We start from the raw sequence: 72,089 nt of genomic DNA, 5'->3' as shown, positions 1-72,089 counted from the left end.
TCAACTCTGGTTTTGGCTCCTTTTTTGGCGCTGGATGCCAGATTTGGGCAGAAAGCTGGTGTTGAACGCCAGTTTACGTCGTCTATTCTTGGCCAAAGTATAGACTATTATATATTTCTGGAAAGCCCTCGAAGTCTACTTTCCAACTCAATTGGAAGCGCGCCATTTCGAGTTCTGTAGCTCCAGAAAATTCACTTTGAGTGCAGGGAGGTCAGAATCCAACAGCATCAGCAGTCCTTTTTCAACCTCTGAATCTGATTTTTGCTCAAGTCCCTCAATTTCAGCCAGAAAATACCTGAAATCACAGAAAAACACACAAACTCATAGTAAAGTCTAGAAATGTGAATTTAACATAAAAACTAATGAAAACATCCCTAAAAGTAACTAGATCCTACTAAAAACATACTAAAAACAATGCCAAAAAGCGTATAAATTATCGGCTCATCACAACACCAAACTTAAATTGTTGCTTGTCCCCAAGCAACTGAAAATCAAATAGGATAAAAAGAAGAGAATATACTATAAATTCCAAACTATCAATGAAACATAGCTTCAATCATATGAGCGGGACTTGTAGCTTTTTGCCTCTTGAATAGTTTTGGCATCTCACTTTATCCATTGAGGTTCAGAATGATTGTCATCTATAGGAACTCAGAGTTCAGATAGTGTTATTGATTCTCCTAGTTCAGTATGATGATTCTTGAACACAGCTTCTTTATGAGTCTTGGCCGTGGCCCTAAGCACTTTGTTTTCCAGTATTACCACCGGATACATAAATGCCACAGACACATAATTTGGGTGAACCTTTTCAGATTGTGACTCAGCTTTGCTAAAGTCCCCAATTAGAGGTGTTCAGGGTTCTTAAGCACACTCTTCTTTTGCTTTGGACCTTGACTTTAACCGCTCAGTCTCAAGTTTTCACTTGACACCTACACGCCACAAGCACATGGTTAGGGACAGCTTGGTTTAGCCGCTTAGACCAGGATTTTATTCCTTTAGGCCCTCCTATCCACTGATGCTCAAAGCCTTGGGATCTTTTTTATTTGCCCTTGCCTTTTGGTTTTAAGGGTTATTCGCTTTTTGCTCTTGCCTCTTGGTTTTAAGAGCTTTGGCTTTTTCTGCTTGCTTTTTCTTTTTCTTTCTATTTTTTTTTTGCCTATATTTTTTTCTACAAGCTTTGTTCTTTGCTGCTTTTTCTTGCTTCAAGAATCATTTTTATGATTTTTCAGATTATCAAATAACATGTCTCCTTGTCATCATTCTTTCAAGAGCCAACATATTTAACATTCTTACACAACAACTTCAAAAGACATATGCACTGTTCAAGCATACATTCAGAAAACAAGAAGCATTGTCACCACATCAATATAATTAAACTAAGTTCAAGGATAAATTCGAAACTCATGTACTTCTTGTTCTTTTTGAATTAAAACATTTTTCATTTAAGAGAGGTGATGGATTCATAGGACATTCATAACTTTAAGACAAAGTTACTAACTACTAATGCTCATGTAATGAAGACACAAACATAGATAAGCACATAACATAGAAAATGAAAAACAGAAGAAATAAGAACAAGGAATGAATCCACCTTAGTGATGGTGGCATTTCCTTCTTGAGGAACCAATGATGTCCTTGAGCTCTTCTATGTCTCTTCCTTGTCTTTGTTGCTCCTCCCTCATTGCTTTTTGATCTTCTCTTATTTCATGAAGCATGATGGAGTGCTCTTGATGTTCCACCCTTAGTTGTCCCATATTGGAACTCAATTCTCCTAGGGAGGTGTTGATTTGCTCCTAATAGTTTTGTGGAGGAAGATGCATCCCCTGAGGTATCTCAGGGATCTCTTGATTTGCAGCCACATGTTCTACCACTGAGCTATAGACCCTTGAGATGAATCTTTCCATCTCCCATGACTCGGAGGTGGAAGCTTTTGTCTTCCCTTCCCCTTTTCTAGAGGTTTCTCCGGTCTTAGGTGCCATCAATGGTAATGAAAAACAAAAAGCTTATGCTTTTACCACACCAAACTTAGAATGTTGCTCGCCCTCGAGCAAAAGAAGAAAGAATAGAAGAAGAAGAAGAAGAAGAAGATATGGAAGAGATGGAGGGATATGTGTATGGATGTGAGTGGTGAAAGGAAAACAGAAGGGATGATCATGAATGGAGAGAGGGAGGGTGAGGTGGGTGGGGATCCTGTGAGATTCACAGATCCTGAGATGATCCTGTGGTGTCCACAGATCCTGAGGTGTCAAGGATTTACATCCCTGCACCCATTAGGCATGTAAAATGCCCTTGTGCACAACTCTGGGCGTTCAGCACCAGGTTGGTGCCCATTTTGGGCGTTCAACGCCCATTTGTTGCCATTTCTGGCGTTGAATGCCAGAACCATGCTTGTTCTGGGCGTTCAGTGCCAGGATGTTGCCCATTTTGGGCGTTCAGGGCCAGAACCATGCTCTGTTCTGGCGTTGAACGCCAGGCAGATGCTCCTCCAGGGTGTGATTTTTCTTCTGCTGTTTTTGATTCCGTTTTTGATTTTTTTGTTTATTTTGTGACTCCACATGATCATGAACCTATAAAGACATATAACTAAGAAAAATATTGTTAGATAAATAAAAATTGGGTTGCCTCCCAACAAGCGCTTCTTTAATGTCAATAGCTTGACAGTGGGCTCTCATGGAGCCTCACAGATGTTCAGAGCATTGTTGAGACTCTCCAACACCAAACTTAGAGTTTGGATATGGGATTTCAACACCAAACTTAGAGTTTGGTTGTGGCCTCCCAACACCAAATTTAGAGTTTGACTGTGGGGGCTTGGGTTGACTCTGCTTTGAGAGAAGCATTTCATGCTTCCTCTCCATGGGTTGCAAAGGGAGATCCTTGAGTTTTAAACACAAGGGAGTCCTCATTCCATTGAAAGACTAGTTCACCTCTGTCAACATCAATCACAGCTCTTACTGTGGCCAGGAAAGGTCTTCCTAGGATGATGGATTCATCCTCTTCCTTTCCAGTATCCAGGACTATGAAATCAGCAGGGATGTAAAGGCCTTCAACCTTTACTAACACATCCTCTACTTGTCCATAAGCCTGTTTTCTTGAACTGTCTGCCATCTCTAATGAGATTTTAGCAGCTTGCACCCCATAGATTCCCAGTTTCTCTATTACAGAGAGGAGCATGAGGTTTATTCCTGAACCAAGGTCACACAGAGCCTTAAAGATCATGGTGCCTATGGTACAGGGTATTATGAACTTTCCAGGATCCTGTTTCTTCTGAGGCAATGTCAGTTGATCCAGATCACTTAATTCATTGATGAACAAGGGAGGCTCAACTTCCCAAGTATCAATGCCAAATAATTTGGCATTCAGCTTCATGATTGCACCAAGAAACTTGGCAGTTTGCTCTTCAGTAACATCCTCATTCTCTTCAGAAGAGGAATACTCATCAGAGCTCATGAAGGGCATAAGGAGGTTCAATGGAATCTCTATGGTCTCTAGATGAGCATTAGAGTCCTTTGGTTCCTCAGAGGGAAGCTCCTTATTGATCACTGGACGTCCCAGGAGGTCTTCCTCCTTGGGATTCACGTCCTCTCCTTCCCTTGTAGGTTCGGCCATGGTGCTTATGTCAATGGCCTTGCACTCTCCTTTTGGGTTCTCTTCTGTATTTCTTGGGAGAGTACTAGAAGGGATTTCAGTGATCCTCTTACTCAGTTGGCCCACTTGTGCTTCCAAATTTCTAATGGAAGACCTTGTTTCATTCATGAAACTTACAGTGGCCTTAGATAGATCAGAGACTAAGTTTGCTAAATTAGAAGTATTTTGTTCAGAGTTATCTGTCTGTTGCTGAGTGGATGATGGAAAAGGTTTATTATTGTTAAACCTATTTCTTCCACCATTATTAAAGCCTTGTTGAGACTTTTGATCCTTCCATGAGAAATTTGGATGATTTCTCTATGATGAGTTATAGGTGTTTCCATAAGGTTCACCTAAGTAATTCACCTCTGCTATTGCAGGGTTCTCAGGATCATAAGCTTCTTCTTTATAAGAAGCCTCTTGAGTACTGTTGGATGCAGCTTATATTCCATTCAAACTCTGAGAAATCATATTGACTTGCTGAGTCAATATTTTATTCTGAGCCAATATGGCATTCAGAGTATCAACTTCAAGAACTCCCTTCTTCATAGGCGTCCCATTACTCACAGGATTCCTCTCAGAAGTGTACATAAACTGGTTATTAGCAACCATGTCAATGAGTTCTTGAGCTTCTGCAGGTATTTTCTTTAGGTGAATAGATCCACCTACAGAAGTGTCCAGTGACATCTTTGATAGCTCAGATAAACCATCATAGAATATATCCAGGATGGTCCATTCTGAAAGCATGTCAGAAGGACACTTTTTTGGTCAACTGTTTGTATCTTTCCCAAGCTTCATAGAGGGATTCACCTTCTTTCTGTTTGAAAGTTTGAACATCCACTCTAAGCTTGCTCAGCTTTTGAGGAGGAAAGAACTTGGCTAAGAAAGTCGTGACCAGCTTATCCCAAGAGTTCAGGCTATCTTTAGGTTGAGAGTCCAACCAGATTCTAGCTCTGTCTCTTACAGCAAAAGGGAAAAGCATAAGCCTGTAGACTTCAGGATCTACTCTATTAGTCTTAACAGTATCACATATCTGCAAGAATTCAGTTAAGAACTGAAAAGGATCTTCAGATGGAAGTCCATGAAACTTGCAGTTCTGCTGCATCAGAGAAACTAATTGAGGTTTCAGCTCAAAGTTGTTTGCTCCAATGGCAGGAATGGAGATGCTTCTTCCATGTAAATTGGAATTAGGTGCAGTAAAGTCACCAAGCATCCTCCTTGCATTATTATTATTTTCGGCTGCCATCTCCTCTTCCTGTTCGAAAATTTCTGAAAGGTTATCTCTGGATTGTTGTAATTTAGCTTCTCTTAATTTTCTCTTCAGAGTCCTTTCAGGTTCTGGATCTGCTTCAACAAGAATGTTCTTGTCCTTGCTCCTGCTCATATGACAAAGAAGAGGACACAGAAAAATAATAATAATAATAGAGATCCTTTATACCATAGTATAGGGATCCCTTTGTGAGTGGAAGAAAAGAGGGAGACAAAGAATATGATGTAAAGAAAGAAACACAACTGTGAGGAGGGCAGAGATGTGAGATGAGATGTTAGTAAATGAATAAATAAACAGAATAAGATGGGAGAGGGAGAATTTTCGAAAATAACTTTTGAAAAAGAGTTAGTGATTTTCGAAAATAGTTTTTGAAAAAGGTTAGTATTTTTTTCGAAAAAATTTTTTTAAAATCAAAAATAAAAATAATTAGTTAATAAAAAAGAAATTTTTTGAAAAAGAGAGAAGATATTTTCGAAAATTAGAGAGAGAGAGTTAGTTAGATAGTTTTGAAAAAGTTAAGAAACAAACAAAAAGTTAGTTAGTTGAAACAAATTTTGAAAAGATAAGAAGTTAGGAAGTTGGAAAAGATATTTTGAAATTAGATTTTTGAAAAAGATAAGAAGAGAAGATATTTTTGAAAAGATATGATAGAAATTAGTTTTTGAAAAAGATTTGATTTTTAAAATCACAATTAATGACTTGATTCATAAAAAATCACAAGATATGATTCTAGAACTCAAAGTTTGAATCTTTCTTAACAAGCAAGTAACAAACTTGAAATTTTTGAATCAAAACATTAATTGTTATTGTTATTTTCGAAAATTTGATATAAAAATAAGAAAAAGATTTTTGAAAAATATTTTTGGAATTTTCGAAAATAACTAAGAAATTTGAAAAAGATTTGATTTTTGAAAAAGATTTTGAGAAAGATAAGATTTTCAAATTGAAAATTTGATTTGACTCATAAGAAACAACTAGATTTTAAAAATTTTTTGAAAAAGTCAACTCAAATTTTCGAATTTATGAGAGAAAAGAGGGAAAGATATTTTTTTTATTTTTGAATTTTTATGATGAGAGGAAAAACATGAAAATTATGCAATGTATGAAATTTTTAGATCAAAACAATGAATGCATGCAAGAATGCTATGAATGTCAAGATGAACACCAAGAACACTATGAAGATCATGATGAACATCAAGAACACATTTTTGAAAAATTTTTAATGCAAAGAAAACATGCAAGACACCAAACTTAGAATTCTTTAATGCTTAGGCACTAAGAATTCAAGAATGCATATGAAAAACAAGAAAAGACACAAAACATGCAAATGAAAAGATCAAACAAGAAGACTTACCAAGAACAACTTGAAGATCATGAAGAACACTATGAATGCATGAATTTTCGAAAAAAATGCAAAATGCATAGGCAAGTGACACCAAACTTATGATATGACTCAAGACTCAAACAAGAAACACAAAAAATATTTTTGATTTTTATGATTTTCTAATTTTTTTTTGGATTTTTCGAAAAATTAATTGAAAAAGAAAAATAAGGATTCCAAAATTTTTAATATGAATTCCAGGAATCTTGCATTCTTAGTCTAAAGCTTCAGTCCAGGAATTAGACATGGCTCACTAGCCAGCCAAGCTTTCAATGAAAGCTCCGGTCCAAAACACTAGACATGGCCAATGGCCAGCCAAGCTTCAGTAGGTGATTCTGGATCAGCAGCAGGTGGATTAGCAACAACTAGCTTGCTCTTGATAACAAATTGCTGCCTCAGTCCAAATAAATTTAGACATGGCTTCATGAAACACTAGAATTCATTCTTAAAAATTCTGAATCAAAATAAATTTTTGAAAACATTTTTTTTTTAATTTTTTTTGAAAACACAAGAAAAATTTTTGAAAGATTTTTTTGAAAAATTTTTTTGAAAACAAAACAAAAAGAAAATTACCTAATCTGAGCAACAGGATGAACCGTCAGTTGTCCAAACTCAAACAATCCCCGGCAACAGCGCCAAAAACTTGGTACGAGGAATCATGATTATACTTTAATTATGTAAAATTCATTGCTCTTTCTTTCCCTGGAAATGGCGCCAAAAAACATGATGCCAAGACCATGGTTCACAACTCTGTGTAACTAACCAGCAAGTGCACTGGGTCGTCCAAGTAATACCTTACGTGAGTAAGGGTCGAATCCCACGGAGATTGTTGGTATGAAGCAAGCTATGGTCACCTTGCAAATCTCAGTTAGGCAGATATAAATTGATAATGGTGTTTTCGAATAATAATTAATAGAATAGGGATAGAAATACTTATGTAATTCATTGGTGAGAATTTCAGGTAAGCGAATGGAGATGCTTTCGTTCCTCTGAACCTTTGCTTTCTTGCTATCTTCATCCAATCAGTCTTACTCCTTTCCATGGCTGGCTTTATGTGATACATCACCACTGTCAATGGCTACTTTCGGTCATCTCTCGGGAAAATGATCCAATGCCCTGTCACGGCATGGCTAATCATCTAGAGGCATCACCCTTGTCAATGGCTTCATCTTATCCTCTCAGTGAAAATGGTCAACACACCCTGTCACGGCACGGCTATTCATCTGTCGGTTCTCGATCATGCTGGAATAGGATTTACTATCATTTTGCGTCTGTCACTAACGCCCCGCAATCGCGAGTTTGGAGCTCGTCACAGTCATTCATTTATTGAATCCTACTCGGAATACCACAGACAAGGTTTAGACCTTCCGGATTCTCTTGAATGCCGCCATCATTCTAGCTTACACCACGAAGATTCTGGTTAGGAGATCTAAGAGATACTCATTCAGTCTAAGGTAGAACGAAAGTGGTTGTCAGGCACGCGTTCATAGGGAATGATGATGATTGTCACGTTCATCACATTCAGATTGAAGTACGAATGAATATCTTAGAAGTGAAACAAGATGAATTGAATAGAAAACAGTAGTACTTTGCATTAATCCTTGGGGAACAGCAGAGCTCCACACCTTAATCTATGGAGTGTAGAAACTCTACCGTTAAAAATACATAAGTGAAAGTCCAGGCATGGCCGAGAGGCCAGCCCTCAAACGTGATCTAAGATAGCATACAACTGATCAAAGATACCTAATACAATAGTAAAAGGTCCTATTTATAATAATCTAGCTACTAGGGTTTACAGAAGTAAGTAGTTGATGCATAAATCCACTTCCGGGGCCCACTAGGCGTGTGCTTGGGCTGAGCTTGAGTGTTGCACGTGTAGAGGTCCTTTCTGGAGTTGAACGCCAGCTTTTGTGCCAGTTTGGGCGTTCAACTCTGGTTTTGGCTCCTTTTCTGGCGCTGGACGCCAGATTTGGGCAGAAAGCTGGCGTTGAACGCCAGTTTACATCGTCTATTCTTGGCCAAAGTATGGACTATTATATATTGCTGGAAAGCCCTGGAAGTCTACTTTCCAAAGCAATTGGAAGCGCGCCATTTAGAGTTCTGTAGCTCCAGAAAATCCACTTTGAGTGCAGGGAGGTCAGAATCCAACAGCATCAGCAGTCCTTCTTCAACCTCTGAATCTGATTTTTGCTCAAGTCCCTCAATTTCAGCCAGAAAATACCTGAAATCACAGAAAAACACACAAACTCATAGTAAAGTCCAGAAATATGAATTTAACATAAAAACTAATGAAAACATCCCTAAAAGTAACTAGATCCTACTAAAAACATACTAAAAACAATGCCAAAAAGTGTATAAATTATCCGCTCATCACTCCTCCTTCAAGCCCTTCATCCGATCGAACTCATATTTTGCCTCCTCCATAAAAGCTTTGGTGGCATGGAGAGGAAGATTTTGAGCAGTTCGGTACAGGGCAGCTCCCATATGTGCCATTTTTACACTACTCCGAGTTATAAAATCCAAATGACGAAGGAGTGATACATCATCCATAGGAAGGACACCGTAGGGACCGATCTGCTGATCTACAAACTCGACCGCGTCAAAATCAAGGGCATCAAGGTTGAAAGGCTCAATTATTTTTTGTTTCTTATTGGGATGAACACCAGAAGTAGCAGCGGAAGACTGTGGAGGGTCGGCCAGGCGAACCCGAGGAGTGGGAATCACCTTCCTCGGCCCAGGGGAACGCGGCACGGGCGGCTTTACCTGAACTTGAGAAGATCCCTCTCCCGCCGCCTTGGCCAAGATATTTTGAGTAGCAGCAGCCTTCCTTGCCTTTTTGAAGGCCTTCATGGAATCATTGTTTTTTGACATCTCTGAAAAAACAGAATCAACCACAGTAATGGGTTACAATCATAAAAAGAGGAAGCAAAACTAAGAAACAAGTACAGAAACAAGTTAGACAGTACCCAAAATAGTTTGAACTAGGGACGGGTCATTCAAAAACCTTTTTGTATCAAGATGGGGTGATTCCCCCCATAAATCTTCAAAAACAATAACAAAAGCCCGCTCAACCTCGTCAAGCATCTCCCATGTATAACGAGACACTCTCACATCCTTCTGCCACTCTAGAGGAAAAGCAGGCTCATCATTCTCATCAAGAAAAAAGGGGTAGACCCCCTCAACAGCATAGACTCTAAAGAAATAATTCTTAAAATCCTTAAAAGATTCATCGTACATGGCGAAAACTTTATGCCCCTGGGCAGACCTAAAAGAAACCCAGGAAGCCTTCTTTTTGGAAGAAGCTCCAGGCTTGGCAGAAACAAAAGATAGAGGAAAAGAGTCTGAGAAGGTGTTACGCCTAGCTCTCGGCAAAGCAGCTAAAAGATCTTAATAAAACCCCAGGAATTCGGATGAAGCTGGGATGGGGCAATGTTACATGACCACAACAAGTCGGTCTCGAAAGCAGTAAAAGGAAAAGTAATGTCCAACTGGCTGAAAAAATATTCATAGGCATAAAAGAAGGGACGCTCCCCCTCGACCGAAGTAGGAAAACAAACCCTCTCGTCAGAGTCGGGCGCTACAAGCTCATAATCCCTCTCCCGGGCACTACTACCACAAATCCTATGACGTTTTCTCATCTCTACACAAAAATCAGCGTCCACCACAGAGACACACATTAAGATAAGGGAGTCCATCCAATCAGACATCCCCTCGGGAACTTTAGAAGACATCTCTACAATGTTATTGCGAGAAGACATGAGGCCAACTAATCCTACAATAAGAAAAGAAGATTGGATTACTAAAAAACATCTCGGACGAGGGGCAAAACAACTCGACTAATATGATACAAAAGAGCAAACAGAAAAGGAAAATCCCAAGACTCAAACCAAAGTCCTGGGGCATCCTTCGGAGGCAGTAACAAAGCAAGGTTTCAGAAAAAATCTACAGCTTACGTCCCGGCATCTCTCAAACAAGAAAAGAAGATTTCAAATAATGAACATTTTCATAGGAGAAAGACAAAACACAAAAAGTCATCAAAGCCACTATCTTTTTACAGTCTATCAGCAAAAAGCATCGCCAACATCAAACACGCCAAGCGGAAATCATCAAAGGCACAACCTTCTTTCAGAATCAAACAAAACCATCATCAAAAGCACAAGCAGAAACGGTGATAACATGCAAAAGCCCTAAAAGCATCAAGCAACAGGAAAGGCGAAAAGGTTCATGCAAAAAGGCGAAGAAACTCCCAGAACACACATTACAACAGCAATCAGGCACAGCAAAAGCAGAAAGATCCAAACTTTCTCCAAGCAAAATCAAAACTTTCTCAAAATCAGACACGAAAAAGAGACACGAAAAAGAAAAAGAAAGAAAAATCAAACCTGGAAAAATAAGAGAAAACCTCAAAAGAAAGCTGAAGAGTAGAAGCGGCAGGCGAAAGAGCCACCCTTCAAACAAAAAAACTCGCCAAAAGTAGGAAATGGAAGGTAAAATCCAGAATCACCCCTCTTCCACAGAAAGCAGTAGCAAGCAGGCGTCGCAAGGAGAAACTATGAACTCTAGGTGAAAAACGGAAAGAAAGAAAAGTAAGGGTGGAAATGAAGAAGAGAAAGCGTTTCTGTGAGCAAATTTCAAAATAAAAGCTGTTCATACCCTGGGTCGAGCTACCCGACCTGGAATGATTGGCGACAAAGCGACTGACCTCTTCAGGTCAGGCTACCCGACCTCTTCTTAAAAAGGTCGGCCAAATCAACAGGAGAGCCCAATAAAGGGCCCAAATAGAGGGACACGACCCAAATCCAAAGGCAATCCAAGCCTATAGAGATAAAGGCGGTTCCTTTGAAGATAAGCTGACTTCACCCAAAATAAAGATAAAGATAAGATAAGATAACTAACTTATCTTATCAGAAAGGTCAGCCCCATCTACTATAAATACACTGGAGTACCCAGGTATAACTCACACTCTGATTCTACATAAAACCTGCTTAATACCCGTGCTAACTTAAGCATCGGAGTCTCTTTTAGGTACCCCCCACCCTTCGGTGGCCAAGGATCAGCAGTGCAGCAAGTCCAACAAGTCGGATACAACAGCTCCGGCAGTCATCAGCCAGCCGGACACGTTATCTCCGACCAGTACGGAAGATCTCGTCCGAGATCGACCTCCAGTTTTAGGTAACCCTCAGAATATTGGCGCCGTTTCTGGGGATCCTGGAAGTCAACCCATCACCATGGCGGACAACCATAACAAGGACAACGATTCAGGTCTGGAAGAGAGAACGCCGCACAAGAACGCGGATGTCACACTACAAGACACTCCGGAAATCAACAAAGACAACGACTCACTAAATTCAGGGACAATAGAAGCGCTCCTAGATCGCCTAAAACAACTGGAAAAAGAAACTCAACAACAACGGGAAATCGGAAGGGATCTACAAAGAGAGATGCGGCGACGTCGGGAGTTGGAAGAAAAACTACAGCAATTAGAAGCCGATCTCAAATTAAAAGCCCCTCAGGCCAATCTCGAAGAAAACTCACGCAAAGAGCAAGACCCGTTCACCAGGGAAATCATGAAAACCAAAATTCCAAAAGACTTCAAACTCCCGGATATGACCCTGTATGATGGCACCACGGATCCCAACCACCACCTCAGTAACTTCAGAAGCAGAATGTACCTCACCGACGCCCCAGATGCTGTTCGCTGCAAAGCCTTCCCAACAACTCTCACAAAGACAGCCATTCGATGGTTCGACAACCTACCCCCAAAGTCCATCTCAAGCTTTGATGACCTAGGTAAAAAATTCCTAGCCAGATTCTCCATTCAGAAAGATAAAGCCAAGCACGCCCCCAGTTTACTAGGGATCAAACAAGGAGATCGAGAGAGCCTCCACAACTATATGGAGAGATTCAACAAAACATGCATGGACATACAAAGTTTACCCACAGAGGCCGCCATCATGGGACTCATCAACGGCCTACGAGAAGGACCCTTCAGCCAATCTATATCAAAAAAGTACCCGACCTCCTTGGATGAAGTACAGGAACGAGCAGAAAAATACATCAATATGGAAGAAAACGCTCGGTTAGGAGAGACCTCAAAATCGGGGGCCTCTTACCGAGATAGAGACAAGGAATCCAAGAGGAAAGAAGATCGACAAGGAGAGAAAATCAAAAAGTACCATAATTACACTCCTCTCAGGGCATCCTTGGTCGAGATATACAAAGAAGTATGCCATACAGAAAAAAATCCCCCCAGCACGGCCACTCAAAGGCAAAAAGGGAGGAGGAAACCGGAAAGAATATTGCGAATACCACCGAGTCTGAGGACACTCCACAAACGAATGTTTCGACTTAAAAAATATCATAGAAAAATTAGTGAGAGAAGGAAAGTTAGATCGATTCCTGGCCACCTGAGATGATGATCAAAGAAAGAGACGAAGAGATGAGGATTCTGAACGAACAGAATGATCACCTCGGACACCAGAAAGACATGTCCACATGATACATGGCGGATTCACAGCAGGTGGGATCTCCAAATCCTCTCACAAAAGATATCTCAAAGAAGTATATCATGTCGAAGGAAAGGAGGAAGAACTCAACATTCCAGCAATAACATTCACTAAAGAGGACGCATCCGGCATCATCGCAGGACACGACGATCCCATGGTCATCACCATCATATTAGCAAATGCCAACCTACACCGCACCTTAATAGACCAAGGGAGTTCTACCGACATCTTATTCAAAACAGCCTTTGATAAACTCGGCTTGGAAGAAAAAGAACTTCAAGCATATCCAAACAGTTTGTTTGGACTAGGAGACACCCCGGTTCGACCACTAGGATACATACCACTACATACAACCTTCGAAAGAGGGAACCAATCTAGGACCCTCAAAATAGATTACATTGTGGTCGACGTAAGTTCAGCTTACAATGCTCTCATAGGTCGGACAACACTCAACGAACTCGGCGCGATAGTTTCGACCCCACACCTATGTATGAAATTCCCAACACCAAAGGGGATAGCCACGATAAAAGCAGATCAAAAAATGGCACGTCGCTGTTACAACGAAAGCCTAAACCTCAGAGGCAAAGGAGAAGAGTTCCACACAATCGAGCTGGGCGGAGTTCAACGACGAGAAGAACTTCGTCCCCAGCCAGAGGGCGAGATAGAAAAGATTCAGATCGGGGACACCTCGGAAAAAATAACCAATATCGGCACAATCCTAAAAGGAGACTCAAAGGAATTACTAATACAGTTCCTGCGAGATAATGTCGATCTCTTTGCATGGAAAGCCGCAGATATGCCAGGCATAGACCCTAAGCTGATGTGTCATAAGTTAGCGGTCTATCCAAGATCTCGACCGGTACAGCAGAGACGAAGAAAACTTGGGCCAGAACGATCCTAGGCTGTGGAAGAACAAGTACAGGCACTACTGGAAGCAGGATTCATAAGAGAAGTCAAATACCCACTATGGCTAGCCAACGTTGTCTTGGTGAAAAAATCAAATGAAAAGTGGCGAATATGCACCGATTACACCGATCTCAACAAGGCTTGTCCAAAGGACCCTTACTCACTCCCAAATATCGACGCTCTGGTAGACGCTTCCTCCGGATATAAATATCTCTCATTTATGGATGCATACTCGGGATACAACCAGATCCCCATGTATCCACCAGATCAAGAACAGACCTCGTTCCTAACACCGAAAGCAAACTACTGCTACATTGTGATGCCTTTCGGTCTCAAGAACGCAGGAGCTACTTATCAAAGGCTAATGAATAAAGTCTTCTCGGATCACATCGGAAAGATCATGGAAGTCTACGTCGACGACATGTTAATAAAAACACAAAGTGAAGAGACATTATTGTCCGACCTGGCCCAAGTATTCGACACCATAAGGAAGCATGACATGCGACTCAATCCAGCAAAATGCACATTTGCGGTAGAAGCAGGCAAATTCTTAGGTTTCATGCTCACACAAAGAGAAATTGAAGCAAATCCGGACAAATGTCAGGCCATACTCAACATGAAGAGCCCAACCTGTGTCAAAGAAGTACAGCAACTCAACGGGAGATTAGCAGCCCTATCCCGATTCTTAGCAGGAGCCTTGATAAGATCTCTCCCCTTCTATGCTACTTTAAGAAAGGGAAGGCAGTTCGAGTGGACGACAGAATGTGAGCAAGCCTTCCAAGACTTTAAAAAGTTCTTAGGACAGCCACCTATCCTCTCCCGACCATAAAAAGGAGAACCACTCATTATATCTCGCAGTAGGAAGTCGGGCAGTAGCGTCAGCACTAGTCAGAGAAGACGAAAACGGACAACAACCCGTCTACTTCATTAGTAAAGCACTACAGGGATCCGAGCTGAACTACCAGAAAATAGAAAAATTTGCATATACTCTCATTCTAACATCTAGACGACTCCGTCCTTACTTCCAGGCCCACACCATCAAAGTTCGCACCAACCAGCCCTTGAAAGGAATATTGCAGAAAACAGATTTAGCAGGTAGAATTCTACAATGGGCAGTTGAGTTGTCAAAGTTCGACCTCCAATATGAAGCTCGGACGGCCATTAAGTCACAATATCTGGCCGATTTTATCGCCAGAATTCACAGATGCCCTGGAAACCCTCACAGAGTGGAATCTCTATGTGGACGGTTCTTCAAATAAAACTGGAAGCGGCGCAGGAGTGATAATAGAAAGCAACTGGGGAACCCAAGTTGAGCTCCCCCTCAAGTTCGGGTTCCCGGCTTCGAATAACCAAGCAGAATACGAAGTACTTCTAGCTGGTTTGAAGCTGGCTGAAGAGGTTGGAGCTCGGAAACTCAACATCTACAGCGATTCGCAAGTTGTCACATCACAAATAACAGGGAGCTACCAAGCCAAAGATCCCACCATGAAAAGTTATTTAGATAAGACCAAGCAACAGCTCGGACAAATCGGGGAATATAAGATATACCACATACCCCGAGAACAAAATGCCCGAGCTGACGCACTCTCGAAACTAGCCAGTACCAAACCAGGGGGCAACAATAGAAGCCTCATCCAGGAAATGTTACAGAACCTGTCAATCTCGGAAGAGGAAAAAGTCCTAACCATAACAAGCCAGGACCAAGGATGGATGACTCCCATAATTAACTACCTCAGAGCAGGAACACTCCCCACAGAAGAAAAAGGGGCAAAAAGGCTAAAAAGGGAGGCACAGTACTACACCATTATAAACAACATCCTGTACAAAAGAGGGATCTCAATACCATTACTGAAATGCGTACCGACCTCCCACACAAAGGAAGTGTTAGAAGAAGTACACGGTGGCATTTGTGGCAATCATCTCGGAGCACAAGCTTTAGCCAAAAAAGTGCTCCAGGCGAGATTTTATTGGCCAACACTACAGAAAGAAGCTACAAAATTTGTAAAGACATGCCCACCATGTCAGAAACATGCCAACTTTCACATCGCCCCACCAGAAGAGCTCATCAGTGTAACTTCCCCTTGGCCGTTTGCAAGGTGGGGGCTCGACCTTCTTGGCCCCTTCCCCCAGGAGTCAGGACAAGTTAAATTTCTCATAGTAGGGGTAGACTATTTCACAAAATGGATTGAGGCAGAGCCCCTAGCCAACGCCACCGCTCAAAGAAGCCGGAAATTCCTATATAGAAACATTGTCACAAGGTTTGGGGTTCAACACTCCATCACCACGGACAATGGCACCCAATTCACAGACGCAGGCTTCAGGAGACTACTAGCCGACTTAAATATAAAGCACCAGTTCACCTCCGTCGAACACCCTCAAGCCAATGGACAGGCCGAAGCCGCCAACAAAGTCATATTGGCTGGGTTGAAACGGAGACTACAAGATGCAAAGGGAGCTTGGGCCGAAGAACTTCCACAAGTCCTATGGGCATATCGAACAACGCCACACTCCACCACAAATGAATCACCATTTCGACTAGCATATGGAGTGGAGGCAATGATCCCAATAGAGATCGAGGAAGGGTCATCCAGAGTAGTCCACTAAAATGAAGAAGCCAACTCCCAAATTCAGAGGGAAGAACTCAACCTACTACCTGAAATCCAAGAAAGAGCTCGGATCAGGGAAGAAGCACTAAAACGACAGATGGCTTCCAGATATAATCAAAAGGTAGTGCCGAGAAGTTTCGCAGAGAATGATTTCATCTTAATCCGAAATGATATCGAAACAACTCGACCAGGAGAAGGAAAGTTGGCAGCAAACTGGAAAGGACCCTACCAAGTTGTAGAAGTACTCGGAAAGGGCTATTACAGACTGTCCGAACTCAACGGACGAGAGCTTCCCAGATCATGGCACGCTTGCAACCTAAGAAGGTACTACATTTAGGAAGGTAACAGATCTCATTATTGGATGCACTCTTTTTCTTGAAAAAGGTTTTTTAATGAGGCACCAAGTTGAGACCCAGACACTATCCGACTTGAAAGGATGAAAAAATTCCCACATGTATATATTTGCACTTTTACTTTGAATAAAGTTTATTTAGATATTTCTACAAGAATTCAAGACGCATTAATCTGAAGAATTCATCGTCCGATTATAAAGCGACAGGTCGGCAGAAAGTGAAAAACAATTTCACTGCACGACCACGATAAAGATAAACCGTCCGATAAAGGTGAATGCGCGATTCACCCAAAGGACGATCTAAAGATGCCAACCACTTTCTACAAATCGGCAAAAATGAACACAGAATAATGTAAGAAGTTATCAAAAGCAATCCAAAAAAGAACCTGACGAGGTCTTACGGATAGCTAAAATAATAACTTAAAGACTGGCCGACGTCCAGAAGTCGGACCAAGTCAACCTAAGTTATAAGTAAACCCTGGAAAGAGGTCTGGCCAACCCTATTAAAGAGGATTACTTTAACTTAGAAGGGCTCGACCTAACAAAGTCAGCCCAAAATAAAAAGGGTTATAAAAGTAATCCCTGAAAGAGACCTGACAAAGGTCCAAGAAAGAGGATTACAAAAATAACCTAGAAAGAGATCGACCTAACGAAGTCGGTCTCCTACAACGAAAAGTTATAAAAGTAATCCCTGAAAGAGACCTGACAAAGGTCCAAGAAAGAGGATTGCGAAATAACTTAGAAGAGATCGACACAAAGAAGTCGGTCTCCTACAACGAAAAGTTATAAAAGTAGTCCCTGAAAGAGACCTGACCAAGGTCCAAGAAAGAGGATTACGAAGTAACTTAGAAGAGATCGACACAAAGAAGTCGGTCTCCTACAACGGAAAGTTATAAAAGTAATCCCTGAAAGAGACCTGACCAAGGTCCAAGAAAGAGGATTACGAAGTAACTTAGAAGAGATCGACATAAAGAAGTCGGTCTCCTACAACGGAAAGTTATAAAAGTAATCCCTGAAAGAGACCTGACAAAGGCCCAAGAAAGAGGATTACGAAGTAACTTAGAAGAGATCGACATAAAGAAGTCGGTCTCCCACAAATCGGTTATAAAAGTAATCTCTAAAAGAGACCTGACCAAGGTCCAAAAAAGAAGATTACTTTAAATACTTGAAAAAGATTGACATCGGTCAACTAGGAAAAAGACAAAGAAGTCGGGCATGGATTGTTAAATCGGATCCACACATCGACAACAAACCGGTTCAAAGAAGCTAAGCAAACAAGCCCTCAAAGAAGCCAAGACAGGTGCAAGCAAATGTGACGTAAAAGCCTCAGGGTCAGACCCAAAAGCTCAGAAGCTATTCGTTGTGTTTTTAAATAATATTGCTAAACAAGCAACCAGAAAGAGTGTCAACAAAATAAACCAAAGAGTTTTAAAGCCCACAAGTCGGGCCAACTACAAAAATATCCAACATAAATCAGCTAAAGGTTAGAAGGCTTCTTAGCAGCATCAGTCTGAGGAGAAGGAGGGCGAGCCTGGAGAGGAACAGCATCCACAGTACCATCATCCCGGTTTAAAATCTGACAGTCAGGATTAGAAGCGGGAGGGTCGACCTTGGCAGGAGGAACAGTAGGCGCTGACACCTTGGCAGAAGACACAGGGAGGGGATCGACCTCATCATCATCATCCCCATCATCAGGGACAATCTTGCCATCCCTGACAATGTTGTCCAAGCTAAAGGGAGTGAGATCGGCCTCGGGAGCAATAACCCGAACTTGCTCCTTCAAGTTCTCGTAAGCAGTAGTCACGCTGCCAATGAGATGACTTTGGAGCTCAGAATAATCTTCCCGGACATTGTCGAGCTCCCCCCTCAAACGCAACATCTCCCGATAGGATGTAACGTAACTATCTTTGTGCATCATGGCTGTGTCCTCAGCCAACCTCAAAGAAGCTGCCAGTGATTGAGAACTCGCCTTCTCGTTCTCTAAGTCCTTCTCCAGCTTGGCTACCTTTATCTCAAGTTCCTCCTTCAACTCCCTCATCCGATCAAACTCTTGTTTTGCCTCCTCCATAAACGCTTTAGTGGCATGGAGAGGGAGATTCTGAGCAGTCCGACATATGGCGACCACCATATACGCCATCTTTACGTGATTTCGGGCCATAAATTCCAAGTGATGGACGATGGACACATCATCCGTAGAGAGGGAGCCATAGGGACCGATTTGCTGATCCACAAACTCAATGGCATTGAAATCAGGAGCATCGAGGTCAAAGGGCTCGGCTGTTTTTTGTTTTTTATTGGTAGGAGCAACAGATGGAGCGGCAGAAGTGGGGTGAGGATCCACCAAACGGACTCGGGGTGTAGGGACCACCTTCATCACCCCAGGAGAACTCGGCACTGATGACTTCTCGCGCATTTGGGAGGACCCCTCCCCAGCCGCCTTGGCCGCAATATTCCTAGCATCAGTCGCCCTCTGCGCCCTCTTAAAAGCTTTTATAGCTTCATTATTCTTCATTGCCTCTGCAAATAAAACAGAAGTTAAGCTACAAGTCGGAAAGACAGCTACAAGCAACATAAACAGATAAACACAAGATACCCAGTTCAGTTTGAAGAAGAGAAGGATTGGTTAGAAATTTCTTTGTGTCGAGATGGGGAGGATGACCCCAGCGATCTTCCAAGACAGTCACGAAGGCTCGTTCAGCCTCATCCAGCATTTCCCATGCATATCTAGAGACCCTCACATCTTTTTGCCATTCCAAGGGAAAAGCAGGTTCGTCATTTTCATCCAGAAAAAAGGGCCGAGCTCCTTCAACAGCTCAGACTTTGAAAAAGTAGTTTTTAAAATCACAGAACAACTCGTAAAACATGGAAAAGACCTTCTTTCCCTGGGTGGAACGGAAGGAGACCCAAGCTGACTTCTTTTTTACCACACCGGGCTTAGTCAAGACAAACAAATAGAAAAAGAGAGATTGGGAAGCAGGAATACCAAAACCATTGCACAACAATTGGAAAATTTTTATGAAACCCCAGGAATTGGGGTGAAGTTGAGAGGGGGCAACATTACAGGACCATAACAGATCGGTTTCAAATGGAGTAAAAGGAAGGGTGATACCCAGCGGACCGAAGAAAAAATCATAAACATAAAAGAAGGGGCGATCATCAACAACCCGAGTAGAAAAGCAGACTCTTTCATCAGAAGAGGGAGGGACAAGCTCATAGTTCTTCTCATCACTGGAATTACTACAAACACTATGAAACTGTCTAAGCTGTGCACAAAATTCAGAATCAACCAGAGAGACACACATAAGAACCATCGAGTCCACCTAATCGGCTATACCCTCAGGAACCCGGGAAGGCATCTCTACAACATTATTTCGGGAAGACATGAGGCCAACTAAACCCTACAAAAGAAAAGAAGAACGGATTACTCAAAAACATCTCGGCGGGCGAATACACAGAAAAAGGAAGCCTCAAGACTCAAACTAAAACTCCTAGGGCATCCTTTGGAGGCAGTAACAAAGCGAGGTATCAAGGAAAATCTACTTACGTCCCGGCATCCCGCAAACAAGAATAGAAGACCTCAAACAGCAAGCATTTTTCATAGGAGAAAGACAAAACACAAACAAAACAGAAAATCATCTTCCTACAGTCTTTCAGCAAGAAACAACAGCAAACATACCAGGAAAAAATCACCAAATATGCAACCTTTTTTTCAGAATCAAACAAAATTATCATTCCAAAGCTTCAAAATCAAAAGCATTTCACAACATGCAAAAACCCTAAAGGTATCAAGCAACAGGAAAAGCAAAAAAGACCATGCAAAAGACGAAAAAATTACGAAACGCACAGTGATCAGGCACAGCAGAAAGTAGAAAGATCCAAACTTTTCCCAACTAAGATAAAAACTTTCTCAAAACAGGCATAAAAATGACGGAGGAGGAAAAATCGAACCTGAAAAATAGAAGAAAACCTCGAAAGAAAGCTGAAGAGCAAGAAGCGACAGAGCCACCCTTCGAACGGAAAAAATTCGCCGGAAGAAGACAGAAGGAGAAACCCAGAATCACTCCTCTTCCACAGAAAGCAATAGAAGAGCAGGCGTCGCAGGAAGAAACTGTGAAACTCTAAGGAAAAACAGAAAATGAGAGAGTAAAGGGAGAAGTTACGAAGAGGAACGAAGAAGAGAAACCGTTTCTGATGGCAAAATTCAAAATAAAACCAAGGGAAACGGGGCATTTGAAGTCAATTAATGAGGGTATTAAACCCTCGCACGTTTCCAAAGCGCCGATATAAAAGCGCACGCTTTTAAAGGAAAACATTCCACATTCAAAAAGACTCTACAAAGAAAGGAATCGACAAAATGCTCGACCTCAGCAAAAAGACCGAGCTCACTGTTCATACCCTGGGTCGAGCAACCCGACCTGGGATGATTGGCGACAAAGCGACCGACCTCTTCAGGTCAGGCTACCCGACCTCTTCTCAAAGAGGTCGGCCAAATCAACAGGAGAGCCCAATAAAGGGCCCAAATAGAGGAACACGACCCAAATCCAAAGGCAATCCAAGCCTATAGAGATAAAGGCGGTTCCTTTGAAGATAAGCTGACTTCACCCAAAATAAAGATAAAGATAAGATAAGATAGCTAACTTATCTTATCAGAAAGGTCAGCCCCATCTACTATAAATACACTAGAGCACCCAGGTATAACTCACACTCTGATTCTACATAAAACCTGCTTAATACCCGTGCTAACTTAAGCATCGGAGTCTCTTGCAGGTACCCCCACCCTTCGGTGGCAAGGATCAGCAGTGCAGCAAGTCCAACAAGTCGGATACAACAGCTCCGGCAGTCATCAGCCAGCCGGACACGTTATCTCCAACCAGTATGGAAGATCTCGTCCGAGATCGACCTCCAGTTTCAGGTAACCCTCGGAACAAAAGCCAAGGGAACGGGGCAATTAAAACCAATTAATGAAGGTATTAAACCCTCGCACGTTCCCAAGAACAGAACGCTACTATAAAAGCGGGCGCTTTCAGAGGAAAACATTCCACATTCAAAAAATTCTACAAAAAGAAAGAAGTCGACAAATGCTCGAGTTCGGCTTCACCAGAGAAGGATCGAAGTCTAAGACTCGACCTCAAAAAGAAAAACCGAGCTCGAGCAGGGGCACTGTTCACACCTTGGGTCGAGCTATCCAACCCGAGATGTTCAGTGACAAAGCGACCGACCTCTTCAGGTCAGGCTATCCGACCTCTTCTCAAAGAGGTCGGCCAAATCGACAGGAAAGCCCAATAAAGGGCCCAAATAGAGGAACACGACCCAAATCCAAAGGCAATCCAAGCCTATAGAGATAAAGACGGTTCCCTTGAAGATAAGCTGACTTCACTCAAAATAAGATAAGATAAGATAAGATAACTAACTTATCTTATCAGAAAGGTTAGCCCACACTACTATAAATACACTGGAGCACCCAGGTATAACTCATACTCTGATTCTACTAAAAAACCTGCTTAATACCCTTGCTAACTTAAGCATCGGAGTCCCTTGCAGGTACCCCCCACCCTCCGGTGACGAAGGATCAGCAGTCCAGCCAGTTCAACAAATCGGACACGTCAGCACCGACCAGCATAGAAGATCTCGTTCGAGATCGACCTACAGTTTCAGGTAACCCTCGGAACAGTTGCCAACCTTCCGTAGAGTTGTTGTACCTCTTTGACACAAGTCGGGCTCTTCATGTCGAGTATGGCCCGGCATTTATCCGAATTTTCCTCGATTCCTCTTTGTGTGAGCATAAAACCCAAGAATTTACCAGCTTCTACTGCGAAGGTGCATTTAGCAGGGTTGAGTCGCATGCCATGCCTTCTTATAGTGTCGAATACTTGGGTCAAGTCTGACAATAACGTCTCTTCACTTTGTGTCTTTATTAACATATCGTCCACATAGACTTCCATGATTTTTCTGATGTGATCCGTAAAGACCTTATTCATTAATCTCTGATAAGTAGCTCCCGCATTTTTAAGGCCAAAAGGCATGACGATATAGCAGTAGTTTGCTTTTGGGGTTAAGAATACAGTTTTTTCTTGGTCGAGTGGATACATTGGGATTTGATTATATCCCAAATATGCGTCCATAAACGAGAGGTATTTATATCCGGAGGAGGCATCCACTAGAGCGTCGATACTTGGGAGTGGGTAAGGATCTTTTGGGCAGGCTTTGTTGAGATCAGTGTAGTCGGTGCACATCCGCCATTTCCCATTTGATTTCTTTACCAAGACGATGTTAGCTAGTCATAGTGGGTACTTGACTTCTCTTATGAATCCTGCCTCTAGTAGAGCTTGTACCTGTTCCTCCATAGCTTGGGAACGTTCTGGTCCGAGCTTTCTACGTCTCTGTTGTACTGGCCGAGATCCTGGGTAGACTGCTAGCTTGTGGCACATTAACTTGGGGTCTATGCCTGGCATGTCTGCAGCCTTCCATGCAAAGAAATCGACGTTATCTCGTAAGAACTGTACGAGTGATTCTTTTGTGTCTCTTTTTAGGATTGTACCGATATTGGTTGTTTTGTCCATGATGTCTCTGATCTGGACTTTTTCTACTTCACCTTCAGGTTGTGGGCGGAATTTTTCCCGTCTCTGAACTCCACTGAGTTCGATTGTGTGGAATTCTTCTCCTCTGCCTCTGAGGTTTAGACTTTCATTGTAATAGCGGCGCGCCGTCTTCTGGTCTGCTTTTATTGTAGCTATCCCCTCTGCAGTTGGAAATTTCATGCATAGATGTGGAGTCGAGACTATTGCGTCGAGCTGATCCAATGTTGTCCAACTTATTAAGGCGTTGTAGGGTGAACTCACGTCAACCACGATATAGTCTATCTTGAGTGTTCTTGACTAGTTTCCTTTTCCGAAGGTTGTGTGCAGTGAGATGTATCCAAGTGGCTGAACTGGAGTGTCTCCCAGTCCAAACAGGCTCTTTGGATATGCTCTGAGTTCTTTTTCTTCCAGGCCGAGTTTATCAAAGGCAGTTTTGGACAAGATGTCAGCGGAGCGTCCTTGGTCTACCAGTGTGCAGTGGAGATTTGCGTTTGTCAGTATGATAGTGATGACCATGGGATCATCGTGTCTTGAGATGATACCGGATGCGTCCTCTTTAGTAAAAGTAATTAGGGGATGTCGGGTGCTTCCTCTTTTCCTTCGACAAGATATACTTCTTTAAGATATCTTTTGCGAGATGATTTGGAGATTCATCCTCCCGCAAATCCTCTGTGTATCATGTGGACGTGTCTCTCTGGTGTACGAGGTGATCGCTCAGTTCGTCCGACATCTTCGTCCCTTCTTCTTTTTCTTTGTTCATTGACTCGGTTAGCTAGGTACCAGTCTAATTTCCCTTCTCTTACCAGTTTTTCTATGACATTTTTTAGGTCAAAGCATTCGTTGGTGGAATGTCCACGAATTCGATGGTATTCGCAATATTCGGTCCGATTTCCTCCCCCTTTTTTGCTTTTGAGTGGTCGAGCTGGGGATATTTTTTCAGTATGGAAAACTTCTCTGTAGACATCCACAAGGGACACCCGAAGGGGGTGTAGTTGTGGTATTTTTTTATTTTTTCCCCATATTGATCTTCTTTCTTTTTGGACTCTTTATCCTTATCTCGGGAGGAGTAGGAAAATCCAGATTTTGAGGTCTCTCCTAGTCGAGAGTTCTCCTCCATGTTAGTGTACTTCTCTGCTCGTTCTTGCACTTCGTTCAGAGATGTGGGATGTTTTTTCGATATAGATTGGCTAAAAGGTCCCTCTCGCAAGCCATTGATGAGACCCATAATGGAGGCCTCTGTTGGTAGGCTTTGTATGTCCAGACATGCTTTGTTGAATCTTTCCATGTAGCTGCGAAGACTTTCCTGATCTCCTTGCTTGATTCCTAATAGACTTGGGGTGTGCTTAGCTTTGTCTTTCTGGATAGAGAATCTGGCCAGAAACATCTTGGCTAAGTCGTCGAAGCTTGAGATGGACTTAGGGGATAGATTTGTCGAACCATCTAATTGCTGTCTTTGTTAAAGTAGTTGGGAAGGCTTTGCAGCGAACTGCATCTGAGGCATCGGTGAGGTACATTCTACTTCTGAAATTACTGAGATGATGGCTGGGATCTACTGTGCCATCGTATAAAGTCATGTCGGGAAGTTTGAAGTCCTTTGGGATTTTGGTCCTCATGATCTCTTTTGTGAATGGGTCTTGGTCCTTACAGGAGTCGTCTTCGTGATCGGATCGAGTAGTCTTGGTCTTGAAATCTTCTTCGAGTTTGAGGAGCTTGTCCTCTAAATCACGGTGTCGCCTAACTTCCCTTCGTAGGTCTCTCTCAGCTTCTCGTTGATGCTCCACCTCTTTTTTGAGTTGCTTTAAGCGATCTTGAAGTGCCTCCATGGCTCCCACATTTGGTGAATCGTTGTTTTTGTTAAGTTAAGGAGTATCTTTTGGTGTAGTGTCCGCGTTCTTGTGCAGCGTTCTATCTTCTAGATCCGAATCGTGGTCGTTGTCATGGTCGTCCGCCATGGTGATGGGATGAATTCCAGGTTCCCTAGCAACGGTGCCAATGTTCCGAGGGTTACCTGAAACTGTAGGTCGATCTCGGAGGAGATCTTCTGTGCTGGTCGGAGATGACGTATCCGGCGTGTAGGTGGTGGCCGGAGCTGCCGCGTCTGACTTGTTGGGCTGACAATGCTGCTGACCCTTTGTCACCGGAGGGTGGTGGTACCTGCAAGGAACTCCGATGCTTAAGTTAGCAAGGGTATTAAGCAAGTTTTTAGTAGAATTAGAGTATGAGTTATACCTGGGTGCTCCAGTGTACTTATAATGGTGTAGAATGACCTTCTTAGATAAGATAAGTTAGTTATCTTATCTTATCTTAACTTATCTTTGAGTGAGGTCATCCTATCTTCAAGGGAACTGCCCTTATCTCTATAGGCTTTGGGTGCCTTTGGATTTTGGGTCGTGTTCCTCTATTCGGGCCCTTTATTGGGCTTTCCAGGCAATTTGGCCGAGCTCTTTAGGAAGAGGTTGGATAGTCTGACCTAAAGAGGTCAGTCGTCTTGTCGCTAATCATCCCGGGTCAGACAGCTCGACGCAGGGTATGAACAGAAGGGACACAGCCCAATCTAAAGGTAGCTAAAGCCTAGAAAGATAAAGGCAGTTCCCCTAAGAGATAAGATGACTTCACTTAAAGAATAGATAAGATAACTAACTTATCTTATCTAGAAAGGTCAGCCCGCACTACTATAAATACACTGGAACACCCAGGTATAACTCATACTCTGATTCTACACAAAAAACCTACTTAAAGCCCGTGCTAACTTAAGCATCGGAATCTCTTGCAAGTACTACCACCCTCCGGTGACCAAGGATAAGCAGCACCACCAGCTCCAATAAGTCGGACACGACAGCTCTGACCACCATAACAGATCTCATCCGAGATTGACCTTCAGTTTCAGGTAACCTTTGGAACATTGGCGCCGTTGCCAGGGAACCTGGAAGTCATTCCATCATCATGGCGGACAACCTTGACAACGATCACAACTCCGGTTTAGAAGAAAGAACACCGCATAAGAACGCGGACATCACACCAAAGGATACACCTCAACCGAACGGAGACAAGCATTCTCCAAATATAGAGATTTTAGATTTCCTCCGAGAACAGCAGGATCGTCTCAAATAGCTTGAACAGGAAGCCGAATACCAGCGCGAAGCTGAGAGGGACCTCCAGAGAGAAACTAGACGATGCCGAGAGCTAGAAGACAAGCTCTTAAAGCTCGAGGCTGATCTCAAAGCTAAAACAGTTCAGTCCAGTCATGATGACAGCTCCCACCAGGACCAAGATCCCTTCACCAAAGAGATCATAAAAGCTAAAGTCCCAAAGGATTTTAAAGCTCCCGACATGACCCCATATGACGGTACCTCTGATCCGGCCATCATCTCAGCAATTTCAGAAGCAGAATGTACCTCACTGATGCCTCGGACGCCATTCAATGCAAAGCCTTCCTGACTACCCTAACAAAGAAAGCAATAAAGTGGTTCGATAGTTTGCCTCCCAGATCCATCACAAGTTTTGACAACTTAGCCAAAAAATTCCTTGCCAGATTCTCCATCCAGAAGGACAAAGCCAAACACGCCCCAAGCCTATTAGGGATTAAGCAAGGAGATCGGGAGAGTCTTCGCAGCTACATGGAAAGATTCAACAAAGCATGTCTGGACATACAAAGTCTATAAACAGAAGCAGCCATCATAGGTCTCATCAATGGCCTAAGAGAAGGACCTTTTAGTCACTCCATATCAAAAAAGCATCCAACATCTCTGAACAAGGTACAAGAACGGGCAGAGAAGTATATTAACATGGAGGAGAATTCTCGATTAGGAGAAACCTCAAAACCTGGATTCTTCTACACCTCTTGGGACAAGGATAAAGAGTCCAAGAAAAAGAAGATCAACCCAATGAGAAGCCCAGAAAATACCACAATTACACCCTCTCTTCGGGTGTCTCTTGTGGATGTTTACCAAGAAATATGTAACACTGAGAAGATCCCACCACCCCACCCAATCAAAAGCAAAAAGGAGGGAGAAGTCAGACAGAGTACTGCGAATACTACCGAATTTACGGACATCCTACTAACGAGTGATTTGACTTAAAAAATGTCAAAGGGAAATTGGCAAGAGAAGGGTGACTAGATCGGTACTTAGCCAACAAGGCTGAGGAACCAAGAAAAAGAAGAAGGGACGAAGAGGTCGGGTGGGCTGAACGACCACCTCACACTCCTGAGAGACATGTTCATATGATAAATGGAGGATTCGCAGGAGGAGGGATCTCTAAATCATCTCCCAAAAGACACCTTAAAGAGGTATATCATGTTGGGAAAGGAGAGAGGTCATCCGACCTCCCCACTATTACCTTCACCCAAGAAGATGCAACAAGCATTATCCCGGGACATGATGATCCCATGGTCATTACCATCATACTGGCCAACGCTAATCTCCATAGAACACTGGTAGACCAAGGAAGCTCCACAAATATCTTGTTCAAATCCGCCTTCGACAAACTCGGTTTGCAAGATAAAGAGCTCAGAGCATATCCGAATAGCCTGTTCGGACTAGGAGACACTCCAATTCAACCACTTGGATATATCTCGTTAAACACAACCTTTGGAAAAGGAACCCGGTCAAGGACACTCAACATAGACTACATCGTAGTCGACGTGAGCTCAGCTTACAATGCCCTAATAAGTCGGACAACACTGAACCAGCTCGCCCCAGTAGTCTCGACTCCATATCTCTGCATGAAGTTCCCAACTCCGGAGGTGATCGCCGCGATAAAGGGAGACCAAAAAATCGCACGATGCTGTTACAATGAAAGTCTAAACCTTAAAGGCAACCCCAAAAGAGAGGAAGTCAACACTATTGAGCTCGGGGGAGTCCGAGCTCGTGAGGAACTTCGTCCACAGCCGAGAGGCGAGATTGAAGAGGTCCAAATCGGCGATGCCCGGGATAGGACGACAAATGTCGGGGCAACCTTAAAGGGAGATTTAAAGGAGTCTTTGATACAATTCCTAAAAGATAACGCCGACCTCTTTGCATGGAAGGCCGCAGACATGCCGAGCATAGATCCCAAACTAATGTGCCATAAACTGGAGGTATACCCAGGATCTCGGCCAGTGCAGCAGAAGCATAGGAAGCTCAGACCAGAAAAGTCCCAAGCTGTGGAAGAACAGGTACAAGCCTTACTAGAGGCAGGGTTCATAAGGTAGGTCAAATACCCACTATGGCTAGCCAACGTTGTCTTGGTAAAAAAGTCAAATGGGAAGTGGCGGATGTGCACTGACTACACCGATCTCAATAAAGCCTGCCCAAAAGATCCATACCCACTCCCAAGTATAGACGTTCTAGTGGACGTATCTTCCGGATACAAGTACCTCTCCTTCATGGATGCTTATTCAGGATACAATCAAATCCCGATGTATCCACCCGATCAAGAAAAGACCTCGTTCTTTAACCCCAAAAGCAAATTTTTGCTATATTATCATGCCATTCGGGCTCAAAAATGCAGGAGCTACCTACCAAAGATTGATGAACAAAGTTTTTGCAGACCACATTGGGAAATTAATGGAGGTTTACGTAGATGATATGCTAGTAAAAACACAAAGTGAGGAATCCTTGTTGCCCAATCTAACCCAAGTGTTCGACACCATTAGAAAGCATGGAATGCGACTCAATCCCGCAAAATGCACCTTTACGGTAGAAGCTGGCAAATTCTTGGGCTTCATGCTCACGCAAAGAGGAATCGAGACAAACCCAGATAAATGTCAGGCTATACTTGACATGAAAAGCCCGACCTGCGTCAAAGAAGTACAACAGCTCAACGGAAGACTTGCAGCCTTGTCCAGGTTTCTAGCCGACTCAGCCATCAGATCTCTTCCCTTTTACGCCATATTAAGGAAATGAAAGAGGTTTGAGTGGACAACGGAGTGTGAGCAAGCCTTCCAAGATTTCAAAAAATTCTTGGGGTAACCACCAGTTCTTACCTGACCACGGGAAGGAGAAGTACTCATATTATACCTCGCAGTGGGAAATCGGGCGATCACCTCAGCACTTGTCAGAGAAAACGAGGGTGAGCAGCAACCCATCTACTTCATCAGCAAAGCTTTACAAGGGGCCGAACTAACCTATCAAAAGATAGAAAAGTTTGCCTATGCACTCATACTCACTTCTCGACGACTTCGTCCGTACTTTCAAGCGCACACTATCAAGGTTCGGACCAATCAGCCCATAAAAGGCATCCTATAGAAGACAGACTTAGCGGGAAGAATCCTGCAATGGACGATCGAGTTGTCCGAATTCGATCTTCTATATGAAGCTCAGACAGCCATCAAATCACAGTACCTGGCTGACTTTATTGCTGAGTACACTAATACCCCGGAAACTCCCACAAGATGGAATCTCTACGTGGACGGCTCTTCAAACAAAACCGGGAGTGGCACAAGTGTGATAATAAAAAGCGATCAGATAATCCAAATCGAACTCTCACTAAAATTTGAATTCCCCACTTCAAATAATCAAGCTGAATATGAGGCATTACTGGCTGGTTTGAGGCTGGCTAAGGAGGTAGGAGTTCAAAAGCTTACCATCTTCAGTGATTCATAAGTAGTTACCTCACAAATAGAAGGGAGCTACCAAGCTAAGGACCCTACCATGAAGAAATATCTCGACAAAACTAGAGAACAGCTCAGACAGATTGGGGAATATAAGGTCCAACATATACCTCAAGAACAGAATGCTCAGGCGGATGCACTCTCAAAATTAGCCAGCACCAAACCACGGGGCAATAACAGAAGCCTCATCCAAGAAACATTGCAAAGCCCATCAATCACAGAGGAAAAGGTCCTAACCATATCTGGTCAGGATTAAGAGTAGATGACACCCCCATTATTAACTACCTCAAGACAGAGACACTCTCCACAGATAAAAAGGAGGCAAAGAGGTTGATACGAGAAGCACAGTACTACACTATGGTGGGAAACATCTTATATAGGAGAGGGATCTCAACACCCCTCCTAAAATACGTACCGACTTCCAATACAAGGGAAGTCCTGGAAGAAGTACACAGTGGCATGTGTGGCAACCACTTGGGGGCACGAGCTCTTTCTAAAAAGGTACTCCGAGCTGGATTCTTCTAGCCAACCTTACACAAAGAAGCAACAGAGTTCGTCAAGACATGCCCACCATGTCAGAAGCATGCTAACTTCCACATCGCTCCACCAGAAGAGCTCATCAGTGTAACGTCACCTTGGCCGTTCGCAAAATAGGGGCCAGACCTCCTCGGACCCTTTCCCCAAGGATCGGGACAAGTCAAGTTCCTCATTATAGGGGTAGACTATTTCACAAAATGGGTTGAGGCAGAGCCCCTAGCCAATGCCACCGCTCAAAGAAGTCAAAAATTTCTATACAAGAACATTATTACAAGGTTTGGGGTCCCTTACTCTATCACCACAGATAATGGCACTCAATTTACTGATACAGATTTTAGAAACTTGGTAGCTGACTTGAAAATAAAGCACCAATTCACATCCGTAGAATACCCACAAGCTAACAGACAGGAAGAAGCTGCCAACAAAGTCATACTAGCCGGGTTAAAACGAAGACTACAGGATGCAAAGGGAGCTTGGACCGAAGAGCTTCAACAAGTCCTATGGGCATATCGGACAACTCCGCACTCCACCACAGGAGAATCACCCTTCCGACTTGCTTACGGAATGGAGGCAATGATCCCAGTGGAGATAGAGGAAGGATCCCCTAGAATGATCCTCTACAATGAAGAGACCAACTCCCAAAATCAAAGGGAAGAGCTCGACCTACTTCCAAAAGTCTGAGAAAGAACTCGGATTAAAGAGGAAGCGTTAAAGCGTCGAATGACCTCAAGGTATAATCAGAGGGTAATTCGGCGAAGCTTTGCTAATGACGATCTAATCCTAATCTGAAATGACATTGGAGCAGGTCGATCAGGAGAATGGAAGCTGGTAGCTAACTGGAAAGGACCTTACCGAGTTGTAGAGGTACTGGGAAAAGGCTACTACAAGGTGTCTGACCTCGAGGGACAAGAGCTACCAAGGTCATGGCATGCTTGTAACCTAAGAAGGTACTATAGTTAGAAAGTAATAAAGATCTTAGGTCAAGGTGCACTCTTTTTTCTGAAGAGGTTTTTTAATGAGGCCCCAAGCCAAGATCTACAAAATTACCCGATTTAGAAGGGTAAGTACTGATATGTATACATTCTTGTCTATATGCCTAATTTCTACTAGAATAAAGTTTTTCAGATTCCCTAAAAAGTTTCCTACCAAGACGCATTAATCTAAGCGCAAAAATTCATTGCCCGATTACGACAAGGTCAGCAAGGTGAAAACCAAATTCATCGCCCAATCACGACAAAGTCGGCAAGGTGAAAACCAAATTCATCGCCCGATTACAATAAGGTCGGCAAGGTGAAAGCAATAAAAACAGATTAATGCAAGAAGTTATAAAAAGTAATCCATAAAAAGCGGCCTGACATGGTCTAACTAAAAATGGACTACTAAAAATAACTTAGCTTGGACCGATAAGAGAAGTCGGACCCACGAAAGCTACTGCTTGGACCGACAAGAGAAGTCAGACCAACGAAAGCTACAGCTCAGACCGACAAGAGAAGTCGGACCAACGACAAGCGTGTGTTAAAAGGGACATAGCTTGGCCCAAAAAGCCACGACTCTATGACAAGGCTATCAAAATTGTTCAAACTAACTAAAAAAGGTTCTACCAGAACACTAAAAAGTTGTCAGACAAGTTAGCCCCAAGGGTCATCTCGCCCAAACAGAAGACAAACAAAAAAATAAAGAAAAACTAAAAAAGAAGTCGGCAACTACCCAATTCAGCCCGAAGAAGGGAAGGATCTCCTAGAAACTTCTTCGTGTCGAGATGGGGAGGCTCTCCCCAATTTTCCTCCAACACATGCACAAAGGCCTGCTCGACCTCATCCAAACTTTTCCAAGAATACCTAGCCACTACCACATTCTTTTTCCAGCACAAAGGAAAGGCAGGTTCATTATTTTCATCCAAAAAGAAGGGCCGAGCTCCCTCAACAGCTCGGACCTTGAAATAGTAATTCTTAAAATCCCTAAAAGACTCGTCATACATGGAGAACACTTTCTTTCTTTGGGTAGCTCAAAAAAAAATCCAGGAAGCTTTCTTCTTAGCTACCCCAGGCTTCGTCAACACAAAAAGATAAGAAAGAGAGTTTGGGTAGGTTGGATATCCAGTTCCTGACATAATAATTGAAAGATTTTTATGAAACCCCATGAGTTCGAATGGAGCTGAGAAGGAGCTACATTACAGGACCACAATAGCTCGGTCTCAAAAGGGGTAAAAAGAATGGTAATATTCAATTGACTGAAGAAGTAGTCATAAGCATAGAAAAAAGGACGTTTCCCTTGAGTCAATGGAGGAAAACAAACCCTCTCCTCAGGATCAGGTGACACCAACTCATAATTTTTCTCCTGGTCCCGATTACTACAAATCCTATGATGCCTCCTAAGTCGCACACAATACTCAGGGTCAACTACAGTAACACATATTAACACAATGGAGTCCAGGCAGTCAGACATGCCATCCGGAATTTTAGTAGACATCTCAACAATATTTTTGCGGGAAGACATGGGTCAACTATTCCTACAGAAAGAAAAAGAAAAATGCGGTCACTACCAAACAACTCGGGCAAATAAAAAAACAACATGGACAATAACATATGAACATCAAGAGTCAGATACGGTAGTAAAAGAGAAACCCCAGGACTCACACTAAAGTCCAGGGGCACCCTTTGGAGGCAGTAACAAGGCAAGAACCCGGAAGGAAAGAAATCGAGAGTCTATCCCCTAACATCTCTCAACAAGAAAAATCCTTCTCTGGCAAACAACACTCCACACAAAATAGCAAGAAAGTCATCATCACCAACAAAAAACATCAAAGTTACAACCTTTCCTACTGACAGTTTATCACCAAAGCTACAAGAAGTTTTTAAAGCTATAAATATACCAAAAAATTCGCAAAAGCCAAGACTTTGATCAGGGGGATACAAGCACGAAAAGAGACAAAAATTGTGACAAACAATAAAACCCTAAGGGAGCAAAAATTACCAGGCGCACGTCACAGCAAAAGAGTGCAGAGATCACCACAAAGATGCAAGCTTTTTTAGAAAATCGTGAAAACAAAATGTCGAAAGGAAAGACATAATCTTTTTTTCGAAGGGGTCAAGATTCTCAGAGACAAAATCAGTAAAAAATACATGCAACAGTGGAGATATACAAGAAGGCGACTAACGAAAACATAAAAGGAAAAGAAATACCAACCTGTAGAGGAAGAAGAAGCAAGCGCGAGGGAAGGATCAGGAAGAAACAGCGACAAATCCACACCAACAAATTGCTTTCGAAGCAAGGGTAGAGGAACGAAGCACTGCAACGAGCAAAAGCAAAGAGAAAGGAGAAGAAGAAACTGAAAGCAAGTCTTTTTGAAATTCAAAATGAGATGTAAAAGAGGGAAAGAAGGAACGGCAAGAGGAGTTAATAAGCATTAAAACCCTCTCATGTTTCCAAGAAAAGCGAAACGTGTGCCACAACTAAAGGGGGAAAGAAACGCTTCATATCCAAAGAGCTCCAAGGGGAGTTATATGGGAGATCGACAAAAGACAAAATGCTCAAGCACGGCTTCCCTAAAAGGGGTCGAAGCGTAAAAACACGACCTCAAAGGAAAGACCGAGCTCAAACAGGGGCACTGTTCATACCCTGGGTCAAGCTATCCGACTCGGGCTAATTGAAGACAAAGCGACCAACCTCTTCAGGTCAGGATCCCCGACCTCTTCTCGAAAGAGTTCGGCCAAATCGTCATAAGAAGCCCAAGCAGGCCCAAATGAAGGGACGCAGCCCAATCTAAAGCCCAGAAAGATAAATGCAATTCCCCTAAGAGATAAGATGACTTCACTTAAAGATAAGATAAGATAACTAACTTATCTTATCTAGAAAGGTCACCATGCACTACTATAAATACACTGGAGTACCCAGGTATAACTCATACTCTGATTCTACACAAAAAACCTGCTTAAAGCCCGTGCTAACTTAAGCATCGGAGTCTCTTGCAGGTACCACCACCCTCCGGTAACCAAGGATCAGCAGCACCACCAGCTCCAACAAGTCGGACACGACAGCTCCGGCCACCATAACAGATCTCATCCGAGATCGACCTTCAGTTTCAGGTAACCCTCGGAACATACAGCAAAGAAGGAACATAGGGAATCGAAAACAAAACCCTAGTCCCATCACCAAAAAGAAAAAGTGTAAACGGTTCACCCAAGCATCAACATTTCCAAAAAACTGAAGCAACAAAGATAAAAAGATTTTAAAGAAACAAAGCATGCAACAATCATCAAAAGCCAAGTAGAATAGTAGAAAGAGGTATAAAATAGAAGAACCAACCTGCAGAAAGGGGAAGAACAGAAATGATGGGTGAGCAACGAGAGCACCAGCAATCCACAAGCACTGCTCGAAAGAAAAAGGGAAGCTTGGGGCAAGAATCGAAAAAGCCAGACGAACGGAAATCTTTGCAGAGAAGAAAAAAGCAAGGAAGCAGAGGAACGAAGGAGGCTGAGAAAAGTGAAAACTCTTCTTCTTCGATTTCAAACAAAGATAAAGAGGGAAACGAAACGGTAAAGAGCAATAAAAAACCTAATCAATGGGCTTTTAGGGCACTCGCACGTTCCCAAGGAAATAAAATGCACTCCAAAAAGCACGCCGCTAAAAACGCTTTGCATAAAAGCAAAAGCAATGCCAGACTCGCACGAGGAGGAGCAACTCGAAATCAACCAAATCAATGCTCGAGTACGACTTCCCCAAAAAGGTCGAAGCTCAGAAACGAGCACAACCTCACGAAAAGATCGAAGCTCAAGCAGGGGCACTGTTCATACACTAGTCTGAGTTACAAGGTCCGGGTTGGACGAGAACAAAGCGACCGACCTCTTTTGAGTTTGGCCGATCGCCGACCTCTTCATAAAGAGCTCGGACGAGTCACCTCAGAGGCCCAAAGAGGTCCAAGAAAGAAGAGTCACCGCCTACCAGAAGGCGGCTGGCTATAAGATAGGTGATCTCGCCCACAAAAGATAAGATAAGATAACAAACTTATCTCAAGGAAGGTCATTCAACACTACTATAAATACACTAGAGCACCCAGGTATAACTCATACTCTAATTCTACAAAAAAACTGCCAAAAGCCCATACTGACTTAACCATCGGAGTCTCTTGCAGGTACTACCCCCCCTCCGGTGCATAAGGACCAGCAACACCTCCTGCGTCAACAAGTCGGACACGGCAGCCCAGTCCAGATCAAAAGATCTCATCCGAGATCGACCTCCCAATTTTAGGTAACTCTCGGAACACTGTCCAACACCAAACTTAGAGTTGGTATCTGGGGGTTCTGTATAACCTTGCACTGAGAGAGAAGGTTGAAGCACTTCATGTTTATGAATGGTGCCTCCTTCAGCTGAGGTAGAATGAGGTTTATGAACCTTGAACACAAGACAGTCCACATCTAATTGCAAGACTAGTTCTCCTATGTCTACATCAATCACAGCCTTGGCTGTAGCTAGGAAAGGTCTTTCAAGGATGATGGATTCATCCTCTTCCTCCCCAGTATCCAGGATTATGAAATCAGCAGGGATGTAAAGGTCTTCAACTTTCACTAAGACATCCTCTACTAGTCCATAAGCCTGTTTCATGGACTTGTCTGCCATCTCTATAGAGATTCTTGCAGCTTGTACCTCAAAGATTTCCAATTTCACCATTACAGAGAGTGGCATAAGGTTTATGCTTGACCCTAGGTCACACAGAGCCTTATCAAAGGTAATGGTGCCAAAGGTGCAGGGAATCAGGGAGCGTCCGGGATCCGGCAGCTTCTGAGGTAGTTTCTGCTGAACCAAGGCATTGAGTTCCTTAGTGAGCACTGGAGGTTCTTCCTCCAATGGCTCTGTGCCAAACAACTTGGCATTCAACTTCATAAGAAGTCCTAGGTACCGAGCAACTTGCTCTTCCCTAGTTTCTTCTTCCTCATCAGAGGAGGAGTACTCTTCAGATTCTATGATCTTCAACCAAACATTCAAGGGAACTTCAATGGGTTCCTCATGAACCTTAGGTTCCATCAGTTCTTTAATAGGGAAGTTCTCAGTAGGCTGAGGGTTGCCAACTACCCCTATAGTAGCATTCAATGCCAGAACTTGTGTGTCTTTGGGTGTTGAACGCCCAGCTTGAATACCTTCACTGGCGTTCAACGCCAGTTGATGTGCCTTTATGGGCATTGAACGCCCAGCCACTATTCCCTGGCTGGCGTTCAACCCTAGAATTGGGGTATCATTGGGCGTTGAACGCCCAGCTACTGCCCCATAGTTGGCGTTCAATGCCAGCTTCTCTGTCACTTTGGGCGTTGAATGCCCAGTAGGGGCTTCCTTACTGGCGTTCAATGCCAGTGATTCTCCTTCAAATTTGGCCTCAGCTTCAACAGTGATGGCCTTGCACTCTTCTCTTGGGTTTACTTCAGTGTTACTAGGAAGGGTGTTAGGAGGAGTCTCAGGGATTCTCTTGCTCAGGTGACTAACTTGTACCTCCATATTTCTGATGGAGGACCTTGTTTCAGTTATAAAATTGTGAGTGGTCTTGGAGAGCTCAGAGACTATGGTTGCTAGTTCAGAAAGACTCTGCTTAGAAGTCTCCATCTATTGCTGTGAAGATGGGAATGGTGGTCTGTTGTTGGACCTATTATGGGTTCTTCCACCTTGAATATTGTTGAAGCCTTGCTGAGGCTTCTGTTGACCCTTCCATGAAAGTTTAGGATGATTCCTCCATGAAGGATTATAGGTGTTTTCATAGGGTTCTCCCATGTAATTCACCTCCTCCATTGAAGGTTGATCTGGATCATAGGCATCTCCATCATAGGAGGCTTCTTGAGTGCTGCCAGTTGCAGTTTGTGATCCAGTCAAATGCTGAGAGATCATATTGACCTGCTGGGTCAAGATCTTGTTCTAAGACAATATGGCATTTAGAGTATCAACCTCTAGAACTCCTTTCTTCTGAGTCACCCCATTGTTCACAGGATTTCTCTCAGAAGTGTACATGAATTGGTTATTTGCAACCATTTCAATAAGTTTCTGTGCCTCTTTAGGCATTTTCTTCAAGTGGAGTGATCCACCTGCAGAATGGTCCAAGGACATCTTGGAAAGCTCAAAAAGGCCATCATAGAAGATACCTAAGATAGACCACTTTGAGAGCATGTCAAGAGGACATCTTCTGATCAGTTGCTTGTATCTTTCCCAAGCTTCATAGAGGGATTCACCCTCTTTTTGTCTGAAGGTTTGAACTTCCACCCTGAGCTTGCTTAGTTTTTTAGGTGGAAAGAACTTGGCCAAGAAAGCATTGACCAGCTTTTTCCAGGAGTCTAGGCTTTCTTTAGGTTGGAAATCCAACCATATCCTAGCTCTGTCCCTAACAGCATAAGGGAAGAGCATAAGATTATAGACCTCGGGATCCACTCCATTGGTCTTAACAGTGTCACAGATTTTCAAGAATTCAGATAAGAACTGATGTGGATCTTCCAGTGGAAGTCCATGGAACTTGTAATTCTGTTGCATTAAAGAGACTAACTGAGGCTTTAGCTCAAAGTTGTTTGCTCTAATGGCTGGTATGGAGATACTTCTTCCATTGAAATCAGTAGTGGGTGTAGTGAAGTTACCAGGAACCTTCCTTGCTTCTTCTCCTTCATTGTTCTGTTCACCTGCCATATTTGTGTTTTTAGTTTCTTGTTCGAATAGCTCTATGAGGTTTCTTCCGGAGTGTTGTGCTTTAGCTTGTTGTTCCTGCTCATAAACAAGAAAAAGAAAACATGAAAGAAGAAGAATGGGAGCTCTATGTCAATGAATAGAGGACTCCCTGCTGTGAGATGTGAAGAAGAAAGAAGAATGAAGATAGAGAGAGGGAAAGAAGAATTCGAATAAAAGTGAAGAAGAATTCGAAAATTAAGAAGTGAAAAGAGAAACTAGAATTAAAATATTTTTATTTTTTTATTTTATTTATTAATTAAATTTAAAAATAAAGGCTAATTGACTAAAAAGATTTGAAAATTGAATGATGAATTTCGAAAAAGAAGGTAGAGAAATAGAAGAGAAGTTTTCGAAAATAGGAGAGAGAAGAATTAGTTAAGAAATTTTGAAAAAGAAGAAAGAGAAAACAAGTAACTAATTAAGAAAGATTTGAAAATAAGATAAGAAGAATATTTGAAAAAGATTTAATTTTGAAAATTGAAATTGAATTAAGATAAGATAAGATTTTGAAATTTGAATTTTAAAATTTGAATTTTGAATTTTGAATTTAAAACAAGATAAGATAAAGATTTGAAAAAGATTTGATTTTTGAAAAGATTTGAAATTTAAAATTAAGATAAGATAAGATAATGATTTGAAATTAAATGAAAGATAACAAAAGATAAGATAAAGATTTGAAAAAGTTTTGAATTTTAAATTTTAAAAGAAAGATAAGATAAGATGGAATCAAATTAAAAGAAAGATAAGATAAGATATAAAAAGATAAGATTTGAAATTTGATTTTTGAAATTAAGATAAGATAAGATAATGATTTTGAAATTAAAAGTTGAAATCTTTGTTGAAATTTTCAAAAATAATTTTGAAATAAAGATAGAAAAGATATTTTTTATTTTTTTGAATTAATGAAGAAAGAGAAAAACAACCAAAAGATACCAAACTTAAAATTTTTAGATTTAAGACTCTAAGTGTTCGAAAATTGAAAGAGAAAAACACCAAACTTAAAAATTTTAAGATCAAAACAAGAAAAGAAACAAGAACAACTTGAATACCAAGAAAGAACACTAAGATAATTTCGAAAATTTTAAAGAAAACAAAGAACACACAAAGGACACCAAACTCAAGAATTGACACCAGACTCAAACAAAAGACACTATTTTTGAAAATTTTTTGAAAAGAATGCAAGAAAGTTCGAAACTTTAACAAGAACAAGAACAAAGACTCAAACAAAAAGATAAAGATAAAAAAGAAAAGCAAAGATTTTTGAAAAAAAATTTATTTTTTCGAAAAAGGGAAACAAAAGACTCAAACAAAATTAAAAAGTACCTAATCTAAGCAACAAGATAATCCGTTAGTTTGTCAAATCCGAACAATCCCCGGCAACAGTGCTAAAAACTTGGTGCGCGAAATAAGAACTCGCACAACTGAACCAACAAGTGCACTGGGTCGTCCAAGTAATACCTGAGGTGAGTTAGGGTCGATCCCATGGAGATTGTTGTTTTGAATCAAGCTATGGACACCTTGTAAATCTTAGTCAGGCGATTAGAAAAGATAGTTTGTTGAGATAAATGCATAAAACAGGAATAGGGATGAAATTACTTAATTTGAGTGAAACCATTGATAAAAGAACGGTTGAGGTTTCGGAGATGCTTCATTCTTCTGGATCAACCTTTCCTATTGTCTTTCTGCAACTGTGAGTGATTCTTTCCATGGCAGGCTGTAAGTGATCAACGCTGGTTTAATGGCTGCCAATCTTCCTCCTTCAGGCCGAACGCCAGGTTTAGTGTGCGCCCAATCTGAATGAGGGTGAAGCTCCTGCAGTTCATCCCCTTGGTGATCCTACTCAAAACACCACAGGCAAGGTCGAATCTTTCGGATCAGAGAATGCTACGCCTTTGGTTCTAGCCTCTACCACAAAGACCCTAATCTCCCCATACCTCGGCTGAATTGGTGTCTCGAAAAGTCCCCAATGAAGTCGTGGATTAGCCGTCTAAGAGATGTATAATCAAGCTGGTGGTTCAGTGATCTCTTGTTAAGGACTCACACTGAACCCATGTAGAATGAAGATGATTGTCACGGATCATCCCATTCATGAGGTTGAAGAACGAAGATACATCTTAGAATAGAGTCACACACGAATTGAATAGAACAGTAGTACTTGTATTAATCCATGAAAATCAGTAGAGCTCCTAACCTTAACCTAGGAGGTTTAGTGACTCATGCTGATAGAAAAATACAATGGTAAATGTAAAAGTGGGTAAGAGTCCTCTAACAAGAGTGAACTGTTGTATATATATACTAATCTAATGACTAAGGATTACAGAAATAAGATAAACTAAGTTGACAGTGCGAAAATCCACTTCTGGGGCCCACTTGGTGAGTGTTTGGGCTGAGCTTGAGTGTCTCCTACGAGCTAGGGTCCCTTAAGGGCGTTGAACGCTGGTTAGGGACCTCCTTTTGGGCATTGGATGCCAGCCACCCTCTTGTGGGCGTTGAACGCCAGGAATGGGGCAGATGGCTGTCGTTAAGCGCCAGTTTTGGGCCTTCATTTCCGAAGCAAAGTATAGACTATTATATATTTCTGGAAAGTCCTGGATGTTAGATTTCCATAGCCGTTGAGAGTGCGCCATTTTGACTTCTGTAGCTCCAGAAAAGTTCTTTCGAGTGCATGGAGGTCAGATCCTAACAGCATCTGCAGTGCTTTCTCTGTCTCTGAATCAGACTTTTGCTCCAGCTCCTCAATTTCAGCCAGAAAATACCTGAAATTGCATGAAAACACATAAAATTAAAGTAGAATAAAAAAAATATGAATTTTGCACTAAAATCTATAAAAACTTAATAAAACTTAAACAAAACATAATGAAAACTATATGAAAACAATGCCAAAAAGCGTATAAAATATCCATTCATCACTACTACACATACAAGTTTTTTTGGTATACAAGTTGGCACAAACCCAACAAAAATAATTCTCAATTTAGATTGCGTGTAAATACGCGCTTCCCTAACTCTTGAATAGCGCAAATGGTTTTTCTCCTCCAATCAAAACTGTAAAGCTCAAAATTCAAACAAGGATCAAAATCTCTCAAAAATCTCTCAAAATCGTCACTAAAAGTGAAGGAAGTTGCAAAGCTGAATTCAAAAAGAATTATGAGAAGATGAAATAAGAAGATGAAGAAGAAGAAGCATCAGAAGATGAGGAGAAGGAAGCAGAAGAGTTTTGAATTATGCAGAACTTATCAGTACACATACACCAAAAATTTTTAAATAATACACTTAAATATCTTCGTGTTACATCGAAATTTGCTGCAACAGAAAATATTTCTTTTAATGCTGTATTTTTTTTCTTCTTCTTTTCCTTATTACTTTCTTTCTTTTAGTTGAATGAATGTAAGTTCATCCTCTTCCAAGTAATTTTGCAGCATTATGTGTTTCTTCTTCTTCTTTGTTTGTTTTTTTTTATTTTTATTCTTATTAAGAGAGTAAAATAAGAAGAAACTTGAGAAGGTAAAATAAAAAATAAAAGATGAAATAAAAAAAAGAAGAAGATGGTTATGATGATGGAAAAAAAGAAGTAGCAGAAGATGAGGAGGAGGTAGAGGAAGAGGAAGAGTTTTCAATTATGCAGAACTTATTGGTATAAAAACACTGAAAATTCTTAAACAATACACTTAAATATCTTCGTGTTACACCAAAATTTGCTGCAAATATAGAAAAATATTTCCTCTAATGCTACATTTTTTTTCTTCTTCTTCTTTTCCTTATTTCTCTCTTTCTTTTAGTTGAATGAATGTAAGTTCATCCTTTTCCAAGTAATTTTGTAGCATTATGTGTTTCTTCTTCTTTGTTTGATTTTTCTTTTTGTTTTTATTCTTGTTAAGAGAGTAAAATAAGAAGAAACTTGAGAAGATAAAACAAGAAAAAAAAAGATGAATAAGAAAAAAAAAGATGATAATGATGATGAAAAAGAAGAAGAAACAGCAGAAGATGAGGAGGAGGGAGAAGAAGAGTTTTGAATTATGCAGAACTTATCAGCATACATACACCGAAAATTCTTAAACAATACACTTATCTTTGTGTTACACCGAAATTTGCTGCAAATACAGAAAAATATTTTCTTTAATACAGAACTCTTACATTACATTCAATTTAAACCATCAACGATGAACAACAATTTTCACAAACAAAAACAACATTATTCACCTACAGAATCATAAACTACTAACGAAAACATTAACTAGAATCAAACTAAAGTCACTTGATTGGATTTAAAACAATAGTCAACTTCTTTCTGGTTCAATTAACAATCTAAACTTAAATTATTCATTATCTTCAACAACGAGATAACTGTTCAAAACTGATTTTAGAGCTTGATTTTAAAAACGTAAAGAACGAATGAAGAGGCATAAATGGAAGAGAACGTAGATAAAAAACGTTGAAAAAATTCGAAAACAAAAACGAAATCCTTTTAAAAAAGGCAGTTATATATTCACGCGTTAATTGAAAAGTTAGTTAGATAACGACGTGTAAGGTGAATTAGATTAAAGAGACTTATATAAACTTATATGGAATAATAACTTATACGTGGAAAATATTTGTTAATTTATTTAAGTAAAAAATCCCAAGTCTAAGGGTATTACTCATAAATCATAACAATAAAATAAACAAATAAATATCTATCCTTGTTTGCATTTTGCATACTCGATAACTGGATGTTTGATCCTCACCAGACACCACGGATCATTCAATCCATTGTTTCTGACTGTCTCTCATTCCCATTCTCACTTGTTCCTTCCTCATTTCTAGAACTGCAATTGCTTCCATTATCATCACTACCTCTCTCTAAATTATGGAGGGTACCCTCTTCCCCAATAGGCCAGTGTTACCGGCGCCACCAAACAAACCCACAAGGCCTTTGAAATCGAAGCCAACAACAATTCTTCCACCTCTTAACCCTCCTCCGCCGCCACCATCTCCGCCACCATCATTTCAATTGGATTCTCTTCTCCATCACTTGCAGAATCTCACTGCTGTCACTCCAACTCAGAACGACATGACCCATTTCCCTTCTTTACAGGTACTCCTTGATTCCTCTGAGAGAAAGCAACCCAATTCAGGTTCTGACCCCAGGATTGGTCAAGACCATGTCTTTGATGCAAAGTTTGAATTTTTATCTGAAAAGGGTAAGTTGATGCTCAATTCGATTGTTGGGTCACCTTTGCGTCGCTTGAATGATTTTTTTGATTCTGCGAAATTTGAGTTGCTTGAAGTTGATTTGACAAGCCTGTTGAGGGCTTTGGACCTTTCTGGAAATTGGGAAAGGGCCATTTTGTTGTTTCAGTGGTTATTGTTGAATTTTGGGGATGAGAGTTTGAGGGTGGATAACCAGCTTATTGAAATTACGGCTAAGATATTAGGGAGAGAATCGCAGCATTCGATTGCATCCAAACTGTTTGATTTAATTCCTGTTGAAGAATACTCTCTTGATATCAAGGCTTACACCACTATTCTTCATGCATATGCTCGCACTGGAAAGTATAAGCGAGCTATTTATATCTTTGAGAAGATGAAGGAGAGTGGTCTTGATCCTAGTTTGGTCACTTACAATGTTATGCTTGATGTTTATGGCAAGATGGGTCGTTCCTGGAGTAAAATCGTGGGCCTATTGGATGAGATGAGAGACAAAGGGCTCGAGTTCGATGAGTTTACGTGCAGCACTGTGATCTCTGCTTGTGGGAGAGAGGGCATGCTAGAGGAAGCAAGGAAATTTTTCGCTGAAATAAAATCCAATGGCTATAAACCGGGAACTGTTACTTATAATTCGCTGCTGCAGGTGTTTGGAAAGGCTGGAGTTTATGCAGAGGCATTGAGCATCTTAAAGGAAATGGAGGATAACAATTGCCCACCTGATGCTGTCACTTACAATGAGCTTGTGGCAGCATATGTAAGAGCTGGGTTTCTTGATGAAGGTGCTGGTGTCATAGATACAATGACCAGTGGAGGAGTAATGCCAAATGCTGTTACTTACACAACCGTTATAAATGCATATGGTAAGGCAGGGAATGAAGACAAGGCGTTAAAGTTGTTCGCCCAAATGAAGGAGTCGGGTTGTGTCCCTAATGTGTGCACATACAACGCGGTTCTTGCAATGCTAGGAAAAAAGATGAGATCAAAAGACATGATTAAGGTTTTCTGTGACATGAAGTTGAACAGATGTGCTCCTAATCGTGCTACGTGGAACACCATGCTTGCTGTGTGTGGTGATAAGGGTAAGCACAATTATGTCAACCAGGTTCTAAGAGAAATGAAGAACTGCGGATTTGAGCCTGATAAAGACACATTCAATACGTTAATTAGTGCATATGGTCGGTGTGGATCCGAAGTTGATGCTGCAAAAATGTATGGGGAAATGATTAAAGCTGGCTTTACTCCATGCATAACAACTTATAATTCTCTTCTAAATGCTCTTGCAAGGCAAGGTGATTGGAAAGCAGCTGAATCTGTCATTCAGGACATGGCGAAGAAGGGCTTTAAGCCTAATGAAACCTCATACTCGCTTTTGCTTCATTGTTATTCCAAGAATGGGAACATCAAGGGCATAGAGAAAGTTGAGAAAGAAATCTACAATGGCCAGGTATTTCCCAGTTGGATGCTTTCAAGAACACTTGTCATAGCATATTCCAAGTGCAGGCACCTTAAGGGAATGGAAAGGACGTTTCAGCAACTGCAAAAGAATGGATACAAGCCTGATTTGGTCATAGTTAATGCCATGCTCTCTATGTTTGTTCGAAACAAGTTGTACGATAAGGCGCATGAAATGGTGCATTTTGTTCATGAAATCGGACTGCAGCCGAATCTTGTTACCTATAATAGCTTGATGGACTTGCACGCCCGAGAGGGCGAGTGTTGGAAAGCCGAAGAATTGCTCAAAGGAATCCAAAGCTCGGGTCATAAGCCGGATGTTGTGTCTTATAACACTGTCATTAAGGGGTTCTGCAAGCAAGGGCTCATGCAGGAGGCTATTAGAGTCCATTCGGAGATGACCGCTAACGGAATTCGACCGTGCATCTTCACATACAACACATTTTTGGCAGGCTATTCAGGGCAGGGGTTGTTCAAGGAAGCAGAAGAGGTGATTATGTATATGATTGAACACAATTGCAGGCCAAATGAGATGAGTTACAAGATTGTTGTTGATGCTTATTGTAAAGCAAAGAAATATAAAGAAGCAGTGATCTTTGTGTCAGAGATTAAGCAGTTTGATGACTCTTTTGATGACCAATCTGTGAAAAGGCTATCTTCTTACATTTGGGAGATTTCAGGGTCTTGACTTTGTCAATTTTCCCTCTCAATTTTTATTTTTTTTTATTTTTTAACACAGATAAAATTCTAGCCTGTTGGCAACTCCTTTTGTACTATAAACTTAATTAATAATAATTACATTAGTCATTAGTCCATAAAAATTAAAGCATGTTGTGCTTTACATGTACATTGAATCTATTGCAAGTATATGAGGACGAACAAAAAATGGAGATAAACATGAGACTAAAAATAGTTGTATTCTGCTATATTGTACCCAATTTTAGATGAACAGAAAATTAGACAAATTTTATTTTAGAAAAGGAATTCTTTTACCTCTTTTTGTATTTGTTTCCTTCGAGGCGTGGGTGAATAAGTTCAGTTTGCTTTCTCATGTTTGTTTGGTGAATGCTGATGCAGGCCATGCAGTGAGCAATGCTGCACCAACTGCACCATCAACATCAATTATGAGAGGCTGTCTAACAATAATAGCAAAGTCTTCAATTTTGTTGGATATCAAAGTGAGAGAGACGGATGTGCCACTTGATCACGATGCTAAGGTAGTTTCTGAAACAAAATGGCAATCTTAACGTTGACAAAAAAAAAATGTGAAAAACTGAAATCAAAGTAGTCTGAGTTTCCTAAGTGATAAGTTTGTCTTCGGGGAGACAAGTTCATACCTTTTGGACAGCCCCCAATCCTAGGCATTACACCCATACATTACACACTCACACAATCCACTCACACACACTACATGGGGGTACACACAAATGGTTCAATATTCCTCCAAGAGCATGGGGGTACATACAAATGGTTCAATATTCCTCCAAGAGGATTTGAACCCGGTGCAGCTCTATGGGAGGCAAACAAGATTGCCATCTGACCCAGGCCTCGGCTGCGGAGAACTATCACTTCAAAAGTTAGTTTATATGGTAAGAGTCTAAAGTCTTATAAAATTTTCTTTTTATGTTAGGCCCTGATGTGTAATTCTTTTTTAGGTGTTTGGTCCTACAAGACTCATAACATAGCATCGCCTTTAAGAGTCGGCATTGTAACGGCTCCATTCTGCAATACTTCACTTGGTCTTTTACTGGTCAAAATTCTTCGTAGGTAGTCTTTTCTAGTTGACCGACTCTCAATGAGAGTGCCAATGTAATAAACTACAAGACCTTAAAAAAATATCACTACAAAAGCTAGTTCATATGGTGGAAGAGTTCAAAGCCATACAAAAATCTTTGTCAAGTGTTTATCCACGATATGAGACTCTTTTCAGATAATTCTCTGAGATTCATTACAGTTTATATTTTTTATGAAAGAGAGGAGAGGTATGTGTTAACTTAAAAAACTAATGTAATATGATTTAGAGGGATGATGAATAAAAAATTATTTTTATGATGAGTCTTAATTAAGTTTTTAAAATATTACTAATTTTTTGAGAAAAGGATAAATAGGTCATTCATTTTTTGGTACGTAGACATTTAAGTCCTTGAGTATTTAAAAATACATTTAAGTCCTTAACCTTTTCAAAATCTGGACATATTGATCCCTCATGTTCACTTGGATTTGTCAGATTTAACGGAAAAATCAGACGTGACTCCTGTTATACTGACCTGGTTGATAGAGATGCACACGTGAGAGAATTTTTAAAATTGGACAAATTAAACTCAAGGATCGATATGTCCAGATTGTGAAGAGGTCAGGGACTTAAATGTATTTTTAAATCCTTGTAGACTTAAATGTCCGAGGACCAAAAACTTAGGAATCGATTTGTCCTTTTCTCCAATTTTTTTTTTTTAAAAAGGACCACATAAATTTTATGATACCACCAACACAAATATAAAAAATATATAGATTTTTTAGGAAAATATTTTAAATAAAATACCAAAATTCTGAACAAATAACATAACATGAAAACGAGAAAAAGATAAAAAGAAATATATTGAGATAAAAAAGAAGAAAAAAATAGGTCAAAAGAAAAAAAAAAAGAACACTCATGATAGAAAAATGACTTATTTATATAATACTCTTCTATAACCTGTACATTAATCTTACAAGTTGCATAATGCACCATTCATTTTTAAATTGTGATCATGGTAATATACTAAGAGGGAGACTCACTCGCAGATAGAGATGACAAATGGAGAAACCATCCCATCTCGTCCAGCCAAAAACCCTCTTTCTAGCGGGCTGGTCCATCCTGCCCCATTTAAGGAGGCAGTTCTAAAACCTTTTCTCGTCTTGTCTAATGGCGGGTTGGCGGACTTGGTCAACTAAATCTCTTTTTTTTTTACTATTAAATGTTAAATAATATATATAATTTCACAATCATTTCGATAAATTTATAATTTCTAAAAACCCTTAAATACAGCTCAGATCCGCGACGAAGACTTATCGGATTGGGAGATACCGTGAGCAACAAAAAAAAGATATAAAAAAATTATAATTTCTAAATTTACAAACATTAAAGTCTTTATAATTATAAATATGTAATACACATAATCATAAACTAAGTTTTTTGCAAAAACGCTCCTGGTAAAAAAAAGCACTAGGCCCGCAAGAAAAGCCCCCGCCTTTGCCAAAGCCTATGGTTTAAGCAGTGCGAGTTAGACGGACTTTTTAAGTCTGGTGGTCTTAGATTTCCAGCCCGGTTTGTCTTTTTTGGCGGGTTACGTAGTCCACCCCGGCGGGTTTACGCCCGTTGCTACCCTACCCGCGCCGCGGATGTTGTAACACCCTGCCACACAGAGCTTTACACCTAAGACGTAAATCAAAATTGGTGAGACGCTACGACCTCTAAAGCAAAAATACATAAATATATTTATATGAAAAATAGTTTAACTAGGAGCCTTAGAAGAAAGGATGATCAAAACAAGACTGAAAACGCGTCACACTCGAAAAGCGATAGGATAGACGGCTTATATAGAGAACCAAAGAGACAAGTATTTAAATAGGGTTTCAAAAGATAGATACACAAGTAAGCTAAGCTGGCTAGAATATATATATATATACAACTCAAAAGTAAACCAAAAGATAAACATAATTCCTGTTTCTCCAAAGCAACCTCTAGGAGGACAAAATACAAAATTCAAGGTGGAGAATTTATTACATATAAAAAAAATAAACCAAATACAACAACCGAGTCTCAAGATAGTTCTTCTCTTCCAAGAGTCTCCAGAATGCTCAGTGCGGTGCTTCGCGTCCTGCATCTGAAAACAGCAACATATGTATGGAATGAGAACCGGAGGTTCTCAGCATGGTAATGGTGCCCACATAAATAAGATATAAGGTCCCGAAAAGCCAGAGGCAATCCTAGAACTCCGACACTCAAATTTTAAAACTTAGAGAATAAGCCAAACTAGATTTTGGATATATAATCTAAGGTTTTCAAGTTTATAACTCAAATTCTAACTTAACCCTTCGAAGCACTGGTGAAACAATCCTCGTCACTCCTCTGCCAGATAAAGGGCATCTCAGTTGCACAGATAAACAATACAGACAAAGAAATCACAGATAGAATGCAGTTACAGCAGATAGAGCATATAGCAATTAAGCAGAGATAATCAAATAGGCAAACCCAATTATGGCACATCCAAATAAAATAAACAAATGCATATGATGTATGTCTGTTGTATAGCTAATGAGCTCATTTGTCGGTTATACAGCCAACCGATATGTCCGGTAGCTAATCCGTGCATTATCTTTCTGTTGCGCACAAATATCTCAGCACATCGGTTGTCCATTAGAGGGAGAGTGTCCTGTCACCATTAGAGGGAAATGTGCCTTGTCACTATTAGAGGGAATAGGTGCTCTGTCACCATTAGAGGGAATAGAGTGCCCTGTCACCCTTACAACCAGAGAGAAAACACAAACATACTCATCATCAATCATCCTCTCATTCACCGTTACCCACGCCTCATTAATTCAGTTAATACTTTGCAAAACCCTTCCATGTATCCTCCTCAATTTATTTAACATGCTCATCCTCATTCCAAGGCCTAAAGGCTCACTAACGGACTTGAAACAAGTGTAAAAGAGGTTTGAAAAGTTAGAGGATTGGTTAAACATTCAAAATTCTCATTTTTGGCTAAAACAGAGAGCTCGCGTACGCGGGACTATGTTCTCGTATGCGAGAATTCAAAACAGGGAGAGTGCTCGCGTCGCGTGCGTACTCTCGTGTACGCGAGCTTTCAAAATTGGGTTCCGCGTACACATACCTTGCCCTGCGTATGCGAGATTAGAAAATAGTGAGCATAGCTCGCATCGTGCATGCAGGTCGTGTACGCGATAGTCCCTTTTTCCTCAAAATCTGTTAAGTTTGCAGAAAACCAGATTTTAGCACCGAACTTTGCACGGGCATAACTTTCTCGTTTTAAATATTTTTTCATCTATTCTTTGAATGGCATAAATTTTACGAATCTAATTTTCATTTGAAATGAGTTTCACATAAATTGGGGGTCTAGAAGATGAGTTATGACTCGGCGAAGTTGGTCAAAAATTCACTTTTACCAAAAATACCAAAACCTCTATTCTTTCCAAATTCTCAATTTCAAATCAAAGTTCTTTTAATATAAACAACACCAAAACAGCCCCAAAATCATATCCACCCATTTCCACACACTTCCCCAGTAAAGCCTCAAAGTGGTCCCAGAAGTTACACTCAAGTCTCATAGTAGTCCCTGAACTTAATAGTTACCCATATTCGTCGCTGAAGTTACACTCCAAAACTTAGACTCGTCCTTCCGGCATATTTTGTCCATCTGACGCTACCAAAAAGCTAAGTTGGACTCCTTCGTGACACACTAGAAAAACAGAAATGACATAGTGTTTGCTGTGCCGCCAAAATGACATAAAACGACGTCGTTTTACGCTCAAAACCTCCCTCGCTCAACGTTACACTAACATATTGTCTCTCCCTCTCAAAACACAACACAAACAGAAGTCTCTTCTTCTCTGCTACACTCATCAATGGCGTCTGTGCGATTGTAGTAACCGTAGCGATTTTCGTCGAAAACCCAGTCTTTAGAGGATCGGTTTCATCATCTGCATCAGACAGAGAGCTGTGAAGGTTGGTTTCTCTGAAACAGGTAAGCAAAAAAAGCAAAAAATATGTGGTAAAGCTCTGTTTTTTTATATTGTTGTTAATTTAATATTTACAATAGTTAAATACGTTTTCTTCGAGTGTAATGTGTGGGTATGCATGCTTGTGTTTTGTGCTAGTTGCTAGGGTTTGATCGGAACTAGCTTTCTTAGTGCTTAGGCCAATAAAATTATAGACTAGGTTTTTGTTAATATGGAAACTTATTTTTTATGTGTTAGGGTTAACTGCATTTACAGTTAACAACATGGTTTTTAGTTTTAGTTGTGGAGTTTCCAATTTGGTAATGTAGTTGAAGATAATGAGTCTGATCAATCAATTTTTTTAAGTTGCAGATGGATGATCCTTTGATTACCATCAGATTTCACCATGGAGGGTCATTTATTATAGAAGTTGATGGAAGTATGTCTTACAACGGTGGAGAGATTTCTAAGTTGCTGGGAGTTGATATAGACACATTGGATGTCTTTTTGTCCGAGATTACCACAAGAATATTGTATATGATAAGGTGACTCAATCTTGATAGCTGGTGCCTAATAAGCCTTTGCAAACTGGTCTAAGATATATAACAGATGATAAGGAGCTCATGGAGATGTGTTATCTTGCTCAGAAGAGCAAGGGGGTTATTCATGTGTACTACGAACATGGAGTCTCTGAACCTCTGTATAGTGAGGAAGAAGAATCAGTGTCATCTAAAGGCAAGGAGTTGATGGTGATACAAAACTTTATTCGCACCCCAAACCCTAACACCAATGTCACAACCAAACAAATTCCCACTATAACACCATCTACTGCAACTTCTGAACCAAATGACACCACTATTCCTACCCAAAAAACAGTCTCCACAATAAAGTCTACTGATAACTTGTCTCTAGGACCAAAACAAAAGATCCCACCTACTTCAATTTCTGTTGGTAAACCAAACTTATCAGAAAAAATACACCCCCAACCCACTGTAATTCTTAGATCTAAGTCCAATCCACCACAAAAAATAATGGCCCAACCCAATAAAACTAAGCCCAACATCCCACCAAAAAGAATGGCCCAACCCACTGCAATTCCTAAATCATGGTCTAAATTGAATGAAACCAAAAAGTCTGATGTACCAAAAAAAGACTCTAAGAATGTAAAAACTGCTGCACCATATGGAAGGAGGTCACTAACAAGAGCAGCTGCTACTGGAACTAATGGAAGATCAATTGCTAAGGAAAAACAGCCCCAAACAGTTTTTGTGGCTTTGTTTAGCTCAGATGAATCCTCAGATAGCCATGATTGTGATGATAGTGTAGAGGATGAACCATATCAGCCTGGTGGTGATGAGGTGTCTAGTGAGAAAGACGTGGCTATGGAGAGATCAGCAGGAAAGAAGACTAATGTGAAATTGAGAACTAGGATAGATAAGAAACTTACTAAACAAAAAAGAGCTGTTATGGTTGAGGATGATGGTCCTGTGTGTGCAGACTCAGAGTATGAGGATAATGAACTTTTTTTTGAACCAATTCCTGAGTTTGGATCAATGGCACCATATCATGATGCCCAAGATGAAGCTTATCATGAATCTGATGGTGGAGACTCATGGCACTCGAAAGAAATGAAGACTCCTCCAAACTCTGAGGATGAATTGGAGGAGGTTGATTCAGATGAGGTCTTCTCTGTGTTCAAAGAAGGAGGAAGGTTTGGAGAGCTTAAGTTTAATGTTGGAATGACATTCACTACAAAGATGGAGTTCAAAGAGGCTGTACGTAAATATTTTATACAGGAGGGTAGGAGGATTTGGTTTAAGAAGAATGATAATGTAAGGATGAGAGCTGTGGCTGGCTTGTGTATGCTTCTAATATGACTGAGAAAAATTGCTGGCAGATCAAGACATTCATAGATGACTGATGCGTGAGCATCTTTCCTATTTTTTCCTAGTGAATTTGCATGTAATTTGTTGAGTTTAATTAAGAATTAATTATATTTTAGCCACTATGGATGCTATTTTGAGTTTTGTGCAATACTGTTTATTTTAGGTAGCATTCGGCTGGATTTGATAGAGTTTCTGCAGCACAAGAATCAAAGGAGATGGAAGCGAGTAGCGACGCGTACGCGTGACTGACGTGTACGCATGATTTGAAGATTTGCAAAGCGAGACGCGTCCGCGTGACCGACGCATCCGCATGACTTGCGAAAAAGACCATCGACACGTACGCGTGACATGCGCCACGTGCAGAAAACGCAGAAAAACATTTGGGACGATTTCTGGGCTGTTTTGACCCAGTTCTTAGCCCAGAAATCACATATTAGAAGCCACAAAAGGGACAAATCAAGTGGTCCCCACCCATCAGTTGAAGACTTGTTAATTAATTCGAATTTAAATTCAAATCTTATCTTAGGAAAAGATATTATTTTAATTTTAATTTTAGAAATTTGATTTTTAAATTATTAGGATTAGTTATAAAAGGGATCCCAATAGGGTGGTTTCAGGGGAACATTCCACAACATTATTCCATACAAATTTACATTCCATATTCCATGAGCAACTAATCCTCCATTGTTAAGGTTAGGAGCTCTGTCTATTGTATGGATTGATAATATTATTTTTCTATTTTAATTCATGTTTTGATTTATATTTCAATAATTGTTTTCGTTCTTTATTTTATGAATTTGGGTGGAACGGACGTATGACCCATGTTCTATTTGAGTTCTTGTATAACTTGGAAAAGCTCTTTACTTGAACAATAGCTTGAAAACATATTATCCTGAATTTCTAATTGTTTGTATTTAACGGGATGCGTGCATATAATCCCTTTATTTTTGGATAATTAGAATTCTTGTGGCATATAAACTAGAATTTGATCATTACCCTCTAATTGGAATTGATTGACCAAGAAATTGGCAGTTGATGAATTTTAGAGGAGACTAGGAAGGTCTAAGGAATTAGGGTCTAGTCACAAATAGTTTGCCATGAATTAAATCTTACATGATTAAAATTAGTTAATAAGAAAAGTCAATCCAGAAAATAGATAACTCTGAAGCCTTAATTGTTTTCTCCATATTTTATTCCCAACTTATTTATCTGCCTATCTTTAATATTTTTGCTATTATTTAATGTCTTTGAACTCTCAACACTATTTTCTATTTGTCTAACTAATCCTATCAAACGCTATTGTTGCTTAATCCATCAATCCTCGTGGGATCGACCCTTACTCATGTAAGGTATTACTTAGTACGACCCGGTGCACTTGCCGGTTAGTTTGTGGGTTGTAAAATACCGCACCAAATTTTTGGCGCCGTTGCCGGGGATTGACTGTGATTAACAACTATTAGTTGTTTGATTGTTTAGATTAGGCGTTTTAATTTTAATTTTATTTAAATATTATTTTATTATTTTTCAAAAAAAAATAAAAATAAAAATAAAAAAATAAAATTTCCTTGTTTTTTTCGTTTGTGCCCCCCTTCCCCGTTTTCTTTATTATCTTTTTTTACTTCCGTTTAAATTTTTTTAAAAAAAAAAAAACCTCGTCGATTTTTTATTTTATTTCTCTTTTTATTTTCATTTTTTTTCTTCGTTTTACCTTGTTTCTTTTTTTTAATTTTTATATTCTATTAGAAAAAAATAATATAATAAATAATACTAATATTTTTTTTAATTTCTGAAATTTAATTTGGTGTTACCCAATTAATTTTATTTTAATTTTTTTGTTTATTTTTTCTTTTAAATTTTTGATTTTTTGATTTATTTATTTAGTATTTTTATTTTATTATTTTACACAGGTTACCTTACAGGGACTTCTCTGCACTCTGACGTAGAGAGTCCCATTTTTTCTTGTTTTCTGCTTGTGTATGCGCAGGAATAGAGACAAAGAACATCTCTTAGACTTTGATCCTGAACCTGAAAGAACTTTCAGGTGACGTTTACAACAAGCAAGACTTTACAAGGCTGCAAAGTCCACTATGGCAAATAATAACGCTGTTAATGCCAATGTGGCAAATCCGAATGGGGATGAGCAACAAAGGAGAGTGCTTGGCTCTTACTCTGTCCCTACTGCGAATCTTTATGGAAAAAGCATTGTGGTGCCTCCTATAACTACAAACAACTTTGAGTTGAAGTCACAATTGGTCACCCTGGTGCAACAAAATTGCCAGTATCATGGTCTTCCTCATGAAGACCCAAATCAATTTATCTCTGATTTTCTGCAGATATGTGATACTGTGAAGACAAATGGAGTGAACTCAGAGGTGTACAGACTCATGCTTTTTCCGTTTGCTCTGAGGGATAAAACAAAGCTATGGCTAGATTCACAACCAAAGGAGAGTTTGAATACTTGGAAAAAGGTTGTTACAGAGTTTCTCACTAAATTTTTCCCACCAAAGAAGCTGACTAAGCTTAGGTTGGAGGTTCAGACCTTCAGGCAGAAGGAGGGTGAAACTCTTTATGAAGCTTGGGAGAGATACAAGCTACTGACTAGGCAATGCCCTCCGGACATGTTCTCCAAGTGGACCCAACTAGATATTTTTTATGAAGGCTTGGGTGAGATGTCCAAGATGAGCCTAGACACTTCTGCAGGCGGTTCACTACACAAGAAGAAGACACTAGAGGAGACTATTGAGCTGATTTAATTGGTTGCAAGCAACCAATATTTATACTCATCTAACAGGAATCCTGTGAACTCTGAGACCCCTCAGAAGAGAGGCGTGTTGGAGGTAGAAGCTGTGAATGCTCTTCTTGCTCAGAACAAGCTTATGTCTCAGCAAATAAATTTACTTACTCAAAAGATGGGTGGCATGCAAGTCTCAGCTATCAACACCCAAAATCCACCACAGGAAGTCTCTTATGACATGGCAGGTAACTTTATGCAAAATGATAATTATGATTATGCTCAACCTTCTGCTGAACATGTGAATTACATGGGGAGTGGTCCTAGGAATCCCAACAATGATCCATATTCTAAGACATACAACCAGGGATGGAGAAATCACCCAAATTTTGGATGGCGGGACCAACCTCAGAGACCTCAGAACTTCAACAATAGTTCTCAGGGCGGTTTCCAGCAGAGCAATGATTTGGAAGCAATATTGACAGGTTTTAGACAGGAAACCAGAGCATCCATCAAGAACCTGGAGATTCAAATGGGTCAATTAGCCACAAAGGTTAATGAAATTGATCAGAGGACCACTAATAGCCTTCCTGGTAACACAATTCCAAATCCAAGAGAGGAATGCAAGGCTATCACCATAATAAGTGAACAAGTGGCAAGTACGGAAGCACAAGTTATACAGGAAACCAGAGCCTCTATTAGAAATTTAGAGGTGCTGGTAGGCCAACTGAGCAAGCAAATACTTGAGAGGTCTGCAAGTACATTTCAAGAGGATACAGTGGTGAACCCAGGAGAAAATTGCAAGGCTATTCAATTGAGAAGTGGTAAAGTAGTTGGCTCTGAGACCAAGGCCAATGAAGAGCTAGTTGAAAAGGAAGCTCCAAAGCGTGCAGACAACCCATTCCCAAACTCTCTTGACACTTATCCTACATTGCCAAAGGCTCCTGAGTACAAACCAAAAATGCCATATCCTCAGAGACTTCAAAAGGAGACCAAGGACAAGCAGTTTTCAAAGTTCTTGGAAGTCTTCAGAAAGTTGTAAATCAATATTCCTTTTGCTGAGGCTTTGGAACAAATGCCTCTCTATGCCAAGTTCATGAAGGAGCTGTTGTCAAAGAAGAAGCCTTTAAAGGGAAATGAGACAGTGGTCCTGACTAAAGAATGCAGTGCCATCATTCAGAATAACTTACCAAAGAAGATGCCAGATCCAGGGAGCTTTCAAATTCCATGCACCATTGGGAGCACAACCTTTGAGAAAGCGTTATGTGATCTGGGAGCAAGCATCAATTTAATGCCCTTGTCTGTGATGAAGAAGCTGCATATCCAAGAGACACAACCCACAAAGATAGCATTACAGATGGCAGACAAATCTATGAAGCCTGCATACGGATTAGTGGAGAATATCTTGGTCAAAGTGGGTAAGTTCTTCCTCCCAGCAGATTTTGTGATTCTTGATACAGGGGAGGATGAGAATGCCTCTATAATTCTAGGAAGACCATTCCTAGCCACTGGAAGAGCTCTGATTGATGTAGAAGTGGGTGAATTAGTGCTTAGAGTGCATAATGAGCAACTGATCTTTCATGTCTTCAAAGATGTACATTCAACAGGTGAAGAAGAGAGGTGCATGCAGGCTGAGCTTATTGATTCAAACCTTCAAGAACCCCTTGATGATGCACAGCAGAATTTGCAACTCAAACCTCCTGTGGTGACAACCGATAAAATTTCGCCTGACATCAAACCTAAGTTTGGTGTTGGAACTGCATCATCCACCAAGGAGGAGGTCCCCAAAGAGAAAAAAATACCCAGAGGATGGAGAAACAAAAAGATCCCCACTGAAGGTTTCTCCCCAGGAATGAAGGTGGTGTTGACCAGCAATCCAGCATGGGTTTATACAGTAATCAGAATCCTCTCTCTGGAGCATATTGAGCTACGTTATGGAGACACAGGAAAGAAGTTCAAAGTAAGGGGTGAAGAGCTGAGCCCCTATGATCCTCCTCCTTAGAGGAGCTGACCGTCAAGCTAGTGACGTTAAAGAAGCGCTTGTCGGGAGGCAACCCGATAATTTCGTATCCTTAGTTATTTTTTCATAGTGGTAGTTTTCTTACTTATTTGATTTTTATTAAGTTCTTACTAATTTTCTGATCATGTAGCTATTTTAGAACAAGAGGCAGAAAAAAAATAAAAATAAAAATAAAAATTGACAGAGAGTTGCGCGGGAGTGGCGTTGGACTCATGCCTTTCGCACAAATGATCCCACGCGAACGCGTACCCCACGCGTTCGCGTCGTTTGTGATTTTCGCCATTCATGTGGGCGCGTCACCGACGCGAACGCGTGACCTGCAAATTCGACGTAAAAGAGCGTTTGGGCAGAGAGTTGTGCCGGCTTGGGGCAAGAAGTGTGCTAAAAGCACAAATTTGGTCACGCGGACGCGTGATTGACGCGTTCGCGTCAGTTGCACATACGGCCATCCACGCGAGCGCGTGCATGACGCGCACGCGTTGTATGAAAATTTGGTTCCCAAGCCATGCGAACAGAAAGTCGCGTGGGTGCGCGGCTGGCTTCGCACGAATCGCACAAAACCCAGAGCACGCGGACGCGTGCCTGACGCTTACGCGTCATTATGAAAAAATCGCGACCCACGCGTACGCGTGCCGTACGCGAACGCGTCGCCTTCGCCGCCCAGTTTTAATTTTCTTTCTCCCTCTCCCAATCTTAATTCTCTCTTGTTCTTTTATCCTTTTATTCTTATTTCATTCTAATATTTGTTTCTTTTTATTTTCAGTTCTTCTTTGCTTGAGGACAAGCAAACCTTTAAGTTTGGTGTTGACGCTTCGCTTATAGGTTTTCTGTTTATTCCTATGGCACCAAAAGAGAGGCGAATCATCTTCACTGAGGAGCACAACCTGAAGAATAAATGACCGCTAGGATAACTAAGTTCTTCTTTGCTTGAGGACAAGCAAACCTTTAAGTTTGGTGTTGACGCTTCGCTTATAGGTTTTCTGTTTATTCCTATGGCACCAAAAGGGAGGCGAATCATCTTCACTGAGGAGCACAACCTGAAGAATAAACAACCGCTAGGATAACTAAGGTGGTTGAGTTCCTTTTATTTTTTATTCCTCCCCTTTTTGTCTATGTTATGTTCCGGTTTTCTACTATTTTTGCTTTGTTTGTTGCATGATCCTTTATTAGTTAGAATTCTAGGTCTAGTTTAGTTTTTTCTTTATTTCTTTAATTCTGAAAAGACGTCTCATGTATTACTCACTGAGCTTAAATTCAAATAAAAAAATACAGGAGTGATATATTGCATGAGAAAGTGGGTCTATATTGAAGAATAGTCTTATTTACTTAAATGTGGTGGTATTTTCTGTGATTCTGAATGCATGACATGAACAGTGCATATTTTTGATAGTGAAGTTTATGAATGTTAAAATTGTTAGCTCTTGAAAGAATAATGAAAAAGAGAAATGTTATTGATAATCTGAAAAATCATAAAATTGATTCTTGAAGCAAGAAAAAGCAGTGAAAAACACAAAGCTTGCGAAAAAAACAAAAAAAAACAAAAAAAATATAAAAAAAAACAAGCAGAAAAAGCCAATAACCCTTTAAACTAAAAGGCAAAGGGTAAAAAGGATCCAAGGCTTTGAGCATTAATGGATAGGAGGGCCCAAAGGAATAAAATCCTGGCCTAAGCGGCTAAATCAAGCTGTCCCTAACCATGTGCTTGTGGCGTGAAGGTGTCAAGTGAAAAGCTTGAGACTGAGCGGTTAAAGTCGTGATCCAAAGCAAAAAAAGTGTGCTTAAGAACTCTGGGTACCTCTAACTGGGGACTCTAGCAAAGCTAAGTCACAATTTGAAAATGTTCACCCAGTTATATGTCCGTGGCATTTATGTATCTGGTGGTAATACTGGAAAACAAAATGCTTAAGGTCACAGTCAAGACTCATAAAGTAGCTGTGTTCAAGAATCAACATACTGAACTAGGAGAATCAATAACACTATCTAAATTCTGAGTTCCTATGGATGCCAATCATTCTGAACTTCAAAGGATAAAGTGAGATGCCAAAACTGTTCAGGATTGCAGTTGTAAACCCCACTATAAGGGAAGATATGGGCTTAATCGAACTCTCATTCTCATGCAAATTCACATCCTAAGCTTATATTAGTTTTGGTTGCTTGAGGACAAGCAACAGTTTAAGTTTGGTGTTGTGATGCGTGAGCATCTTTCCTATTTTTTCCTAGTGAATTTGCATGTAATTTGTTGAGTTTAAGTAAGAATTAATTATATTTTAGCCACTATGGATGCTATTTTGAGTTTTGTGCAATACTGTTTATTTTAGGTAGCATTCGGCTGGATTTGATGGAGTTTCTGCAGCACAAGAATCAAAGGAGATGGCAGCGAGGAGCGATGCATACGCGTGACTTACGCGTACGCATGATTTGAAGATTTGCAAAGCAACGCGTCCGCGTGACCGACGCGTCCGTGTGATTCGCGAAAAAGACCATCGACGCGTACGCGTGACTGACGGGTACGCGTGACATGCGCCACGTGCAAAAAACGCAGAAAAATGTTGGGGGCAATTTCTGGGCTGTTTTGACCCAGTTCTTAGCCCAGAAATCACAAATTAGAAGCTGCAGAAGGGACAAATCAAGTGGTCCCCACCCATCAGCTGAAGACTTGTTAATTAATTCGAATTTAAATTTAAATCTTTTTTAGGAAAAGATATTATTTTAATTTTAATTTTAGAAATTTGATTTTTAAATTATTAGAATTAGTTATAAAAGGGATCCCAATAGGGTGGTTCCAGGGGAACATTCCACAACATTATTCCATACAAATTTACATTCCATATTCCATGAGCAACTAATCCTCCATTGTTAAGGTTAGGAGCTCTGTCTATTGTATGGATTGATAATATTATTTTTCTATTTTAATTCATGTTTTGATTTATATTTCAATAATTGTTTTCATTCTTTATTTTATGAATTTGGGTGGAACGGAAGTATGACCCATGTTCTATTTGAGTTCTTGTATAACTTGGAAAAGCTCTTTACTTGAACAATATCTTGAAAACATATTATCCTGAATTTCTAATTGTTTGTATTTAACGGGATACGTGACATATAATCCCTTTATTTTTGGATAATTAGGATTCTTGTGGCATATAAACTAGAATTTGATCATTACCCTCTAATTGGAATTGATTGACCAAGGAATTGGCAGTTGATGAATTTTAGAGGAGACTAGGAAGGTCTAAGGAATTAGGGTCTAGTCACAAATAGTGTGCCATGAATTAAATCTTACAAGATTAAAATTAGTTAATAAGAAAAGTCAATCCAGAAAATAGATAACTCTGAAGCCTTAACTGTTTTCTCCATATTTTATTTCCAACTTATTTATCTGCCTATCTTTAATATTTTTGCTATTATTTAATGTCTTTGAACTCTCAACACTATTTTCTATTTGTCTAACTAATCCTATCAAACGCTATTGTTGCTTAATCCATCAATCCTCGTGGGATCGACCTTACTCATGTAAGGTATTACTTAGTACGACCTGGTGTACTTTCCGGTTAGTTTGTGGGTTGTAAAATATCGCACCAATGACCATACCTGTATAAGAGAGACAAAAAACAGACTGACTAATAGGAAGTGGCTAGCCTTCAAATTGGTGAAAAAGCTAAGAAAATATCCTAATCTAAGACACTTTGAGGCTGCACAATATTTTAAGATAAAATGTGATTTGGATCTAAACAAGTCTTCACTGACTAAGACTTTATGAGATGCTAGAGCTATTGTGTATGGTGATGCTGCTGCCCAATATGGGATGGTGAGGGATTATGGGCTGACACTGCTGAAGAGTAATCTAGGCTCCACTGTCACAGTTGGTGTTATACCTCAACCCAACCCTAATGATGATCCAATCTTTGAGAAGATGTACATTTGTTTGGATGCGTGTAAAAAAGAATCTCTGACTGGTTGCAGACCTCTTATAGATTTGGATGAAGCTTTTTTGAAAACCCAGCATAGTAGTCAGATCCTGTCTGCTATTGGCCAAGATGCAAATAACCATATATATTTGATTGCCTATGCAATGTCCTTGTTGAAAACACTGAAAACTGGAGGTAGTTTTTGGAATTACTTCATCAAGATTTAGGGAATTATAAGCAAAACAAGCTGTATTTTATATCAGATATGCAGAAGGTATGTAATTAAGTTTATTGATTGTGTATTTCTAGTACCTGGCTCATTGATTGTCTTTATTAATTATTATATGACTAGTGTGTGATTAGTCTATTGTGTGGAAGTGGGAAGAAAGCAGCAACTAACATTGTAACATTTTAGTTGTGTAATTTTGAGTTATTTTGTATTAATAAGTATCCGTAAAAGTGTAATTAGTCTATTATTTGGCTGCTGTAATTAGTCTCTTATTTCGCTGTTGATTTTTTACTATTTGACTGCTGATAAGTGAGAAACTATTCATTACATAATTTTTGGACTTCTGTTTATATATTGGACTACTGTTTATACATGCTTAATAATGTGCTATTTATATGGAGGAGGACTAATTCGATAAGTTTCAGTGATTGAAAAGGGACCAATTTGATGTCACTTATAAAAGTTTAGGGACTACTTAGATGTCACTTATAAAAGTTTAGGGACCTTTTAAATGTCACTGATGCAATTTTAGGGACTATTTTGATGCTCAATAACAAGTCTCTAACAACTATTTTTTTATTCAATCAGGGCCTTATCCATGCAGTTAAGGAGGTTTTTTCCAGATGTCCATCACAGATTCTGTGTTTGGCATTTATGGAAGAACTTCAATAAGCAATGCAAAAAATCTCCAGTTTAGAGGTCTTCTGTGGAATTGTGCAAGGTGTACTAGCCAAGATGGATTCCTTGAAATTATCAAAAAGATTGAGAGGGTTAATAAGGATGCTTGGGAGTATTTGAACAAGTGGCCTAGAGACTCTTGCAGCCAAAATTTCTTCAGTAATGCACCTAAAAAAGACAACATCTGCAACAATGCTTGTGAAGTTTTCAACTCTAGGATTAAAAAAGCTAGATCCAAGCCTATTATCACACTTTTGGAAGAAGTCAAGATGTATGCAATGAGTGCCATAGCTAGAAACAAAGTCAAGCTTAATTTGAACATTGGAATTCTCCCTCCTATACAGTGCAGCAGGTTAGAAAAGATAAGGAAAGAATTAAAAAGTTGGGTTCCGATGTGATCTAGTGACACAAACTATGAAAAATTCAAAGTTCATGGCTGGCCAACCAATATAGTTATAGACTTGGAAAAGAGGCTCTGCACATGTAGTTTCTGGCAATTGAGTGGTAATATTTTTTTTACTTGTTTATTGTTATCTTATTATTATTATTTGAGATTATAGTTGGCTTATTATTGTTGTCTTTGTTGTTGTGTTAATGCTGTTTAGGGATGTCATGTGTGCATGCTTGTGCTGCATTGGCAAGGGCTGGTAAAAGACCAGATAAGTTTTGTCATAAGTGGTTGACTATGAAAGCATATAATAACACATATGCCTTCCATATCAATTCTATTCCAGGTCAAGCACTATGAAAAAAGTTATCATATAACAGACCACAAGCACCAAAGTTTAGAAAGAAGCCAGGATCACTTAAGAAAAAAAAGAAGAAAGGATGCAGATAAGGAGCCAAGTGGGAGTAGAAGCAGAGGACCAAGATGAAAAGAATTTATAAAAAAAAGTCGCTGTCGTTATTGTAGGTGAAGCAGGACACACCAAAAGAAACTGTGCAAATAGAGCTGCTGATGAAGAGGCTGCTACTGCTACAGAGGCTACTGCTGCTAATGGTGGTGAATGTCAGGCCAACTCTGCTCCAGTTGGACTAGCAAATGGTGGTAAAGCTACCCTTGTCCCATAACCTCCAACTGAAATCCAACTTGAACTCAGTCAACCACCCTTGTCAGAAACTGATGACTCTCAACAGGTTCACAAAATTAGATGATATTTGTTTTATTAAATACATATTCTTATCCAGTTTACTAACTATTTTACATATTTCTGCTGATAGGTTTCACCCTCTCCTGTTAGGCCACCAAAACTCCCTCCCAAAAAGAAGTTGTCCAAACAAGAAAAATCAACTTCAAGAACCAGCAATCTATCAGCAACTACCCCACCTACTGTTACCCCACCAGCAAGCAGTCAACCAGCAAGGAATCACCCACCTAATCCTATGCAAGGTGCAACATAGGGGATTGCTACAATGCTTGCAAATTTCATGAAGTTTGTGCCCAACTCTGGATTCAGACCACCCAGATTCAAAAAATGAAGACTAAGATTATTATGTTTAGAGACAGATGGTGTCTTTGTTTATCTATTTTGATGAAGTTATTTACTTTGTATACTTTCTTAATTAGGATCCTAGTGTTGGAAATTTTAGTGTTGGAAACTTATGAGGTCAATATGTTGACAATTTTGATATACTTGGTGACTATTGTTCTGGCTCTATAATGCCTTTTTTGGATGTGTTTTCTACATTATGAATATGAATTATGACTTTCTTGAATTGAGCTGCGTCAAATTTTTTGTTCTATTTTGTCCTCTGATATACAATTAAGAGTAATTCCAAACCCTGTCCATTTCCATTTCATTGCAAACCAGAAATTAGGATTCTATGATTATGTAAGCATATATTATGAAAACTTTGACAAGAATTATGTTATGGATGAATGGATTAGTAGTGCAGGAACAAAAATATGCATATAACATATGTTTCTCCAATTTCCAAAATATTGTTGCACAGTGATGTCAAACATTTTAATTTGCATTTCTTTTAAACAAAAGGACAGGTACAAGTACAGGAACAATATATGCATATAACATGTTATTTATTTTTTGCTAGATACAATTGACCCTGTTGCCTATCTAACTTTAAGAGAAGAACATCTACTATAATCAGCAGCATACATACAAATATAAAAATTTCCTCCATTTTTAGAACCCTAACTTCAGCCTCTAACCTCCCAAGTTTTTAAGAAATTTTCATCTTCCATTCTTCATTGTCAATTAAAGGGCTTGTTCTACCATCACATGCTATCACATCTTCTTCCAGGATTTTATCTACCCACACAAACAACTCACACCACCTCTTACCTACAGTCTGCACCTAGGAAAGTGAATCGGCCAAGTTTATATCCAGAAATATAGCAAACAACAACAACAATCACTTATATTGTAGTTTGGGCAACCGAGGAACGTTCTCCCTGGATTAGAATCCGTCCCTAACCATCACAACACTGGTCTCGACCCGCACCCACACCAGTCTGGCAAACGTGAATCTCTATTTCTATTCATTCTCTTCATAATGCTTCCAAATGATTGTGGGTTGTTCAAGCTCCCAGCTGCGTTGCTCGCACTAGCTATAACCGTGTGGCTTTGAAGATGGAGAAGACAAGACAAGAGAAGCGAAGAGAAGAGAAGAGAGTGAGCACTATAGAGATGGTTCTTTAAAATTGGGGATTGAGGTTTTTAACTTCAATTTAAGGACCAAACTGAATCAAAATAGTTTACTCCGCCACGTCAGCTAACCGTTTCTTTGATAGCGTGTCACGAAGGAGTCCAACTCAACTTTCCGGTAGCGCCAGATGGACGGAATGTGCCGGAAGGCCGAGTCTGAGTCTTGGAGTATAACTTCAGGAATGAATATGGATAACTATTAAGATCAGGGACTACTATGAGACTCGAGTGTAACTTCAGGGACTACTTTGAGGCTTACCTCCACACTTCCCGTCATCAATTCTTATAATCTCAACAATATATTCAACAATTTTCAATCAAATACAATTATTATGTAACCAATGTCATCATTATCTCTTATTATCATCAATAATCATTCACCAACTCTCATCAACAACATTAATGACCATATTTTTATAGCAAACACAACAACTTGACAAATAGTACTAAGACTTAACGATTCTGTCTAGTTCAACTTAACCTACGGTCACCTAGCCTAAGTTTTCACACGACATTATATATTATCTATGATTAACCAAAATCATACCTTGGTCGATTCCTCTCTAATACCGAAGCACCTCAAATTGCCTCTTCTCCACAAGCTTCAAGTTTCCAAAAGCCAGTTCCATAAGTTCAACTACTAAAATTTCATTTCATTCCACCAATTGAATTCAACAAGATACACAATCTAATTCATATAATATCAGAATATTAACATTGAGCTCACTAAATAACCTATTCACAAAGTCCTTACCGTTATCCACGAGTCAAATGGACAAAAATTTGGTGATGACCCGTTGCTAGAGTTCACCTAAACCATCAAAACACCAAAACCCAAAAGTCACGAATTGAAGAGGGAGAGAACTGGGCATGAAATCTCAATTTACTTACCAAATTATTGGGTGGGTTTTGTAGAAGATCCTGAGACAAAGCGTAGCCGCTGACGGCTCGTCAATTGGAGCTTTGAATTGAAAGTTACCTGGATTTAAAATGTTGGATAAGGGTTTGGGGTTTTCCTTTTCAAATGACCATCCCTCACTCTTTCCTTCAGCTTGGAGCATGATAAATGAGGTTAAGTGGATGGGTTTTAGTTTTTATATATGGGTCTTGGATCCTGTTTAGATTCGGTCTAACCGGTTCGACCTATTAATTTGTTTTTGAATAAAAAATTTTAAAATTAATGTTAAAATTTATATTTTTAAAATTTCTACTCTTCTAACTTATCAAATATTAATTTCTTAATTTCTTTAAATAATAATTATTTTATTGATTAATTGTTTACTTATTACTCAAAATTTACAAATGTCCAAAAGACCAAAACGTCCATTGCTAAAAATAATGATGTGGTTCTAACAATCATGAAACACATGTTACGATCCCAAATAAATTAGCGTTAACTCTGATCAAAATCTCGTATAGAACGGTTTATATATAATGTTCTTCGGTTTACAGTGTTAATAGGTATTTTATTTTTATTTTCTTGTAAATTGATAATAAAATAAATAGAAAAATAAAAATATTTTTTTAATGAAAAAAGTTATAAATTTTTAAATTTTTTCATCATTTTCTTAAAATGATATTTTATTTTAAAATTAATATATTTTTTTCATTAAAGTAAAAATTTATAATTTTCTAGAATTGCTCTCTTAAAATTATATGTTACGTCAAAGTCTAAATAATAATAAGAGTGATGGGTCTTTTTATTTTAATAAAAATTATTTTTTTTATTAATTTAGTGAAAAATATATTTTTAGAAGAACAATTAGTATATTTTAAAAATTATAACTTTTTAATTTTATTAAAAAATATTTATTTTATGTTCAATTTAAATAAAATAAAATAACAGTCAACCAGGAAATACTGTAAACCGTTTTATTCATTATTGTTTATGAATAAAACAATATTGGATTCACAATAACGATTTTTTTTTTTAGTAATGGAATTTTGATTGTGTTATTCGGTGTTATGAAAAAGTTGAGTGTTTTAATCTATTATGGAAATTAATTTTTTTTAATTTAAATTCTCAGAATTATTAAGGCTCAGATTTTTATGAGAAACAAAATCAATAAAAATTAGTCTTAGAATTGTTGTAAGATAAGTTTGAAATCTTGAAGTTTTCAAATCGAACTTTTAGAATTTATAGTATATAAGTGGTAGGATTTGATTTGTAATAATAAAATAATTTTTTTTATAAAGCAAATTGGAAGATTCGATTAGTACGTTTAGATTTTTTTTAATATTGAAATATAAATATAAGGAGGTTTGTTATACATATAAGTTATTTTAGCTGACAAATTTTATAAGTTGGACTAAGTCTAACAAAAATTATATTTATCCATTGGAGCGTGATAACACACGCATCACTCAACCATTTTCAAAGCGCGCTCTCACTCACCGTTATGAAAGACGCTTCTTCTTCACGTGCCTCCTCCTCCTCCTCTTCCTTCTTCTTCTCCTTTTTCTTTGCGTTTCTCCTTCTTTTTTTTCATGTGTTTCATTTTCATCGTTTTTTTTATTACTGTTGTTGTTGCTGCATTTTTTCCTCCTCCTCTTCCTATTGATTTTGCACCATTATGTATTTTTTTTGTTTGATTTTTTCTTCCAAGAAGAATTATAAAAAAACGAAATAAGAAGATGAAGAAGAAGAAGCAGGAAAAGATGAGGAGGAGGAAGAGGAAGAGGAAGTGTTTTGAATTATGCAGAACTTATCAGAATAAAAATACACCCAAACATTCTTATAATACACCTAAATATCTTCGTGTTATATCCAAATTTGCTACAAATACAGAAAAATATTTTCTCTAGTACTGCATTTTTTTCTTCTTCTTTTTTTCCTTATTTCTTTCTTTCTTTTAGTTAAATGAATGTAAGTTCATCCTCTTCCAAGTATTTTGCAGCATTATGTGTTTCTTTTTCTTCTTTGTTAGATTTTTTTAATTCTTGTTAAGAGAGTAAAATAAGAAGAAACTTGAGAAGGTAAAATAAAAAGAAAAAGATGAATAAGAAAAAAAAAGAAGAAGATGGTGATAATGATAACAAAAAAAAGAAGAAGTAGTAGAAGATGGGGAAGAGGAAGAGGAAAAGTTTTGAATTATGCAGAACTTATCAGAATAAAAATACACCTAAAAATTTTTAAAATACACACAAATATCTTCGTGTTACACCCAAATATCTTCGTGTTATACCCAAATTTGCTGCAGAAAAATGTTTCCTCTAATACTATATTTTTTCTTCTGAATTGAACCACACCTTAGCCACTTGATTGGATTCAAAACAATAATCAATTTTGTTCAGGTTCAATTGACAATCTGAACCTGAATTATTTATTATCTTCAACAACGAGATAGCTGATGATGGAAGAGAAAGAGAAAAAGAAAAGAAGAGAAGAAATTTCAATGAAAAAAGGAGGAAGAGGAGGAGGAGGAAGAGGTAGTGTTGATGACGACAATAACGAGAGAGAAAAATTACGAAGAAGAAGAAGAGGCACGGAGAAAGAAGAAGAAGAAGAAGAAAATGCACGGAGAAAGGAGAAGAAGAAGAAGAAGAAGAAGAAGAAGAGGCACGGAGAAAAATGTGAAAGTGCGAATATAAATGAATTGTATGACTTGTACAGGAAAACGCTTGTATGTGGAGAATAACTCAAATATAAGAGTCAGATTTGTTGTGATAAGAATAAAATAGATGACCATAGGCGGCTCATCGTTTCCATACTGAAATGCTATGTTACCAAGGTCCTTACATTTAATGATAGTGGGAAAAAAAAGCCTCCATGCACGTATAAATAGAGGCACGTATCTAAAATAATATACAATCAATAACAATAATTTTCTCTCTCTCTATTGTCTATATACAAAATTTTTTTTCCTCTCTCTTTCATATGTTGCTAATATTATATATATAATAGTAACAAATATATAAGTTACTTCTATTATTATAGTGAGATAATTATATTGGTGAATATCAAAATTAGAGTCTTCTATTTACATTTTATTTTATATTATATCTTCCTTATTTATTTATTCTACAACACGTTATCAGCACGAGGCTCTGATCAAATTTTAGGAATACTCCAGGCAACAAATTTTCATTATGTCGAAGTTCTCTCATCTTAAATTTAATGCTCTTGATATATCTGGAAATAACTATTTATCATGGATACTAGATGCTAAAATCCATCTTGATTCAATGGATCTTGGAGATACCATTAAGGCTGAAAATAATGTATCCCAGAAGTATAAAGCCAAGACCATAATTTTCCTTCATTGTAATCTTGACGAAGGATTGAAAAATGAATACCTCACATTAAAAGATTCTAAAGATCTGTGGAAAGACCTTGAAGAAAGGTATAATCATTAAAAGACGGTGATACTTCCTCAAGCCTGATATGTTAGAGAAAACTTTCTCGACCTTCCATGCCTCGAATATGCTCCTCTAGCAGCAGTATCGAGAAAAAAGATTTAAAAAAATTTCTGAGTTAATTTCTTGCCTTCTTGTTGCTGACACAACAATGAGTTACTTTTAAGGAATCATGAAACGCGCCCAGCTGGCGCCGCCCCATTTCCTAAAGCAAATACGACAAATCAAAATCCCAGAAGAGGTAAATGGTAAGATTTTGGTAACAAGAAAAATTATGGAAGGAAGAAGAATTATGTTCACAAGAAAGGATCCCACCAGAAGTGGGATAAAGAAAGAAACTCTGGGCAAAATAAATCAACAGAGGATAAGTATTTCCGTTGTGGTGGAAAGGTGATGAGCGGATAATTTATACGCTTTTTGGCATTGTTTTTAGGATGTTTTTAGTATATTTTAGTTAGTTTTTATTAGTTTTTAAATAAAAATCATATTTCTGGACTTTACTATGAGTTTTTGTGTTTTTTTGTGATTTCAGGTATTTTCTGGTTGAAATTGAGGGACCTGAGCAAAAATCTGATTCAGAGGCTGAAAAAGGACTGCAGATGCTGTTGGATTCTGACCTCCTTACACTCGAAGTGGATTTTCTGGAAGTACAGAAGCCCAATTAGCACGCTCTCAATTGCGTTGGAAAGTAGACATCTTGGGCTTTCCAACAATATATAAAAGTCCATACTTTGCCTGAGATTTGATGGCCCAAACCGGCGTTTCAAGTCAGCATAAAAATTCTGGCGTCAAAACGCCAGAACTGACATAAAAGCTGGAGTTAAACGCCCAAACTGGCATAAAAGCTGGCGTTTAACTCCAAGAAAAGTCTTTACATGTGAAAGCTTCAATGCTCAATGCAAGCACACACCAGTGGGCCCGGAAGAAGATTTCTGCATTAATTACTTATTTCTGTAACACTAGGCTACTAGTTCTCTATAAATAGGACCTTTTGCTATTGTATTTGGATAATCTTAAAAATAGTTTTCATCTTTGGAACTTATATGTTCACGTTTGAGGCTGGCCTCACGGCCATGCCTAGACTTTTTGTTCTTATGTATTTTCAACGGTGGAGTTTCTACACCCCATAGATTAAGGTGTGGAGCTCTGCTGTTCTTCATGAATCAATGTAAAGTACTACTGTTTTCTATTCAATTCACGCCTACTTCATCTCTAAGATATACACTCGTTCTTCAACTTGATGAATGTGATGATCCGTGACACTCATCACTATTCTCACCTATGAACGCGTGCCTGACAACCACTTCCGTTCTACATGCAAACAAGCTTGAATGTGTATCTTTTGGGTTTCTAATCTAAGATTGGAACCTTCGTGGTATAGGCTAGAATTATTGGCGGCCATTCCCGAGATCCGGAAAGTCTAAACCTTGTCTGTGGTATTCTGAGTAGGATCTGGGAAGGGATGACTGTGACGAGCTTCAAACTCATGAGTGTTGGGCGTAGTGACAAACGCAAAAGGATCAATGGATCCTATTCCAACATGATCCAGGACTGACAGATGATTAGCCGTACGGTGACAGCGCATTTGGACCATTTTCAATGAGAGGACGGGAAGTAGCCATTGACAACGGTGATGCCCAACATAAAGCTTGCCATGGAAAGGAGTATGAATGATTGGATGAAGACAATAGGAAAGCAGAAGTTCAGGAGGAACAAAGCATCTTCATACGCTTATCTGAAATTCTCACCAATGAATTACATAAGTATCTCTATCTTATTTTATATTTTATTCATCTTTTAATTATCAATTCTCCATAACCATTTGAATCCGCCTGACTGAGATTTACAAAATGACCATAGCTTACTTCAAGCCGACAATCTCCGTGGGATCGACTCTTACTCACGTAAGGTTTATTACTTGGACGACCCAGTACACTTGCTGGTTAGTTGATTGGAGTTGTGATAAAGAGTTGAGATTACAATTGTGCGTACCAAGTTGTTGGCGCCATTGATGATCACAATTCCGTGCACCAAAAGGGCTATTGGTTACGTACCTGTCGTACCCCAAGACAACTAGTCGATCTTTATCAAGCATCTTTGAAAAAGGACGACAAAGAAAAAAAGTCAAATTTTGTTTCAAATGATGCTGAGAATTCCACCACTCATTATGATGTATCTGATTTCTTTGAGGATCCTGAAGGAAATATTGGTCATTTGATTAATAATGGAATAGTTTAATATGTGAGATTGTTAAGTATTCATGTAAATAAATAATGTAAGAAAATTATTGTTAAGTTTTATATATTTAAGTTTCAAATAGGATGTATATAAGTAATGAAATATTAATGTTTATGTTTAAGAATTTTGAAATCATTAAATGTGTCAAGTTTTAATAACAATAATAATAGTGATAATAATTAAAGTTTAGTATATGACATTATGTACAGTGTTTCTTACAAAAATAATTCCAATCAAGAATTCAATTTGACTGTGCATATATTATTACTCATTTTATTATTATTTATCTTTGAAGAGGATGTCAAGGATATATAATAAAGATATATGCCTTGCGGATAGTTCAAGTTCGCACACTATTCTCAAAAGTAATATATATTTTACCCATCTTGTGCCAAAAGAAGAATATGTTAATACTATTATTGGCTCAAGCAATGTGATAGAAGGCTCCGGAAGAGCTATAATTTTATTTCCCAGAGGAACAAATTTCATAATAAATAATGCACTATTATCTACCAAGTCTTTGAGGAACTTGTTGAGTTTCAAAGATATTCGCCGAAATGGATATCATATTGAAACAATGAATAAGGGAAATCATGAGTATTTATGTATTACAACTCATGATTTAAATAAAAAGGTTATATAAGAAAAGTTACCCTCACTTTCATTTGGGTTATATTATACCAAGATTAGTGCAATTGAATCACATGCCATTGTAAACCAGAAGTTTACTAACCCAAATGAATTCATAACTTGACACGAACGTTTGGGTCATCTGGGAACAACCATGATGCGGAGAATTATTAAAAACTCCCATAGACATTCACTAAAGAACCAGAAGATTCTTAAATCTAGTGAATTTTGTTGTGCTGCATGTTCTCAGGGGAAGTTAATTTTAAGGCCATCACCAGTAAATGTTAGATTTGAGTCTCCTGAATTCCTAGAAAGGATTCAAGGTGATACTTGTGAACCTATTCATCAA

At 39.5% G+C, this 72,089-nt stretch overlaps 1 protein-coding gene, 1 non-coding gene and 1 pseudogene across 2 annotated transcripts; all 3 read left to right on the top strand.

The window, feature by feature from the left end:
* Window positions 1-11,842: 11,842 nt before the first annotated feature.
* Window positions 11,843-19,006, top strand: LOC148566974 (uncharacterized; annotated as a pseudogene).
* Window positions 19,007-37,496: 18,490 nt separating this feature from the next.
* On the top strand, window positions 37,497-37,600 carry LOC148566973 (small nucleolar RNA R71). Its single transcript, XR_015881696.1, has one exon. It is a non-coding gene; the product is annotated as a small nucleolar RNA R71 (small nucleolar RNA).
* A 5,123-nt stretch (window positions 37,601-42,723) lies between these two features.
* Window positions 42,724-45,504, top strand: LOC107639204 (Tetratricopeptide repeat (TPR)-like superfamily protein). Its single transcript, XM_016342666.3, has one exon. The coding sequence runs from the start codon at window positions 42,891-42,893 to the stop codon at window positions 45,369-45,371; it is 2,481 nt and encodes an 826-aa protein (XP_016198152.1). The 5' UTR covers window positions 42,724-42,890; the 3' UTR covers window positions 45,372-45,504.
* The last annotated feature ends 26,585 nt before the right edge of the window (window positions 45,505-72,089 follow it).

This window comes from Arachis ipaensis, chromosome B4, assembly GCF_059453495.1.
Source record: "Arachis ipaensis isolate K30076 ecotype BB chromosome B4, ASM5945349v1, whole genome shotgun sequence".
NCBI classification, from domain to species: domain Eukaryota; kingdom Viridiplantae; phylum Streptophyta; class Magnoliopsida; order Fabales; family Fabaceae; genus Arachis; species Arachis ipaensis.
Note: the sequence above shows the minus strand (reverse complement) of the source record. Positions and strands in the feature narration are given on the sequence as shown.

Bases quoted from the DNA above. Each gene is read 5' to 3' on its own strand.
- LOC107639204 (XM_016342666.3), top strand. From the start codon at position 42,891: ATGGAGGGTACCCTCTTCCCCAATAGGCCAGTGTTACCGGCGCCACCA.